The sequence below is a fragment of the Camellia sinensis genome, chromosome 5, assembly GCF_055761805.1.
Source record: "Camellia sinensis isolate YWXY chromosome 5, ASM5576180v1, whole genome shotgun sequence".
In the NCBI taxonomy this organism is placed as follows: domain Eukaryota; kingdom Viridiplantae; phylum Streptophyta; class Magnoliopsida; order Ericales; family Theaceae; genus Camellia; species Camellia sinensis.
This window is the reverse complement of record NC_138965.1, coordinates 142,888,447-142,960,535: the sequence shown is the minus strand read 5'-3', so window position 1 is coordinate 142,960,535 and position 72,089 is coordinate 142,888,447. Positions and strand designations below refer to the sequence as shown.

General features: G+C 34.1%; 2 protein-coding genes and 3 pseudogenes across 3 annotated transcripts; 2 read left to right on the top strand and 3 right to left on the bottom strand.

Annotated features, from left to right (window-relative positions):
• Positions 1–35,579: 35,579 nt before the first annotated feature.
• LOC114279775 (protein WALLS ARE THIN 1 pseudogene) lies at positions 35,580–36,302 on the bottom strand (annotated as a pseudogene).
• Positions 36,303–39,401: 3,099 nt separating this feature from the next.
• LOC114279787 (putative calcium-transporting ATPase 13, plasma membrane-type pseudogene) lies at positions 39,402–42,107 on the bottom strand (annotated as a pseudogene).
• A 4,455-nt stretch (positions 42,108–46,562) lies between these two features.
• Positions 46,563–49,928, bottom strand: LOC114279788 (calcium-transporting ATPase 12, plasma membrane-type pseudogene; annotated as a pseudogene). Its single transcript, XR_014330242.1, has one exon. The product of XR_014330242.1 is annotated as a calcium-transporting ATPase 12, plasma membrane-type pseudogene (transcript).
• Positions 49,929–59,755: 9,827 nt separating this feature from the next.
• Positions 59,756–60,773, top strand: LOC145791743 (uncharacterized). The gene is made up of 2 exons (XM_082872170.1): positions 59,756–60,082; positions 60,225–60,773. Exons 1-2 carry the CDS (start codon positions 59,756–59,758, stop codon positions 60,771–60,773), a joined length of 876 nt encoding a protein of 291 aa, XP_082728296.1.
• A 1,102-nt stretch (positions 60,774–61,875) lies between these two features.
• LOC145791742 (uncharacterized) lies at positions 61,876–62,562 on the top strand. The gene is made up of 2 exons (XM_082872169.1): positions 61,876–61,984; positions 62,080–62,562. The coding sequence occupies exons 1-2, from the start codon at positions 61,876–61,878 to the stop codon at positions 62,547–62,549; spliced, it is 579 nt and encodes a 192-aa protein (XP_082728295.1). The 3' UTR covers positions 62,550–62,562.
• The last annotated feature ends 9,527 nt before the right edge of the window (positions 62,563–72,089 follow it).

Genomic DNA, 72,089 nt, shown 5'->3' with positions numbered 1-72,089 from the left:
TCCAAAGATGATCCAATCAATTTTCGCCAAGCCATGGAAAGTTCCAACTCTCATAAATGGATAGAAGCCATGAATGAAGAATATAAGTGTATGCAAGACAATAAAGTTTGGGAACTTGTCCCATTACCAGTTGGTGCGAAGCCTGTAGGTTGTAAATGGATATTTAAAACCAAAAGGGATTCAAATGGCAATGTGGAGAGGTATAAGGCACGTCTTGTAGCCAAAGGCTTTACTCAAAAGGAAGGAATTGACTTTAAAGAAACTTTTTCTCCGGTTTCTACAAAAGATTCTTTTAGGACAATTATAGCGCTTGTTGCATATTTTGATCTTGAGTTGCATCAGATGGATGTCACAACAACATTTCTTAATGGTGACATTAAAGAAACAATTTATATGGTGCAGCCAGAAAACTTTGTGTCGGGAGACCCAAAGAATATGGTTTGCAAATTGACTAAATCCATCTATGGACTCAAACAAGCTTCTCGTCAATGGTACTTCAAATTTCATCAAGTTCTCACTTCGTATGGCTTTGAAACTAATGTTGTTGATGAATGTGTGTATCACAAGTTCAGTGGGAGTAAACACATATTTTTGGTTTTATATGTTGATGATATATTGTTTGCCACAAACGATATAAACTTATTACATCACACCAAGAGATTTCTATCTAAGAATTTTGAAATGAAAGATCTTGGTGACGCTTTCTTTGTATTAGGAATCGAAATACACCGAGATCATTCTCAGGGTATTCTGGGATTATCACAAAGGAGTTATATCGAAAAAATACTCAATAGATTTGGCATGCAAAATTGTAAATCAGGTGAAACCCGGTTGCTAAGGGAGACAAGTTTAGTCTCAGCCAATGCCCGAAGAACAGTCTTGAAATTCAAGAAATGCAGAAGATTCCTTATGCCTTGGCTGTAGGGAGTCTAATGTATGCCCAAGTATGTACACGTCCGGATATTGCGTTTATAGTTGGCGTGTTCGGCAGATATTTAAGTAGTCCTGGCATGGATCATTGGAAAGCAACCAAGAGAGTTATGGGGTATTTACAGAGAACAAATGAATATATGCTCACATATAGGAGGTCGGATAAGTTAGAGATCATTGGGTATTCCGACTCTGATTTTGCTGGATGCCAAGACAGTAAGAAATCCACATCAGGCTATATTTATCTGTTAGCTGGCGGAGCAATTTCTTGGAGGTCTGCAAAGCAAACGCTCATAGCTTCATCCACCATGGCCGCAGAGTTTGTATCATGTTATGAGGCATCAAATCAAGGAATATGGCTGCGGAATTTTGTCACTGGGTTGCGTATTTTGGAAGGCATTGAAAGACCACTTAAGTTATATTGTGACAATAAGTTTACAGTTTTATATTCCAATAACAACAGGAGCTCGACAAAATCAAAGCATATTGATATCAAGTTCCTAGTTGTAAAAGAAAGAGTGCAGAGTGGACAGATTTTCATAGAGCACATTGGGACAAACTCCATGATAGCGGATCCACTTACGAAGGGACTACCACCCAAGGTCTTTCATGAGCACACTGCTCATAGGGGTGTTGTTCTATTTGAGAACATTTTGGTTTAGTGGGAGTTTGTATTTATATTAGTGGGAGTTTGTATTAATATTACTGCTCTATGTCAACCTTGAGTTTTATCTATGTAATTAGATTAATTTCTGCAGAAATGAAGTATTTAGTTTATTACACCCTGTTACGTATTGTGAAGTATTGATCTCAATAAAGTTAAGTAGGACCAGTTGGAAATAGGCATGTATAGATCACATTACATGTAATTTCCATGCTACGCATCCATGATTGATCTATGTCATTTAGCTGTATTGGTATACGTGACCATTGATGGGTCAAGTTACGATTAATGTAACAAAGACCGCTTTGATCCTATATTAATATAGTTAATGGACGAGATTGTTTGTATACCCTCAGGTCATGATAACAAAGTTCTGAGCTCACTAAAGTTAAACACATTTGTTAGGTTACATATGTGGTCCAGTGGGAGATTGTTGGATTAATTTCTAATTGGGACCACATATTTAAATGTGTGTGTTATCATTTATCAAAAGCCTCAAAATTTAAGTGATCTAATTTAGTTAGCAGGTTTAAAGGATATATTTGTCATGGACCTAGTGTGTAGATGCTATTTGTACAATTTCTATTTTTATGAGGGGTAGAAATAGAAATTGTTTAAGTTGGTTATTGAATGGAAGTTCAACTGCCACGGTTGGTTTTTTGTTTGAACTGCCACCAATACAAATGGTTATGGTCCCAATCCTGCCATGCATAAAAAAAAGAAGAAGAGGAGAACAACAGAACTTCTTCAAAAATCCTCTCTTGAAAAGAAAGCATTAAGGGCATAAAAAAGGATTAGAAATCATTACCACAGGCAATCTCATCTATCAATCACGCTTCCGTTTAACCATAACGATGGAATCGGGTACGCAATTTTGTCTTAATTTCTTGATAATACGCATGATACATGATCCAAAGTTTAAGTCTTTATGTTCTGAACTTATAACAAACATTAGTCATAAAATTGGCATGCACAATATACATGCCATTTTTTCATCATGCTTTCATAATAAAATGTTGAAATTGTAACAAATCAAAAGATTAAAAGAGAAAATGTAACAATTTTTAATTGAGGGGTAAAGTATAATTTGCCCTGTGAACAAAGAGATGCAGTGAATTCATATTGCTCCATAACAAAGTTGTGCCACACACTTTCTTTTCTATACATTCAACTAAATACTTGAAATTTTGCTCAAATGAAAATAAGAAACAAAAAACACAAACTTATATCTCTCTCTCATATGAAATGCATGTTGTGTTAGTTGAATTGAAATTTCCAAAACATATACTACATGACTTGGGTTGAGAGAAGTTCTTCATTTCATTTATGATAAACACATGGGAGGACACCCCGCCCACCAACCATCCCCCCCAACACACACACACGCACGACTGATGACTCCCCCACCCACCTCCTCAGTCTTCAAGTTATAATATGGAATTTTATGCCTTTTTTCTCCTTAAAGTCTTTTTCTATATATATGTATATATATTTATCAGATCAAGAGGTTTGACAGCACATAGTTTGATGACATAGAAATTGAAGTTGTAATTGATGATGCATTTCACTTTGTGTCGTGTCTTCAATCTTGATTAGATCATTGTTAGCCATTTGCTTACCTAACATATAGTAGTTTCAAGGTTTTTTGTTTAATAATTTTTATAGTATTTTGTTTTATTTTTGTATATAGAAAACAATAAATATGGTTATGCTGATTTTTCTAAAAATAAAAGAAAATAAATATATTTGGTACACAATTTTTAAAATAAACAAAACGCATGCAAAAAATTTGCTTAACGAGTTGCTAGAAGGAATGGTTGGAGGATAGGAGTTGGCTCCATGGGGAGGGAGGGTTGCTAGAGATAGTGGTTGACGGATGGGGGTTGGGAGGGGGAGAAGGGCATGGGTGGCCGGAGGATGGGGTGGGCTCAGTGGGTCGTCGGGATTTTGATTTAGGGAAGTAACATTGAGTTGAAATCTTAGCAAGAATCACAATTTAATTGAATTCGAATTTCATTTGATGTCACGACAAAATCAATATATGTGATATATGCTTGAGTCAGTCAATCATTTTTATTTTTTTTGTTATTAATTTTATTTTTCGTGTAATAACCATCATAGTTTAAAAGTAATCATATACTTTCGTCAAAGATAAGAACCAAACTACATTCACATACACACGAAGAGAGACATAGAGAGGATAAAGAAAGAATGAGAGAGATTATAAAATTTATAAGAAAATATTTTCATGATTGAACATTTTAAGCGAAAAATTACAACAAAAAAAATAATTATTAAAAGAAAAAGTAGATAGATTTTTTTTGAGAAAATTCTTGAAACTTTAAAAAAATAAATTTTTTTAAGGCTAATTACAAAAAAAAAAAAAAAAAAAAAGCTTAGGCGCCGTTTGGTAACACTTACGGTTTCAGTTTTCTGTTTATATTTACAAAAATTTAAAAAACTCAAATAAAAACTTGTTTGATAAATTTTTGATTTATAAATCAGTGGTCTCAGTTTATAAATTTGGCCAAAAAATGTAAACTCAAAAAATATGTTTCCGTTTTGAGTTTTGAGTTTTTTTTTTTTTTTTTTTACCACCCAACACTAGCCACCACCCCCCACCAATTTCCACCACCGTCTTCCGCTACCACTACCCACCACCCACCTCCCCCACCACCTGCCACTACCACACCCACTTGCCACCACTAGCCACCTGCCACCCACTCGCCACCACCACCCACCCCTCGCCACCACCACCACCCACCTGCCATCCACCCGCCACCACCCGCCACCTACCACTCACCACCTACCTGCCACCACCACTCACCACCTACCTGCCACCACTATCCACCACCAGCCACCCACCCACTCGCCACCACCACCCACCACCCACTACCCACCTGCCACCCACCTGCCACTACCCACCACCACCACCCACTCTCTACCACCCACCACCCGCCACCGTCACTCACCTATCCATCCACCACCACCACCACCCGCCACCTACCTGCCACAACCCATCTGCCACCACCCACCACCACCCGCTATCCGCCACCCACCTGCCACCACCACCCGTCACCACCACCACCACAACCCACTCGCTACCACCTACCACCAGCCACCGTCACCCACCTACCCACCCACCTGCCACCGCCACCACCACCACCCATTCGCTACCACCCGCCACCGTCACCCACTCACCCACCCATCACCCGCCACCACCACCCACCCGCCACCACTCGCCATCCGCCATCCACCTGCCACCACCATCCACTCGTTACCACCTACCACCAGCCACCGTCACCCACTTGCTACCACCCACCACCGTCACCCACCACCACCCGCCACCCACCTGCCATCACCACCCACCACCCGCCGCCACCACCACCACCCACTCGCTACTACCCACCACCCGCCACCGTCACTCACCCACCGACCACCACCACCCACCTGCCACCACCCACCACCACCCGCTACCCACCACCCACCGTCACCACTTTCCACCACCGTCTTCCGCCGCCACTTACCACCACTTGCCATTTCTCACTCTTTTTTATATTTTTAATTTTTTTTAAACATTTTGTCAATTACCAAACGCGTTTGTAGTTTATGTTTTTCTAAAAATAAACAAAAATCAGTTTATAAAACGTTACCAAACAGAAATATTTGACTCTTTTTTTTATCAGCAAAAAAAAAAAAAGCTTAATATTTGACTCTTGTAACAAAACAAACTCTAATTTTTAATTTTGTCAATTTAAACTCTACACTTGTAATTTGTTTTCAATCTAAATTATATGTTTATTTTCGCTAAGTAAAACCAACAAACAAAAGGATATTTTAGTCATTACATTTAGTAAAAAAGATATTTTTGACATTTTATATATACTTATATTGAGTTTAATGGTTGAAATTTTTTTTTAAAAAAAATTGATTTTACTTAACAAAAATAGATAAATAATTTAACTTGAAAACAAATCAAAAGATTAGAGCTTAAATTTATAAAATTAAAAGTTCAAAATTTATTTTGTTACAAAAGTTAAACTGTGAATTTTTTTTTTTTTTTTTTTTTTTTTTTGTAATTATCCATTTTTTTATATTAGAAGCAATCCAGTAATTTTTTGAAAACATGTGTCCCCCTCCGTCTAGTGGCTTTGCCCTTCGTTCGAGGTGGTGATTGGCGGGTGAAGGTGGTGAGCTAAAAAAGAGAGAATAAAAGCATATTTCTAAAATATGTGAAAATATATATAAATGTATATTATTTTTAAAATTTTTATAAATTTTTAAAACAAAAAAATTGTCAAACTTGTTTTGGTTTATTTTTCACTTATATGATAAACATGGAAGACCCAAACTCGTCGTGTAAGTTATAAATATTGGAATTCTATGGGTGAAGTCTTTTTCTATAAATTTTCTTCTCTCTTTTTATTTATTTATTTATTGGGTGCAGTCTTTTTATATAAATTTCCTTCTCTCTCTCTCCTTTTTAATTTGTTATTTATTTTATGGGTGTAGTCTTTTTCTGTAATTTTTTTGGTAAATTACACTAAAATGTGTCTGGAAAAAATACAACAAATTTCACGAATTTAACGTAATTACATGAGGCCTTAATAATGTTTTAATTCAGATAATACTAAGTTTCATTTTTATCAATACTCTATTAGTTATATGAATAAAAACCAATGTCATCTCTTACATGAAAATGTATATTTTATATTGTTTATTTTTATATTTTCACACTATTTGTATTAGTTTTGATCCATTTAACCATGCTAAAAGAGAAATCAGTATAATTTTGTCAAAATTGTCAGACCTATTATATTTTCTCTAAACCTTATGGAAGGTAATTATAATTTATTTATTTATTTATTATTATTTTTGGTTGGTGTAGTGAAGCATACATGTGAACATGTCATAGATCATTCTAAGAGTTATCTTATACGAAATTTCTTTATAAGTAAGGCTAAGTTTGATTAGAATAAAAATGGCTGAAGAAGGAGAATTATTTTTATTTCTATTTTTTTTTATATAGTTTATTTAGTATGAAAATGGTGAAAGTTACCAAAAAAAAAAAAAAAAGAAAGAAAAAGAAGAAGCTAATTTCCATGTATAACTCATATTACAATGGTAACTAAATGATGTAGGATAAGATTTTAAGAATTTTTATATTTTTAGTTTTAATATTTTTGACATATTATTTATTAATTTTATTATTTTAGAATTAAATTTTGACTAGGATTTTAAATAGTTTAGAACTTTAGTTTTCTAGTCTCTTAGGTTTCTTTATTTGTATTTATTTAAGTTTCCTAATTTATTTTAGAATTACTTTTCCTACAAGTATTAGGTTTAGTTTATTATAAATAGCTATGTAAGCCTCATAGCAAATACAACTTTTAGTCATTCAATCAATAATATTAAAATATTTTCTTTTCTTATGGATTCAAGGTTTTATTTTTCTTGTAAATTCAAAAGTCACTTTCGTCTACTAGACCGATATCTAATCCTCGTGTATTCCGATGCGTCAAGTGGTATCAGAGCATGGGTTCGCCTAGCTCAATGACACAAGACAATGGAGCATAAACAATCCTTATTGACATTGATTGTAGGGTGAAAGTCATATGGGATACGATTGAGGAACATCGGCTAGAGGTGCATGAACTTCGCAATGAGATTTGAAATCTACTTGTCGATTTGAGTCTAGTCGTCAACCAGAAGCAACCAATACTTGACAGCAATTGCGCCGGAGGATTTACTCGAGGCCAACCTGTTAGCTTACATTATTTGCACAAATTTCATATGTTAACAGTTCAAGTAAGTTTCAAAAAGAAGATTTTCTTGATTGGTTACTTGATCTTGAAAATTTCTTTGAATTCATGAAGATTCCTCATGAAAAGAAGGTTATATTTGCATCCTACAAACTTGATAAAATTGCATTGAAGTAGTGGAATGGATTACAAGATTATCAAATTTGCAAAGGTAAAGACAAAATTCATTCATGGTTAATAATGAAAAAGTTTTTAGCAACAAAATTTTACTTTCATGATCATGAAGATATATTGTCACATACAAATCAAGATACTTCCATGGAGTTGGTAAAAATTTGCAATGAAATTGTAGTTGCGAAAAAAAAAAAGAGAAATTGCATCCAAATATTATTTGTGGTGAGATTGTTTGTAAAACCAATGAAGAAAATATAAAGTCTTGTTCGAGTGTTGATAATGCATCAACACATGGTAATTTGAATATTGGGAAGAAAGTTTTACAAACAAATCATAAAACTATTGAGAAAGAAGGAGATCTGATTGAGCCCAATAACAAAGTGAAAATAGAAGAAGAGATAATACAACCGTTGCATGCAACAAAAAAATTGGTTGATGCTACACTTGATATTCCAAGGTTGATAATTGAAGGATCAATTGAATCTGGGATGGTGCAACATCAAGAGAGCATGCAAGTTTTACATAAAGTAAATTTGGTTGATTTTCTTGGTGTGGAGCAATTTAATTTGATTTTCAATGCTTGTCTAATTAATCTTGTCAACCAATTGAAGCATATAGAGAAAAACTTTCAGAAAGAAAACTTTTTTATATACTACTTTTGGAAGAGGGGCAAGAAACTGAAATATTCAAAATATCTCTTTATTTGGCATGGAAGATGACAGATCTCTAATATGACTCGATGATGAGTTCTTTCAAAGAAGAGGAGTTCGATGTAGCACAAGATTTTAAGAATTTTTATATTTATAGTTTTAATATTTTTGATATATTATTTATTAATTTTATTATTTTAGAATTAGATTTTGACTAGGATTTTAAATAATTTAGAATTTTAGTTTCCTATTCTCTTAAGTTTCCTTATTTGTATCAATTTAAGTTTCCTAATTTATTTTAGAATTACTTTTCCTACAAGTATTAGGTTTAGTTTATTATAAATAGCTATGTAAGTCTCATGGCAAATAAAACTTTTAGTCATTCAATCAATAATATTAAGATATTTTCTCTTCTTTATGGATTCAATGTTTTATTTTTCTTGTAGATTCAAAAGTCACTTTCATCTGTTAGAACGATATCTAATCCCCGTATATTCTGATGCGTCAAGTGGTATCAGAGCATGGGTTCGCCTAGCTCAATGACACAAGACAATGGAGCACACATGTCACGCCCCAAATTTTAATTACTCGAAATCATTACCAAAACCCTTAATTTAGGTCCATTTTTTTTCCAACTTAATACATATACAAATATCTATTACACTTGAGTAACAGAAAAACAATGATACATATACTCTTTCTCTCAATGAATATTACAATGACAACAATATATGCCAATCTCCTACTGTGCTATAAATAAATAAATACAAATACAAAAATCCATTTCCTTTACATCTACCATGAAGTTATACACATGGACCCAAAAACTCCATAAATCTTCAATCATATAACCCAAACTTTCTTCCTGTAAAAAAAATAAAACAACGACGGGGTGAGCACTAATGCCCAGTAGGAACCTCATAGTTCTCAATCAATAACTAACACACAGATAGAAATGATCATGCATGCAGGGTGATACCATATAGTAGGGTGACATTTTATAATATCAAAATATCATAAGTGCCTTTTTCTCAAAAACTATTTAAAGATTTTTAAGAAAAACCTTCATCCATTAAAGTCATCCCTTAACTTTAGAAAATCATAAATCCTTGTGAAACAAACATGTTTAAGAAACAACATCATTTAAAAATTATTAACAAATTCCCAAAATATTCCCCATTTCATTTCCACTTTTCCCTCATACTATTTCCAATCACTATAACTCCATAATGTCATGATCCGAATTCCTTTATGTTCAAAAAGACAATCCTCATACACTCAACTCCAACTTGCCCAACAATTACCTGACATTAACGTTTGCATCACCAAATAGAATACAAGCATAACACAAGAATAACAATCCATTTTTAATTCAATTTCTCTATTATTTACAAAACAAAACTCATAATCGTTCATTATAATCACAAGCAATCCATTGAGTGTATCAATACCAATCCTTAATCCAATTACCGTTTCATTTTCCATTCTTTCAATTAATTTCATATCAAATACCAGATCCAATCATAAGTTATCTCCATGAGTCACACGCTTTACCGGTCACAAGCCGGAAGGAACGCAAAACCTCACACTTTACCAGTCACAAGCCGAAAGGAATGCAGAACCTCATGCTTTACCGGTCACAAGCCGGAAGGAACGCGGAACCTCAACATACCACACACTTTACCGGGCGCTACTCCGGAAGGAAGGCAGAACCTATCTCAAGTGCCACACTTTGCCGGCTCAAATACGACGGGAAACGAACCCCAAGATAACATCACAATCCATCATTACAATTAGTGGACAATGGCAACACATCTTCCATTATTTCCGTAACACATTAATTCAATATACCTCCACCATATATTAAAATTTCATTCACATAACAAGTACAAATATGTTCCACGACCTTCTTCATTATCTATTAAATCATTCATTGTTTTGTCACATAAAAATATAACACCACATCCATAGAGGCAAAGACTCATCTTTAAAGTATTCACAATTCTTGGGTTCAAACTATTTCTTTCCTTTTCCATATTGTCATCAAGTCTTCAAATTCAATTTTTTTTTTAAACACATTGATTATCAATTACTACCCACGGTTATAAATTAAATCTCCAACATGTAATTTTCTTTGATACAACTCCTTCATATAACATCGTCATATTTCACAATCTCCCATTTATCATTATTTACACTCATTTTAACCCAACACAGACTTAATTTCATAAATTTAATGTTGATTGAAGTATCTTCATTTTCCAAAATAAAACTTCATAACTAGAGTTAAATATAAAGTTGGGCTTTTAGTTTTGAGGTATAAAATCACTTTCTAATTACACAATAAAATTCTTAAATCTTCACCTCATCATCTTATCACAAATTCCATTTCATCTTTCAATTTCTCCCCCCCCCCCGGCGGGTATCAACACAATACTACCCAACACAACTCATCTCAAACTCAACATGACCCAACACAACACAACTCAAACTCAACACACCCAACATAACTCAACTCAACACAATTTAACATGATTCAAACACAATTCATCATAGTCCAACACAATTCGGTTCAACATCATTCAACACTATTCAATATAAGCCAACACAACTTAATTCAACAACACTATTTACAATTCAACATATTTCAAGATAAATTCTTAAATCCCCTTTCAACATTCCATAACTAAGTTTATGTCATCTATATCATTAATAAGTCATTTCTCCAATCTTCCTTTCACATTATAGCATGATTTACAATGTTCATAATAAGAGTTTAATCACTAATTTTTAACATAATTTTGAAACACCTCCAAAATCCAATTAAACTTGTACATATATAATTCAACCTACCAATTTCATGAATCTACTTTCAATTTGGGCAAAATCATTAATTATCATAATGAATCAACTTAGGGTTTTCAAGGAAAATTAAGATTTTCAACGAAAATTCAAACTTCTTAAACCACTACTTTTAATTCCAATTTCCCTCTTGATTATACACCTAAGGTTCATAATCCACCATATTAACCCAACTATTGAACCCCCTACACTTCAAACCCTAAACCCTCCAATCTCATAATGTACACTATATGCTCAAAAATGTAGGTTTTGTATGTATATAATCAAAATACCACAAATCTATCTATTTATGAAAGTATTGAAGAAGAACTAGGACCCCTACCTCAAGAATCAAGCAAGAGAGCAAAGCTTTGTTAAGATTCCTTCACAAATCCGAATTCCAATCGGTAGAACATGTTGATCTTCATGTGTTCTTCACTTTTTGGTAGAAGATCTTGGCCAAAACTTGGGGAGATGGAAGTTATTTGAGGTAAAAAAACCTAGGGTTTTCTGACCTAGGGTGAGAGGAATGAAGAAGGAAAAGGAAAATGCAAAGAATGAGCTAAAAATCACATTTTTAAGCTACTGAATTCGCGCAGTTCGCTTGAGTGTAGCTTTCCACGCTCGAGCATACCTGCTTCCAACACAGATATGAAAACTTCAAACGGGTATGACTCTCTCATCGGGACTCCATTCTAGGTCGTTCTTGTCTCCAAATTGAAGCCCTGGAAACAAGATTTCCAATGGTTCTGGCCTCACATTCAAATTCAAAGTATGGAAGGAGAAAAGGGAAAAAAAGTGAAGGTTGGTCAAAAACTCAAACTCAAACTTGGGGCTTTTTGTCTAATCTTTCCTATATACCTTGTTAAGGCTTCAATCAAGGTTCCAAACATCACCCAAGGTTCCTCAATTATAATATTTAAAGTTCACTTGCCAACTCATCAATATCAAGAGTCCGCCAACCATACAAGCTTTAAGGTGACGGGCACCACTATACATCAATCCAATGTGAATTAAAATCCGAGTCATTACAATACACAATCCCTATTGACATTGATTGTAGGGTGAAATTCATATGGGATACGATTGAGGAACATCAGCTAAAGGTGCATGAACTTCGCAATGAGATTTGTAATCTACTTGCCGATTTGAGTCTAGTCATCAACCAGAGGCAACCAATAGTTGACAGTAATTGCACCGGAGGATTTACTCGAGGCCAACCTATTAGCTTACATTATTTGCACAAATTTCATATGTTAACAGTTCAAGTAAGTTTCAAAAAGAAGATTTTCTTGATTGGTTACTTGATCTTGAAAATTTCTTTGAATTCATGAAGATTCCTCATGAAAAGAAGGTTATATTTGCATCCTACAAACTTGATAAAATTGCATTGAAGTGGTGGAATGGATTACAAGAGTATCAAATTTGCAAAGGTAAAGACAAAATTCATTCATGGTTAATAATGAAAAAGTTTTTAGCAACAAAATTTTACTTTCATGATCATGAAGATATATTGTCACATACAAATCAAGATACTTCCATGGAGTTGGTAAAAATTTGCAATGAAATTGTAGTTGCGAAAAAAAAAAAGAAATCGCATCCAAATATTATTTGTGGTGAGATTGTTTGTAAAACTAATGAAAAGGATATAAAGTCTTATTCAAGTATTGATAATGCATCAACACATGGTAATTTGAATATTGGGGAGAAAGTTTTACAAACAAATCATAAAACTATTGAGAAAGAAGGAGATCTGATGGAGCCCAATAACAAAGAGAAAATAGAAGAAGAGATAATACAACCGTTGCATGCAACAAAAAAATTGGTTGATGCTACACTTGATATTCCAAGGTTGATAATTGAAGGATCAATTGAATCTGGGATGGTGCAACATCAAGAGAGCATGCAAGTTTTACATAAAGTAAATTTGGTTGATTTTCTTGGTGTGGAGCAATTTAATTTGATTTTCAATGCTTGTCTAATTAATCTTGTCAACCAGTTGAAGCATATAGAGAAAAACTTTCAGAAAGAAAACTTTTTTATATACTACTTTTGGAAGAGGGGCAAGAAACTGAAATATTCAAAATATCTCTTTATTTGGCATGGAAGATGACAGATCTCTAATATGACTCGATGATGAGTTCTTTCAAAGAAGAGGAGTTCGATGTAGCACAAGATTTTAAGAATTTTTATATTTATAGTTTTAATATTTTTGATATATTATTTATTAATTTTATTATTTTAGAATTAGATATTGACTAGGATTTTAAATAATTTAGAATTTTAGTTTCCTATTCTCTTAGGTTTCCTTATTTGTATCGATTTAAGTTTCTTAATTTATTTTAGAATTACTTTTTCTACAAGTATTAGGTTTAGTTTATTATAAATAACTATGTACGCCTCATGGCAAATAAAACTTTTAGTCATTTAATCAATAATATTAAGATATTTTCTTTTACTTGTGAATTCAACGTTCTATTTTTTCTTGTCGGTTCACCGGATCGCGTAGTTGTGTGCCCCCATTTTATGATAAGAGAGCACATAATCATTTTATTTAAAATATGAAAGGAAAAAAAAGAAAAGAAAATAGTAGTTATATGGCCCTATACAATTATAAGGACACTAACTAAAATAGGGTGGACTTATTAGGTAATTTCTGGTAAGGCATCATACTGAATTTATTTATACTAGTGGGATGTAATCTAATGCATTTGTAATTTTATATTTAAATTTTGGATGATTTGAAGATTGAGGGACAATTTGACGAATGAGAAAAACTCTTTTTTTTTTATAGTTTGATGAATGAAAAAAATCATTCAACAACTATTGAATGTGATAGTACTACATGTAAAGGGCATCTTTGAAAAAAAAAAAGAAAAAAAAAGTGTGACAATGTTCACAATAGATGTAGTGTATGCTTTATATAATCGGATAGAATAGAAATAATTTAAATATATTTTTTGAAATTAGTATCAAGTTGATTCTAATAATTTTTTTTTAATTTTTTATAATTAGTAGAATGAACATAGGGAAGAAAAAACTGCATTTCTATTTGAAAGTTCACACTTGCTATCTTTTTCTCTCTCATAAAATTATAATATACAGGGGAGTGAACTTAAACCTCCGACCTCTCCTAGGAGAGAGAGTTAGGTTGATGTTATCAACAGAGTTGGAAACAAGCCAAATTAAAAAAAAAATTGACTAAAATTTGTTTAGTTAATAAATAAGTTGACTTCAAATGAATTCTAAACCAGCTGAATTTAAGAAAAACCACATTAGTGGACTCTAATGTCACATGCTGAAAAATAGTGTTTAAATTTTGGTGAATTAATTGGAAACACATTGGAAATTAGAAATTCCTACTTCACGATGTACAGTTGCGAATTTTAGACATTCTTTCATTGAAGACGTGATGTAAAATAATGTTTTGCTATAAAATCCGGTGATATAAAACAAGAAAATTTAATTTAATTTAATTTAATTTAATTTTTTATTTATTTTATTTATTTTTTATGATAAGAAGTAATGTTATTATTATTATTAACAATAATAATAATAATGTGTGCTCGAGCGGTAGTTAGTCCGCTCGAGCGGTCTGTAAAATTTCAGAATTTTAAATTTCTCAAAAATAGCTTCTTAGTGCATTTTCAATCTTTAAACCCATACTAATCTTGATCAAAACTTTAAAAATACTTTAAAAAAACATAAACACTTATTTATTTATAAATTATTTGTTCAAAATCTTGAAACACAATATTTAAATCAAAACCCATGAACTCATGATTCTAAAATTCCTTTTCAAAATCAAATGCACAATAAAATTGCATATAATTTATGGAGCTTAATTTAATTACAACTTTCAAAATCAAATCCAAAATAATTAATTTCTAATTAAACTTCATAAACTTGATCTTAGCTTCAATTCTTCATTTTCTTGTCAATTTTCCTAGCAAACATTGCATATATATATAATTCAAATAAAACTAAACTAATGTAATATATACCAAAACATGTTTAAATTAAGTAAAACTCTTAAATTACATTACATGCATGGATTAGAGATTAAAATCGAACCAATTTTTAGGTTTCAAAACAAAATCAAAACCTCATTTAACACCATGAGTAAGACAAACTTAACAGTGGTAATGATCGATTAGCCCGTGAGGGTGTTTATCACACAGAGAAAAATACAATCCAGATATATGAACATCGGGGAGTAAGAAAATGAAGTGAAGTAACCATTGTAGTGAGGCCATCTATTTATAGTTTACATGGTGGCCATTGATCAATAGTTGCATACATTCAAACTCAAATGTTAAACCAACAGTCACCATATTTCCTACCATTGTGACTGTTTGTTTTGAATTCAAATCAGAGTTGTATTTCATCCTGCGGGAAGGTTTTATATTACCACTAATTGGGTTATGATATAGTATGACACCAACCTAACCCCTCCAACACCAACCTAAGCTTCTTGGAGCCCTTTTTCAGAGGTTGAGGAGCTACATTTTTGGTTCAGAAGTTGCTGGAGTCGCTGAGCTACAAGGGTAACACCCTATTTCCTCTTTTAGGCTTTATTTTGCTTTATCTTTTAGCCATATTTGCAAGCATTTTTGGGCTTTGGTGTAAACTGAAAAAAGTCTTATTTTGAGGTCCTTAACATGTTTGTTTCAGATCATTTTTCTGTTAGGGGTCATCTACCCCCTTGCATGCTTCATTTTGCCTTATTTTGAGCCATGCATTAGGGCCTTAGCATTGACCTTTGTTTGGCCTTCTAGCCACTGAAATCCAGTAGATTTTCAGTGGCTAGAATGCTGTTTTGCGTGCCAAAATGAGAGAGGGTCCCTCTCTTTCCTCATTTTGTTTCCTAGCATATTTGGCCTAACAAATGAGCCCTTATTTGCATGCTTCCAAGCCATGTTCCAGGCCATTTTTGGTGAGTTTTAGGACCTATATAGGCTCTGTCCAAAGTTTGTTTTGCCATATTGGGTGTCCATCTTGCATGTGTAGAACAACCATCTTCATAGCCTATCAAAGGAGCATGTCATTCTTGCATGCATTGACCATGTTTTAATGAGTTTTTAGGCTTTATTTGGCATGTCATACCTCTAAATTTTGCTGGTTTAGTGACCTCTTAAATACTTCATATACTTGTAGTGTAAACCCTCTTCACTAGCTTGTATTGCATGCTATTTTGGTCTTTGATTCTAGCACTTTTTGGCCATTCCTTAAACTGATTTTCTGCATGTTTTGGACTGCCTTAGTGTAGTGTAATGCCCATGCCTAGCTTTGAGTTTTGAAGCTTATTGCATGCTTTTACTGAGGTGTTTTCATGTTTTGGGGTCATTAAGCATGTCATTTCAGAGCCTATACTTGTGCCATATTCCCATGTTTTCCACTCTTTAAATGTATTTGAGAGTCGTGCTTAAATACCTCATTTATGAGCCATCACATGAGTTTCATTTCTATGCATTTTGAGCCATCATTTTGGACCATTTTCCCACTGCCTTGGACCTGCATAGGGACTGTTTGGGGCTGGTTGGGTCATTTGAGCATTGCTTTATGTACCTCTAGTGTAATGCACTTCACTAGTTTCGATATCCGGACCATCTAGCATGCATTGTGTGAGGTGTTTACATGGTTCGGGACCATCTTGCATGTCATTTCAGAGCTGGAAAATGTATGATTGTATGCCATATTTCATCCCTTGCCATGCTTTGATAGAGTGGCATTTGATGCCTTAAGTTCGGTCCCTTGCATTGGGCATGTTTGCATGAGTGTTCCTGCCTTTAATTTCATCATGTTTGGCCACTGATTTGAGTGTGGCTGAGGCCCATTCATTTTAGTTTAAGTCCATCTTGCATTGTGTATGCCATTTAGTCTATGTTATTGCATTATTGACCATTGCATTGTGTATGCCTTGATCATTTCATTGTTAGTCTCTATGTGTGCATTGCGTATGCCATATAGTTTTCATGTGCATTGAGTATGTGTAGACACCCCATTTTTGACCAACCTTAAGACTCAGACGTCACCAGTTGAGCGCTCAGTGATGTTGCATATTGTGCTCGTTCTGAGGTTGCGGAGTCTCGGCTGCGAGCCTTGCCTCCAAACTTCGGAGCTCTTTTGTGCTTTGTCTCGGTTTGCGAAGCGGGTCCTGTTTTCTCTTCCCGAAGGGAGGGAGAGGTCTCGTAGACCATCTCTCAGTGGCCGTGGGCTACGTTTCGTGGTCGTAGGCCATTTTTCCCGTTTGGAGCCCGGTTTCTGGTTTTCGGAGCCGTCGGCCGTGTGCCTCGGTTCGGGACAGCTTAACTACCTCCGTTTGCTCCGATTTTTGGTATACACCTTATTTCCTCCCTTTAGAGGGACACTGTGGCTCGGGAGACCACCTTCGTGGTCATACGCCACTTCCGGTGCCTAACAGCCTGTTTTCGGGGCCCCGAACCGCGCGTTTTGGCCCCCGAACCTTCGTTTTGCATCCGTTTTTGGTAGAGACCCTATTTTCACTATTAGAAAGGAAGTAGGATGGTGGCCGGCCACCTTTTCCCCTGAAAAGCCAATTTTCTCTTTTTCTCTCTCCAAAATCCGATTTTTCTGACAGAAAGCTGGTTTTTCTCACTTTTGAGCCACATTTTCTGGTTTTTCATACCACCATTGTGCTGTGCTCATCTAGGAGGCCACCAATATGGATAGGTCGGCCAAAAATTCATCTTGACCCTTTTGAACCTTGCTTAAAAGCTAGCTTTTCTCTCTCTTGGGTCACTTTTTCTAATTTTTCTCTACACAGCTGTATTCTACTCACCTTTCTGGGTAGGCCGACCAGCAATTTTGCTTGAACCTTTTGACCCCTGGTCAGCCGACCAGGGGGAGTGGCCGGCCGGCCACTTGAACTAGCCAGCCTACTTCTTGCTTTTGCTTTTTCTGAGTGTAATCCAGCTGTGCCAGCTGGAGGCCATTTGGTGCTTCCTCCATACACGTGTATAGAGGATACTTGGGGTCTCTTGGAGATATTTTCAAGCTTCTCCTCTATAAAGGAGAGGCTTGGCTTCTTGTTGAGGGGTTAGACATTTTTGCTTAAGGCTCATAACCTCCCTCCTCCATTGTCACTACTCAAAGCTCCAAAACCCTCACTTTCTTGATCCATTTGCACTACAACCCTTAGCACCACACCTCCATCATCCATTTCAGCACCTTGGAAGTCATTTGTAGAGGTTGAAAGCTCACCAACTTGGTCCAAAAGTTGCTGGAGGTCGGCTCTTCAAGGGTAAGTGTCCATTTCCCTTAAATTTGTATTTTTTTGCATGATTGGTTAGCCTTACTTACAAGCATTTCTGGGCTTCGACCCAAACTAGAAAGTGTCTTATTTTGATCCCCTCTTCAACTTTGTTTAAGGGCACTTTGCTGTTTGAGGTCATTTACTTCCCCTTATCCTCTATCTCTCTTTTAGGGCTATTTTTGCATCCTTTTTTAGCCTTACTTGTGAGCATTTTCGAGATTTTCTATAAACTGGAAAAAGTCTTATTTTGACATCCTCTTCAGTTTTTTTTGAGGTCCCATTTCTGTTTGGGGTCATCTTCCCCCTATGCATGCTTCATCTTTTCATGATTAAGGCTATGCATTAGAGCACTTGCATTGGCCATGGTTTGGCCTCTTAGCCACTGAAATCTAGTGGATTTTTAGTGGCTTTGATGCATTTTTGAGGGCCAAAATTAGAGGGGGGTGACCCCCTCTCTCCTTGTCTTGTTTGGGGGTCTTTTGGGCCTTCCAAAGGGACCCCATTTTTCATGCATCGAAGTCTGATTTCAGGCCTCATTCTGTGAGTTTTAGGGTCTTCCTTAGGTCTGTCCAAGGCCCTTTTGATCATATTTTATGTCTACAATGCATGTGTAGAACAATTCCATTCAAGGCCTTTTGAGGGGGCTTTTCTTTGCATGTTTCCTAGATTGATTTCAGGGCTTATTTTGTGAGTTTTAGGGCTTTCATAACTCATTTCCAGAGTTGGTTTGGTCATGCTAAGTGTCTATCTTATATGTGTTTAACAACCCCTTGAATGGCCTTCCAAAGAAGCCCTTCATTTTTGCATGCATTGGCTGCATTTCAGTGATTATTTGGGCATATTTTGGCATGTTTTATTCACTGTTTTTGGCTGGTTTGATGAATTCTCATTTGCTTCATATACATGCCATGTAAACCATGCTTGCTAGCCAATGTTGCATGCTATTTTAGTCCATCATGTTAGCACTTTTTGGCCATGCTTTAAACTAGAAATGTGCATGTTTTGGGATTGCCTTGGCTTTGCCTTTGTACTTCATGGCCAAATAATGCTTGCTTTGCATAGTTATAATTCAATACATGTGCCTAGCTTTGAGTTTCGGAGCTTATTTCAAGCATCGGGTGCCATATTTCCATGTTTTGGGACCATTTAACATCATGTTTCAGTGCTGGAAATTACATGTTTGTATGCCATCTTTCATTCCTTACCATGCCTTGGTAGAGTGGCATTTTATGCCTTAGGTTCGGCCCTTGGTATTCGTGCATGTGTGCATGTATTTCAGTTGTCTCATTTTCATCTAATGGCCACTGATGTGAGTGTGGCTGAGGTCCACTCATGATTGGTGTAAGTCCATTATGCATTGTGTATGCCTTTTCAATTCATAGCATTGCGTATGCTAGGTTGCGTGTTAGAGCTTTGTGTATGCCGTGTTACATCGAGCATTGTGTATGCCATTTCATAGCATTGCGTATGCTAGGTTGTATGTTAGTCGCATTGTGTATGCCACCTCATTTGCATTATGTTTGTGCCAATTTACCTGCTTTCCCGATTATCTAAAGCCTTGTACAGCATTCTGGCATTAAGTGCAAACAGAGGCAAATCGGGACATCGCAATGGATTTCCGCGCCAGGCAACTCAAGCATGCATCTCCCATCATTCGGAACAGAGCTGAGGCGGTCCATGGATTTGTGTGCCAATTTACCTGCTTTCCTAAATTAATTTGTTAATTAATTAGGATTTTGTATTTATTCGGACTGTATTATTCTTTCGGACCCTCCGAGCGAGGGCACAATTGTAATAAGTGTGCGTGAGTGTGATGTATGTTTTCCAACCCCACGTCTTTCTCTCTTTTATTTACCAGCTTATGATGGTTAGATTAGGGCATGTTTCAATTAGCATACAGTATGATAGCATGTTTGCATCATTCATCTGTATTGCATGCACCGGGCTCGGCGCATCATACTAACTGCATTTGTATTTCAAATTCCAAATTGAATATGTGCTAGCTGTAGCATCATCATATGCCATGTTTAGAATAACCGAGCCTATATTAGTTGCATTTTGCATGTGTTGCATTAGGTATTTCAGCATAGTTAGGATCATGCATAGATTTCTAACATAGCTCCTGTTTTGGCTTGGAGTACTCGGTAAGTATTTATGCTTTAGCTTCCTTGCATGTGTGTGAATGACTGCCATGATGGCATGCTTACCATGAGGCTAATTGCTTATGTGATATAACTGTCTGAATGCCTGTGGGTGAAGGTTGGGTTATTTAGATTGGAACAATTCATTAAATGCGAGTTTTAAGCCCACTTGAGAGTGGTAAAATCATTTTTTCTAAGCCCACCCGAGGGTGGCAAATCCACGTCTTAGCCTACTTATGAGTAGCACTATCAAACCATTTTCAAATAAACAAACATGAGATGTTTCGTTCCAATTCAGGCGATCCAGTCTATACTTGTATGCTGTGCGCATCACATAGTAAATCTAGGTTAATAACCGGAATAAGAATGCATAATGTTTTCAAAACTAGATATCATGGTTAGTAGAGGCTGATCTTTGATCGGGTGGGCGGGGGTTCTCACGAAGTGACCTTCCCCAATCGTACCCAAGTTCCCAAGTCGAAGCAACTTTGGTGATGACGGACACGTGGCCTTAGGCAACGAGTCAAGGTTTCCTAAATTTTTCCAAAATAAATATTTAGGTGGCGACTCTGTATCTGGCAAAGCAGTCCATGTTTGGCACTTCTTTCAAAAAAATCTGTTTTCAAAAACGATTTGCCGGATTTGGACTCTTTGATGATTTCATCGGTCTTGCATTGCACGCTGCGAGATTAGATACAGGACCGTGACACAAATTGAGTCCGAACTGTAGTGAGCCCTGAGGGCGCGTCTACAGTATGCCATTGATTATTTCATAGCATTGTGTATGCTAGTAGTATGTTTGCATATCATCATTTGCATGTTTGCATCATTTAGTGGCATTATGTTTAGGTTGCATGTTAGAGTTGCATTCATGCATGCCATGTGTATTGCATTGTGTTTGGAGTAGGGTTTAGTCCAAACACGGGAAATGAGGGACATTTCATACTCCAAGTGACGAAACGTGCCTCGATCCTCGGTCGCCGACACTCTGGATTACCCATGATGGAGTTTAGGCCTTGTTGTGTTTATATGTGCATTCATTTTACATCGAGTCGTGTAATCCGACTCCTCGGCCATCATGCATCGAGATGCGTGATTGGTGGCACGAGGATCGAGGACTAGACTTCCTAGAGCTTATGCAGTGACGGGGAGAGTGGTCGTGCACACATATGTTGAAAATACTTTGCCATACCCCTTTCTTGCTCTCTGTTGCAGCAAACTGGAAGCCAGTAGCAAAAACTGGTCGGTAGTATCCCTACAGCATGGTGGAGTTTCAGCCTTCTGGAGTTTTGTACAGTGTTCTGGGACCAGTTGCAAACAGAGGCAAATCGAGGCATCGCGATGGATTTTCAGGCAAGGCGACTTGAGCATGCATACATTCCTTGTCATTCAAGACCGAGCTGAGGCAGTCCATTTCATATGTTTTGCATGCTAGCTTATTTATTTTAGTTAATTTGTTAATTAATTAGGGTTGTGTAATAATTAACTGTAATTCATTATTCATTCGGTTGTGTATTATTTATTCAGACCCTCCGAGGAGGGCAATGTTGTAATAAGTGTGCGTGTGTGTGATGCATATCTTCCAACCCCACGTCTTTCTCCTTTTTATTTACCAACTTATGATGGTTAGTTTTAGGGCATGTTTCAATTAGCATCCTTATGCTTCGCATGTTTGCATCCATTCATCTGTTTTGCATGCACCGGGCTCGGCGCATCATGCTAACTGCATTGTATTTCAATTCCAAGTTGAATACATGTATCGATTGTTGCATCTCATATGCCATCTTAGAATAGCCGAGCCTATTGTAGTTGCATTTCTGCATGTGTTGCATTAGGCATCTCAGTATAGTTAGGATTCATGCATGTTTTATAATTAGCTTTTTTCTTTGGCTCGGAGTACTCGGTAAGTGTTTATGCTTTAGCATTCTTGCATGTGTGTGAGTGACTGCCATGATAGCATGCTTACCATGAGGCTATGTGTTTATGTGATATACCTACCTGAATGCCTGTGGGTGAAGGTTGGGTTGCTTGAGTTGGAATAATTCGTCGAAATCTGTATTTTAGCCTACTTGCGAGTAGCAAACTTTAATCCATTTTTAAAACAAACGGATATGCGATGCTTTGTTCCAACTTAGGCAATCCAGTCTATACTTGTATGTTGTGTGCATCACATAGTAATTCTAGGCTAATAAACCGGAATAAGAGCACATGTGTTTTCAAAAACAAGATATCATGCTTAGTAGTGGCCGATCTTTGATCGGGCGAGCGGGGGTGCTCATTGCATGACCTTCCCCAACCGTACCCAAGTTCCCGATCCGAGACAACTTTGGTGATGACGGACACATGGCCTTAGGCACGAGTCAGGGTTACTTAAATTCCCCCATAATAAAATATTTAGGTGGCGACTCTGTATCTAGCAAAGCAGTCCATGTTTGGCACTTCTTTTTAAAAATCAATTTTTCCAAACGATTTGCCGGATTTGGACTCTTTGGTGATTTATCGATCTTACATTACACTTTGTGAGATTAGATTCAGAACCGTGACATTGAGTCCGAACTGTAGTAAGCCCAAATGAACAAAACGAGATTTCCTCCCGGGACGTTCAGGGACGTCTACAACAATCCTTCTTTACGCCTGCACTTCATTCTTTCTTCTTCCAAAACTAAGAGTACAGGCAATGTTACCATTGAAATCTCTCGTCCGCTATGAGTGAGAGATGTGATAACATGATTCCAAGACAATGGAAGACTATTAAGTATGGTTGTTACTTGCATCTTGTCCGACAAAGAATGACCAGCGTTGGATAATTCTTTAGCAATTAATTCCATTTGATTAACATGATCACCAACACTATCATTATCACTCATACGAGCGTTATTATATTTGTCCAAGAGCAATTGAATTTGAGTATCCGATCGAACTCCATACTTACTTTCTAGTGCTTCCATTAGTTGTCTTGCAGTTTCATGTTCTTCAAAGAGCGAAATAATGTTATCTTTCATATTATGCAACATAGTTGCCATGGCCATTGCATCATCTTCTATCCATTTATTTTGAAACCAATTAGAATCATCATCTGGTTTAGAAGTGGATAAAGTATGCAATGTTTTCTCATGTGTAACAAGATAAGAAATGTGGCGTTTCCATGCTCGGAAATTATTCCCATTAAGCATCTCGATTCTCGAAGAATCCATTGTATTTTTAATTGCCATATTAAAAATAAAATGTGATACTATGAAAATTCAAATGTGAATATGAAACTTTCAAATGTGAATATTACAATATTAAATGAAAATTAAAAATAAGCAAGATTAAAGACAACAACAGGTCTTAATAAGGATAAGCCTTGTAGTTATTGAATCGGCCCCGATGATGAAAATGATGTGAAGGAATGGAATGGTACTGTTGCCTTGTAGTTGTGGACCCAATACTTTGCTTATGAGTATTGTAATAATAGTTACGAGCCCAAGGAACACAATGATGCCTTTTAAATAATAGTTTTTTAGATGTTTTCCTTGGTAACACCCTTGGATAGCCTCCTTCTTGAATTTTGTTTTCAAAAAATTTAGTACAACGATCCACGAAAAAATTCTTAGAAGAATTCTGGAAATTTTGGCTTTTGAATGACTGAAAACGGCCTTGAAATGAGCGAGAACGAGCCAAAAAACCCCTTGAACCAATCTGCTGGTTCAATGTTGTGGCTGAACCGGCTTGAACCGCTGGTCAACGCGCGGAGTAGGGCGCGGGTCAGCACGCGGGTCAAGCGAGGCAGACGGACGCTGGTCCGGGCGCGGGGCGCGGAGCGCTTGGGCGACGCGCGGGGCTGAGTGCACGCTGGACTGCAGCGTTGGGCTGTTGGGCTGCGTGGCTAGGCTGGGTGACCTTTGAGGCTGTGGGCTGCGAGGCTCCTTCTGACTAACTTGGGCTGATGGCTGAAGTGGCTCAAAAAATTTCTTTTTAATTTTTAGGCCCAAGGGAACACTCTTCCTTGCTGTTAGTCTAATTTTTGGCCCCCTTTTAATTGGTTTTCTTTTTGGCCCACAGTTTTGAATTTCCAAAACAGAATCTGCAACGGTATTAATGCACAGGTTGTCTTCTCCGGTAACGGGAGTCGGCGACCACAGACTGAAACTCAAATTTTGTGGATCAAATTTTTTTCATTTTTCACAACGAATTTCACCGTTGTGATTAAAATTCTGTGAATAACAAGATAGAGCCAATTTGGAGACCCAATTTGAACCGAAAAATATTTTATAAAATTGTTTCCAACGGTGTAATTCGGCTTCGCTTTCGGCAAGGTTCGGAACAATAGCGCCGCCAACTGTTATCTTCTTCGGATAGTATTCTGGAAATACGACATGTTGGTGATGATTAAATAAACAAACGGAATTCACCAATGCCGAAGATTGTTGATCAATAATTTTCTGAATTTTCGGCAAAAAAAGTTCGGAAACTTTTTTCTCTTCCGGACTGTATTTTGACATTTGTGATGATGTGTAAACCTAGCTCTAATACCACTGTAAGACAAACTTAATAATGGTAATGATCGATTAGCCCATGAGGGTGTTTATCACACAGAGAAAAATACAATCCAGATATATGAACATCGGAGAGTAAGAAAATGAAGTGAAGTAACCATTGTAGTGAGGCCATCTATTTATAGTTTACATGGTGGCCATTGATCAATAGTTGCATACATTCAAACTCAAATGTTAAACCAACAATCACCATATTTCCTACCATTGTGACTGTTTGTTTTGAATTCAAATCAGAGTTGTATTTCTTCCTACGGGAAGGTTTTATATTACCACCAATTGGGTTATGATATAGTATGAGGCAACCCACCATATTATGGCGTGAGCACTCTCATACCTTCAAATTAAACCCTTTTCATGAACTCAATGTTTTCAAAACTTTTTCTTCAAAATCAAATACATAATAAACTTGCATGGTTCAATTCTTAAAAACTTCATTGTGCATGTAAATTTACATCTCATATATATCAAGGTTTCCAAACCAAAGCTCAATTGAAGAATTACAATTATTTTCATATTGATTAACCTTAACCATGTTCATGAATTAATACTTTAATTTCTCCAAATTGCAAGCTTGTAAAAATAAGACTCAAATTCATATAAGATATGCAAAATCAAATCCAAAATAATTAATTTTTAAGTTAATTTCTATAATCATGAACCTAACTCATTTTCTTGCTAATTTATTTTTCATTGCATGCAATTGAATCTAATTACCTCTTGATTTCCGCTTCTAGATGATTTATCAACAAGATTTGAGCTTTAATTTCTTACCCAAAACTTTCAATTTGATGAGTTTCTACACAATTTCTTGAGTCTCTTTTCAATTCTTCACTTTTTCCAAGCTTTTCCTTAGCCTTTCTTCACCATTTCCAGCACATGAGTTCTAAGATTTAAACTCTCTCTCTCACGGGTTTGCCCAAAACAAATATGAAGCTACACTCCTTTTTTGTTCTCAATCTCCTTCTATCACAATAATGCTTAGTAATAAAATAGAGTTGCCTACTCTATCTCTCCTCATATACACACGCTCCTCTCTTCACAATCCACACGTGCACACTTATTGAAGCCTATTTCACAACACTCACATGTGCTCGTGTACACATACAGAATTTCTCTGCACACCCAGATTTCTCAGCACATACACCCATATATATCCTCAAACTCTAACTCATTCTACAATTTAATTTACGGTTAAGATTAATTTAATTAAATAACACTTATTCTTAATAAATCTTGATTAACACATAATTAAATTAATCATAACTAATTATAAATCTCACATAATTTAGTTAGTCTAATTGACTTCCATTAGAGCCCAATTAATTATATTCAAATCTGTCAATCTAAATTAGATTTTTAATCAAACTTCCAAAAGGCTACAAATATCAAATCAAATTTATTTTCATCATCAATTTTGGCTTTTCACATTATTAAGGCCTTTAATTTTAGATTAACGCAAGATTTTCGTCAATAAATTACATATTTAATTCGTAATAATCTTTAATTCTCAATCCTCATAACTTAATTAACTCTAGTTCAGATCCAATTATCCAAATCTTAATTTTATAAATCTGAATTAAATATTTAATTAAACTCCCATATGGTCCGATATTCAAAATTAAAATAATTCAATTTACCATTTGTACTCTCTTGAGCCATTTAGGTTTTCAATTTCTAATTCCAAAATAAATCCTCAATAAAGTCATATACGAATCAGTCTCCATAATTTTCATAAATCCCAGAGTAAATTAGAATAATTGACAATTAAAATTCAAATGGCTTTAATTAATTCAGTGCTAATCATTATACGTGGTGGGGTTGTCACAATCTCTCTAGAGTAATTCAAAATAAATTTAACAATCTCTTGGCTTGGAATAGATTTTTGCTCAAAAACCATTAAATTCCTATTCTTCCAAATTTTTCATAAAATAATAGTAAAAACAGATTGCCAAAAGATGTTGTCATTAAAAAGTTTTTTGTTTTTGACATTACTTTTAAGCCAATCTAATCAAGGCATCCTCATTATATCCTAGTGCCAATTTTGATTAAAAATCTTTCCCCATCTTTCTCTAAACGTTTTGATCACCACCTACTGTTCGTTACCGTCATAAGTTATCACATTCTACAACCCCAAGGTTTGACCAACGTTAACAACAACCCCCTCTAACGGCCAACAACTACCTTTGATTACAACCAACCATCTCCTACTTACAACATTTTGGCTCACCATTTCTTCTACTTATTTTCAAAATAAAAATTCTTAGGATAAAATATAAATAAATTTATTGAGATTTACTTAAAATATGAATTACTACATGAGATTTTAAAAATTATAAATACCTTCTTATCAAAAAATTTATTTAACAAAATTAATAAAAAAAATAAAATTTCTAAGTACTCTCCTATACAACAATAAAATTACTTGAATTATTAATTAAAATATATTTATAGTATCATTAAAATTATTAATTGATTTGATAATATATTAATAAAAATGATCATTTATTATGTGATTGGAAACTTGAAGAGGTAGAATGTAATTTTTAAAAGGGTAAATTATATTTTGCCCCCTTTATGCTTGACCACTTTCTCACTTTAATTTTTAAAGTTTATTTTTTCCTACTTTGGCCCTTTCATGTTTTAAGTTTTTCTCAATTTACTCCTAAAACTAATTTTTGTTCAAAATTAGACAAAAAATGCTACGATAACTGCCACATAGTATAAAAAATATAATTTGTATTGGAGTTTGAGTTTGTGTCAGAAGTGTGAGTTACATATAATAAATTTTTTTATGTTATGTGATTGTCAACTTGTCATTTTCTGTTTAATTTTTAACTGAAGTTAGCTTTAGGTGTAAACTAAGAAAAACTTGAAACATGAAGGGCCAAAGTAGAAAAAAAATAAACCTTAAGGGCAAAAGTGGAAAAGTGGCCAAACATAAAAGGGACAAAGTAGGGAAATTCTACTTCTACCACCAATTTAATTTCTTACACCCTTAAAATTTAATTGTTTTATTTCATAAGCTTTATAATTCTTTTATTACCATCATCCCTAACCTTTTTCCTTCTCCTTACACCCAAAACCTAAAACACTTTAACCTTAATTTTCCCTCACCATCACCTCCAACCATCATCTTTACCGTTGTAGCCACCACTCACCGCTGCAGTTGCCTCATCGTCGTAGCTGCCACCCCCCTTTTTCTTCGGCTACCATTATTGCCACTGTCGCCAGCAACCCCTCTGCTTCTTTCGGCACCTCCGACGCCAAACCTCATTGTCGCCTCCCTCATCTCTCCTATCCTATCAAGTTTTATTGTCGCCCCATCACAACCCAACCATGCTTCGCATTCTCTTATCTCATTGAAAAAACCCCATTCAAACCAGCACTACGAACGCGAGCAAGAGAGAGAAAAAAACCCTAGGGTGTAGTTGCGGCAGTTAGGGACTGGTAAATTGGTCGTGATAGTGGTGATGGTCATGGTATAATAAGATGACAGAGAGATGGTGGTTGAGGCAAAAAAGGGGTGTACGATGGTGATCGAAAAAAGAAGAAGAAAAAGAGGGCTGATGTGGTGAGAGGAAAAAGACAAGGAGGAGAAAGTGGGGGAAAGAAAAGGGCTGCAATGGCTAAAAATGGTTGAAAGACTGGTTGGCTGTTAGAGCAGCAGTAGTGGAGCTAACAAGATAGTTTGAAGGATGTGGTCGTTATGGTGGTGATGGTGAGAACACAAGGATGGTGGCTGTTGTGGCGGTAAGATGGTGATTGGTGTTAGGTGTTTTTTAGGTTTTGGGTGTAAGGAGAAGGAGAAATGGTAGAGATGATGGTAATAAAGGAATTGTAGAAGGAGAAATGATAGAGATTTTGGTAATAAATAAACAAATAAATAAATAAATAAATAAAGGAATTGTAGAAATTATAAAATACAAAAATAAAAAAAAATTGAGTTTTGAGGGTATAAGGAATTAAATTGGTGGTGTAAGTAGGATTTCCTGACAAAGTATAAATTATCCTTTTTAGAATTCCTAAGATCAATTTAAATTTTAAGTAAATCTCAGAAGGTGTATTTATAATTTATCCAAAATTTTAAACACATACATATATCAAACATATTTTTTATTTTTATCAACAAAATATATATATATATATATATATAAACATGTTTAATATATAATTTTTATAAATAAGAAATAATAAACTGTAATGTTTACCAAACAACACGTGGATCAACCAATATGAATAAAAATTAAAAATTGGTCGAAGCCCAAATTAACGGCCCAAGCCCAAATCATTTATATAGCCAGCTGTTATGAAGCGTGCAATTATGAAGAGACGGTAAAGCCACTATTGCTACTGGTAGTTGTACAAAGTCACAGACAGAAAGCTATCGTTTGCGAACCCTAGACATGGCGAATTTTTAGGGATTTGGATTTGGGTCCCCCTCAACCCTACCCTTCCCACAAGGACAACTTCAAGCTTACTACCCTAACCACAAGGACAATTTCAAGCTTTTGGCATGGACTCATTTTAAATTGGCAGGTTGAGACATCAAGGTCTCTCCTCTCTCTCTCTCTCTCTCTCTATTATATATATATATATATATATGAAATCAATTTTTTTCAGGTGGTCCAGCTGTTAACTTACTTGAAATTTATAAAATAACAAGTTAATTTGATTTATATACATGTATTTTTGAACACTAATTTTAAAATTGTATTTAATTTAATTTAATTTATTTGATATTTGCATCTAAATAAGTTTATACCATTATATTAGTTTCCTAATCTTTAGGGTTATCCTACAATATCTCCTAAATATCTAAATTATGATTATTTAATTGTGTATATAATAAGGCTTCAACGTTGTTTTCTAAACCGACAAAAGTGGAAGTCTTTTTCTCCTTTTTTTTTGCTCTGTTATTTTCTTTGTGAGTTTACTGTATTGAGTTTACAAGTGAGGGTCGGGCAATTTAAATGTATTGAGTTTACAAGTGAGGGTTTAAATGTATTGAGTTTACAAGTGAGGGTTGGGAAATTTAAAGTTCCTGAATTTACTTTGCTGCACACAGTTATTTCGAAGGTCGTATCTTGGAAGAGAAACACCATTTAACTCATTGCAGAAGAGGGTGTATCATTCTTAAAGAGAGTGCAATTTGCGTGTCTCGACCACCATTCTGGCTTCTCTAAACTTTCTCTCTAATAATAATATTTATTTGTTGTCTTTGGTTTATTGTTAGTTTGGTATTTTTATTCTAATAATAAATCCTATTTAATTTTTTTAACATTTTTAGGAACGATAATTAGGATTTTTTGTTAGAATTTGGTGCATTGATTATAATTTTATTTGAAAAAAAATATGAGATTTGATGAAACCAATTCCTGCAAGCCTGAGAAGTTTAATGGTCAAAATTTTAAATGTTGGCAACAATAGATGAAATTTTGGTTAACCACTTTGGGTCTTTATTCAGTGATTCTTAAAGCTACTGTTTCAAAAGGAAAAGAAAAGGTTTTTGAAAAAGAAAAGGATTCTGAAAAAAGTGAAACTTTTAAGGTTGTAGAAATTGTTGAGATGGGTAAGGATTCAACTTCGTCCAAAAAATCTGATGATGATAATTTTGATGAAAAAGATTATCTTTGTCATGGTAGGATTTTAAGTGTTTTATTTCCTTCTATCTATAATATTTTTTGCAGTACAAAAACTTCTATTGAATTATGGGAAGCACTTGATTTTAAATATGGGTCTGAAAATGCTAGTTTGAAACGTTACTATGCTGAAATTTTTTTAGACTTTCATATGATTGATGGTAAATCGGTTATGAAACAAGTGTATGAATTTCAAAATATTTTGTATGATCCGAAAAGAAAATGAATGGATTTATCTGATATTTTTTTGGTTGCTTCATTGATTAAAAAATTATCACCATCTTGGTTAGAATTTTGTTGAATGTTAAAACAAAAACATGATGATTATACCTTTGATGAATTACTAGTATCTCTAAATATTGAGGAAAAGCATTGTGAAAAACAAGCTGAATTTTTAAATTTTGATTTTCTAGCCAAGGCACATTTTATAGAAAATCTAAAACCCAAACCTTTTAATTTCAAGAAAAATGGTGCACACAAAAATGGGAATAACAATCTTAATAATAAATCAAAAGGCAAAAATATTATTCAGAGAGAAATAGTGCCTTGTTAGGTATGTGGGAAGACTAATCACATTGCTAGAGATTGTTATCATTGGAAAGGTCAACCCCATAAAGCTCGTGGTCCTCCAGTAACCCCTAAACCACAAGTTAATGTTGTGATTGTGGGGGCTAGCTCCTTTAACCTTGCTAGTAGGTATTTTGTTAGTGATCCCGAGTTAAATATTGTTTTTGACTCAAATGATTGGTTTATAGACTCAGGTGCTAATGTTCATGTGTGCGCTGATAAAAATATTTTTTCACCTTATTATCAGGAATCAATCACAAGAACTGTAAGCATGGGAAATGGGAGCTTGGCCAGGGTATTAGGTGAAAGGACAAGTAAGGTTGAAATTGACATCTAGCAATATAATCACCTTAGATGGAGTTTTACATGTTCTTGATATTAGGAAAAATTTAATTAGTGCATCTTTGTTAGTTCAACATGGTTTTAAAGTTGTTTTTAAATCAAATAAAGTTGTAAAAACTAAGAATGGTAACTTTATTGGTAAATGTTATCTTCGTGATGGTTTGTTTAGCCTTCATGTTATGGATTCTAATTTAAATAAAATTGCATGTTATTCTTTCTCTACTTCTTCTATTGCTAATCTAGAAATGTTCTAATACTTGGCATGGTAGACTTGAGAATGTAAATTTGAGCACTGTTAAAAGAATGAAGAGTTTAAAATTAATTCCAAAATCTGTAATTAATTTAAAGGAAAGATGTCAAGTATGTGTACAAGCTAAACAAACTAAAAAAACCTTTTAAGTCTGTTGAAAAAGATACAACTTTGTTACAACTTATACATAGTGATACATGTGACCTTAACAATGTGTTAAATGACTTTCCTAGATTCAATTTTCTTATTAAATTATTTGTTGACAGAAGACTGTTCATACGGTATTCTGTTCCACTCATTTTTTTTACAAGTAATTGCAATGATTGGTTGAAGATGGCATAAAAAGAATGCCAGCTGTATACAAAAGGAATAAAGAGAAGAAAAAAAATCCTGTACACCTCCATGTGTATAAAAAAAGTTCTACAAAATTCAAAGATTGTCATGAGAAGGGTTTATAACACCTAACTCTCAATCACGATTTTAAATACCGGTATCGAATACATATCAATATCGGCATATATTGGTATTCAAAATCCAAAATCCTAGTACGTATTAGCCAATACTTAAAACCCAGCTCCCAACTATACAAACAAACAAACCAAAAAAATAAAAAAATTCAAATATACGTTTCAATCTATGCAATGGAATTTCTATGCCATTGAAGGACCTACGATTCCTCTCTCCCCAAATAATCCACATTATGCACATGTTTGGGATCCTGTTTCTCTTGCAACTACTTTGCAAGCTTGGGAATTTGATCATATTATCTTAGGCTTATAAACTATATGCTTAGGTAGATATTAGTATTACGTGTATTTATAGGCCAGGCTAGCTCACCCATCCAGCCCACAGCCATAGTGATGAATAGCCAAACCAAAGACATGGGCCTAACTAGATAGATGTATGTAAATTTCAGGCATAAAATCAAACATTTTTTCGGCATCATGCCCTGGGACCCAAAGAGCATGTTCAACCAGCCTTAAAACCCGTTCTTTTTTTCAGCAGTACTTGTGTATTTAACTTGATGCAGTAATATACACTGACAGAGAAAATTATTTATCTAGAATTGAAGGCACTTGATATTTATGGTTTGCTACTCAATATTTGACTAAAATGAACGATTACGATCTCAATAATTCAGAATAGCCCAGGTTGTTGCCTTTTTTTCTACTGGCTCTCATTGATCGCTATAAGTTCTGTGAACTGTCATTAGTTAGATTCTTTGATAAGCAAAGCATATTTGCCACATACTATCTCTACCTACAGATGTAGCTTCCTCTAAACCATAGGGTTACAAATTTTGAGAAAAGAGCCTTGTAGAGCTCTGAGATACACAATCCTAGGATTAGAAGTATGGTCTACTACTTGATTATATAGTTGTTTGGTCATTTTTATTTTTGCTACTGTGTGTGCATTGTCTAGTTTATGTCTATTTCTTCTATCCACGTTATGTAATAGTGTAGTTTCTGTTTAGTTAGAAATTCCACCTATAAATTAATACCAAATAGTTCTCCATATGAGATGTTCATAATTATATTTATAACCATGGTACAGTAATGTCTATGACTGGGCACCTTCCCTAAAAAATAACCCTAGTGAAGCATAAAATTTGGGCATTTGCAAGGAGCCTTAGGCTCCACTTGTTTAGAAAGAAACAAATGATAGAAAGCGAAGTGAAAAAAAGGAAAGATAAATGAAAATTTGCTTCCTTGCATGCATTTGAATATGATGAAAATTTTGCAATAAAATGATAGAAGAAGTTAAATCACTGCATAATAGGAGTTGTGGAGGGAAGCATGAGTAAAAAGGAAAATAGATTAAGTATTGTCTAGTTTTGTGAAAAAAATAAAATTTCCTATATATTTTGCTTGAAATCAGACGCCTTTTCATTACTTTATAGGACTATCTAAACCAACACATAAAAAAATATTTTTTTTCTTTTTCTTTCACTTTCTTGTATTGTCTATCTAACCAAACTTGGCCTTAAGGACTACTACTGTTATACTTATCTACATATTTCCCCCTTCTTTTCCTCTTGAAGGTTACTACTAGGTTAGAATCTATTCTTGTGAGTTAATTTATGTTGCCTTTAGTTGACATTATACGTAGTATTACTGACTAAGTAGGCAATAACATTGACATATGAAACAACATGAGCATGCCGACGAGGCTATTTTAAAAGAAAATGTAGAATAGCATACGCTAGAGGCACGTTAAAAAATTATTATATATCTAACATATTGATAGTTTATTCAAAAGTAATAAAAAAAACAGTAACATTGCACTAATTAGAATTCAAAAGTCATATATATTCTATTGCTTAAGCATTATATCATTCATGTAACAATTGCATTTTAAAGAATGCAAAAACAATTGTAGAAAATTGAAATACATATGTTGTATTCATTTTATAAATGTTTCAAAACATATTTAGAGTGCACAAGTTTCCTTCCAAAAAATGCAGAACATTATTATTATGAAGAGATTAATCACATAGGTTGTGTTAAGAGGATTCAAGAAGTGTCGCTGAAGTGTCCAATATTATGAAAGAGTATTGGACACGCTTTTAGGAGTATCAGTAGAGTGTCGGTGGCTGACACGAGTGTCCAACATGACACATCTTCGTAGAAGTGTTTGTTCTTACCAACTAATCCAAAGTAACAAAATAACTGATGACAAGGACTTGAAAATTGTACTAGTTTTGATCAACATGAGTTTTTTCACTTCCTGATTTGTTCATGGAAGATAAGTGAAGACATAAATTTAAATTTAAATTTAAATGTACATATTAATAACCTAGTTTCTATTTTAATGATTTTATGATTGACTTCTATGATTTAACCCAATAGGATGCTTCTTCTGGCATTGTCTTAATAATGATTCTTGCTATGGATTTGCTAATGTAACTGCCTTGTGTATTGTGTGCAAAGTATAATATATGTTTAGAGAGAGAGTTGAAACCCAAGACTGAAAATTAATATTATATATATATATATATATAGAGAGAGAGAGAGAGAGCCTGAGTGCCTTATTTGTTGAGACCACAAAACTTTTCTGTATTTCTCATATTTCTAAAGCTTACATGGCATGGAGTTATAGGAAAAATTCAGAGAATGAAAAGGTGGTCTTGAAAAGTGTAACGAATTCATATTTGTCGATTATTATTGTTGTTTTTTTAAAATTATTTATTATTTTTTATTATTATTAAAAAATGAGGTGGGCCCATTGAAAGCTGCTTGTCCAGCATGTTTTGGTGACAAATTTCGTGACCACTTTTTCACGGTCTGTAGAAGAAACTCTGGGTTTACGTAGTGAAAGCAACCTTATAAACAACCAATATAGCTATGCTGTGTGGCTTTCTTCATTTGATGTTTTCCTATCAACTTAGATACTTCTTTATTAAGAATACATGCATGGTTCTTCTTCAACAAACGATCTGACACGACCATACAGTGTCTCCTATCCTATTTTATTTTTTAGTTTATTTTCCTGTTTTGTTACTCTCTCCAAACTCAAGTTGGTTAGTACCTATCCTCCTTGAGTTTGAGGGGGCTATTAATATATTTTATGTTAGTGCTTTAGGCTTTAGATTAGTGCATTTACTTTCGGTTAGTGGATCCACTTTTGGCATGATGATGTTTGTAATGTTCTCTCCTATATAACGGAGAGTGTACCTCTTTATTCTTAATAACACATTCAATACATAAATCAATTGAATACATACAATTTACTCTCTCTATCAATTTATCTTACATGGTATCAGAGCTAGGTTAAGAACCTAGTAATTTTCGTTCCACCGGCGGGCGGCAATCTCGCCTTGGCCGCCCGCCGGACAAACCCAAATTTTCCTAATTTCTTCTTCAATGGCAGATTCTTCAACAACACTTCACCACCGCAGCACCAGATCCGATCACAACCGTTGGATCCCACTTTTCCTCTCATCAATCCAAACCCTTCTCTGGACCCTTGGATTACCTTTTCTTTGTTCGTTTTTACCCCACAGGACGAAGTACAGCCCTGCTATGATCAACATAGCGCCAATGATCCCTCCCAAGTAGAACTCTTCGCCAAGAGCAAGGGAGGCCATGATAGCGACGACCAAAGTCTGAACAGGTTGATACACCGCCACGAACACCGGGCCACCTCTGTCAATACACCATATCTATACAGCGAATGCTATCCCTGATGCCACTATTCCCGCATAGGCGACGCTGAACAACTCTCCAGCAGAGTGAACAAGCCAAGCTTGTGGGTCTCTCTCTATGAACGCAGCTATAACCAGAAACTGTATCACCCCAAAGAAACACTGGTAAGACGTGACCGAAAGTCGAGCTGGGTACTTCTTCACAACCGGAGCCTGCAACACGAGCCAGCCGGACCACGACAAGCAATGGCCGATCAAGAAGAGGCAACCTAGTGTCCAATTCTTTCCCCTAGCGTCTCCAACCACGCTGACATCGCCGGCTACCTCCCAACGGAGCTTGGTCTCCTTCCCGGCCTCCACTCTCTTCGGGGTCTTCACCTTCTTTCAGATCACACCCTCCACCCTCGCCATCATCCGAGGTCAATCCTTCACCGCCTCCTCCCCTGCCAATGCACTCCTTCCCACCTCCACCTACTGAAAGAGTTTCACCAAAGACTAATATTCCTCCCCCACCGCCTCATTACACACTCTTTCACACCTTTCAGCAAACCCAGCTGTAGCACAATCTTTCACACCATTATACTATATTATCATACGCCATACCACCCCACCTGGTGCAGTGTGAATTGTTTGAGTATTCAACTACTCAGTGGCTTTCTCTCTCTCACTTTACACCCACTCTTTTCCTTTCTTTTTATTTTAATATTGCCCACCGACTCTTCTTTTATTTACACACAAAACCACTCTTATTTTTTTTTTATTCCATTCTCCCCACACACACAGCTCCCAACACACCCAGCCTCCTCTGATTTTTACTTTATTTTATTTTTTTTATATATATATATGTTTATATATTATCCTACCCCACCAGGCTTCAGAAACCACCTCTGATTTTTCTTATCTTTATTTTATTTCCTTCTCCACAAAAACCAAACCAACCACACACACAAAAAAAAAAAAAAAAAAAAAAAAAAAAAAAAAAAAAGAAGAAGAAGAAGAAGAAGCACAAAACACAACACAGATTCAACAACACCTCACTGATTTTTCTGCTCCACCAACCTTGTACCATTCTTGCCATCCAGCTTGCACAACACCCTTGTTTTATTCCTATCAGGGATCCACTCCGCTCACCGTTCTACATCACAAAAAAAAAAAACCTTTCTACCATTTTTATTATTATTATTTTTTTTTTATAACATCTCCACTCTGTGTTGAGCTGCTCTGCTCCACTTTTTCAATCCCTTTGTTTCAACCTCAAATAGGTTTTTATCTTCACACCTATTTGAGTTTGAGGGGGGGTTATACCTATATCATGGTGAGCATGGTTACACACCATGCGAACCACCCAAGCTGGTGAGCATGGTTATACACCATGGGAACCACTCAAGCCACCTCATGGCGCACTCCCTAAGTCGCCCCCTTGGTGCACCACCACAATCTTTTACAACGGTCCGGCATGACCCCGTAAACTGTCCCGACATTGATTCCGGCCAGCTTCTACATCGGTTCGGCATGACCCCGTAAACTGTCCCGACATTGATCCCGGTCAGCTTCTACAACGGTCCGGCATGACCCCGTAAACTGTCCCGACATTGATTCCGGTCAGCTTCTACATCGGTCCGACATGACCTCGTAAACTGTCCCGACATTGATTCCGGTCAGCTTCTACTACGGTCCGGCATGACCCCGTAAACTGTCCCGACATTGATTCCGGTCAGCTTTTACATCGGTCCGGCATGACTCCGTAAACTGTCACAACATTGTCTTTTATAACGGTCCGACATGACCCCGTAAACTGTCTCGACATTGATTCCGATTAGCTTCTACATCGGTCCGGCATGACCTCGTAAACTGTCCAGACCTTATCTTCTCCAACGGTCTAACACGACCACACAGTGTCTTCAACAAACGATCTGACACGACCATACAGTGTCTCCTATCCTATTTTATTTTTTAGTTTATTTTCCTGTTTTGTTACTCTCTCCAAACTCAAGTTGGTTAGTACCTATCCTCCTTGAGTTTGAGGGGGGCTGTTAATATATTTTATGTTAGTGCTTTAGGCTTTAGATTAGTGCATTTACTTTCGGTTAGTGGATCTACTTTTGGCATGATGATGTTTGTAATGTTCTCTCCTATATAACGGAGAGTGTACCTCTTTATTCTTAATAACACATTCAATACATAAATCAATTGAATACATACAATTTACTCTCTCTATCAATTTATCTTACAGTTCTGATCTGATACTGCACTGATCCACCGTGTTGTGTATGCTGCACCATACAGCCACAATTCAGTGCGGCTTACAACAGCCTCTACAGCTCTCACTGTTTCTTCATTTCGGTTACCCACTTGGGAAGTAACATATTAAATATTACAAATTAATATTTTAACAAGGTGACTTTTTCTGTTGGATACTTCAACTTGGTGTATGTTTTGAAGCCACTTTTAGAATTGTTCTTAATACTCACTGTAATGTTCATTTGGGGAACATGTCTTTTAGGATTAATTTCCTTCTTTGTTCTTCATTTTTGTATTCAAATTCAAGTTACCCATATAACAGGCCATGTCACATTAAGTTTAAACTGTTTAATCATTTTTTGATGAATGTATTGGGAAGGTACTTTGTTCAAAATAAAGAAATAATATTCAAATAAATTAGTTTATAATTTGAGGAGATTACTGTTACTGTAAGCTGATGTCTAAGCACATTGTATTGTAAATTTGTTGCATAATCTCCAACCAAATTGCAAAGTAAAGTTTGACGGTTGAAACCATTTATTCTTAAACAGAGCTAGGATTATATTTAAATTTCTAACACGACAAAGAAACTCAAGATATACACTAGTAATCTGCTTTTATATTTAAAAAAAGTGAATTGCTTTTACGTAAACTCTATACTAATATGGAATCTGATACTAAAGATTACTTTGGTGACTTCTTTCTGTTAAATACTTGGCGTATGTGTTTGAAGCCACTTTTAGAATTGTTCTATTGTTCACTGTAACATTTATTTGGGGAACATATCTTCTAGAATTGATTGTTTTCTTTGTTCTTTTTTGTATTCATATTATTGTTTAATCATTTTATGATGAAGGTATTGGGAAGATACTTTGTTTCAAAATAAAGAGAAATATTCAAATATACAGTGATCTAATGTGATGTTCAAGCACGTTGTATTGTAAATTTGTCCCATATTCTCCAACTAAATTGCAAAGTAAAATTTGATGATTGAAACTGTTACTTCTAAACAGAGGTAATGTTATATTCAAATTTCTAACATGACAAAGAAACTCAACATATATAGCAGTAATCTGCTTTTATATTTAAAAGAACTGTCTAAATTGCTTTAACATAAACTCTATACTAATATGGAATCTGATACTAAAGATTACTTTGTAAGTTCAACCGATTGATGTAAAGGAGATCTGAAGTTGATGCTTCTTTTTTTCAGGATGTTGGAACTGCAATGCACTTGACAAACTAACCGATTGGCCATGACATTGCTGCAATTATGATGCATGCCATCCACTGTACCCAATTCAATCTCTCTGTATTAGTTAACTTCTTGAGGAACTCAAGTATCACCACCTGAAGAACTATTGTAATCCCAACAATCCCAAGACACAGTTTATTCTTCAGTATCCCTGTGAACACGTTCTTTGCTTCCAGCTTCCTTGCATTGAACTTGTTGAAGACTTGGCAGAGCACAAAGCTATTGAAAATGAGGGTGTCTTTAACCTTTTTATTCACACCAAAGATAGACCCTCCCTTGAATTGAAGTTTCAACAAGATTGTCATCTAGTACAAGGCCTGAGCAAGGAGGTTCCTCCACATCACATTGGTTATGAGCGGTTCAAATCGACCCACGGGTTTTTTCTTCATCAAATCATTGATGGGTTGGTCAGTGGCCAATGCTAAAGCCCCCAACTTATCCATTATGAGGTTCACCCACAATAACTGGACCGTAGTTAATGGAACTTCACCGGAAGAAGCTGCAGCCTCAAAGTTGATGACGAGTGCGGTGACATTGACTGTGAGTTGGAATTGGATGAATTTTTGAATGTTGTTATATACACACCTTCCCCACCTCAAGACCGTTACGATAGAGTTGAAATTGTCGTCCAATATGACTATATCCGAGCTCTCTTTAGCCACTTCTGTTCCTTGGATCCCATTGAAAGCCCGATATCTGCTTCTTTTAATGCTGGTGCATCATTAGTTCCATCACTTGTGACTGCTACTACGTGGCCTTTTTGCTTCAAGCATTGTACCATCAGAAGCTTGTCAAATGGGGATGACCTCGCCATCCCACTGATGGTCTCTACCTTTTCCATTCGCTCTTGATCGGAGAAGTTTCTGAAGTCTTTTCTCTCCACTACTGCTCCACTGTTCAAATCCTCTGTAGTATCAAGAATCCCACATTCAGTTGCTATAGCCTTTGCAGTGAACACATCATCTCCAGTGATCATCTTGACATTTACTCCGGCTTCTCTACAAGATTCTTCTGCTGTTTTGACTCCTGGTCGACAGGGGTCCTTCAAACCAACTAACCCTAATAAGGTCAGTCTGTTTTCTTCAACTCTTTGGTGATTCTCGACATTATCTTCTGTGACTATGTTGTGGGCAAGGCGATGCATCGCAAGCTTTTAGCTGCCATATCTTTAATAATTTTCTTGAACTGTATTCTATCTTAGTCATGCATGGTTTCACTCGTCCCGCTTCTCTCATGATAATTCAAACACATTGCTAGGATCATCTCGGCTGTCCCTTCCAATGTGCTTGAACTGTATTGTTACTTCTGCTCCTTATGATGGTCCCACTTCGTTTCTTCTCCGAATTGAAAGCTTCGACATGGACAATCTGAAACTCTGCCTTCAGTTGATCAATATCCATACCTAAATCAAACAGAGCCAAAGAGAGTAGTGCTTTCTCAGTTGGGTTACCGGAGATTTCAGGGAGGGATGCAGATGACGGTACATAAATGCCACCTGTAGTATTTAAAGCGACACCTGGTTTTAGCAATTCAAGAACACGGGTGCCATATCTGATGATCTTGTGTCATTCATTGCTTCTTTTCCAAGCCAAAATTCAGTGACTTTCAATTGGTTTAATGTAAGTGTGCCGGTTTTGTCTGTGTAGATAGTTGTGACCGAACCCATAGTCTCAGACGTAGAGAGTTTCCGAACCATGGCATGGTCCGCCATCATTTGCTTCATAGAGTACACTAGAGTAAGTGCTGCAGCAATGATTTGGACAACTTCATTCATCCCATCATCGATCTTGGTCTTGCCTTTCTTGAATTCCTTGGTCCCCAATTCATCTTGTGTGTTTCCTATGAAGTACCGAATCATCATAATCGCAAGGACGAGGAAAGCAACTGTCAAACCAACCTTGCTGATATGAGAAGTCAGCTTGTTGAGTTGAGCTTGTAATGGGGTTTGTTCATTCAAGTCACGGCTTATTGAGCTCATCATTTCGCCCCATACAGTGTTCATGCCAACTAAAGTGACATTCATGAAGCCATAGCCGTTGGTGACCTTTGTACCAGAGAGAAGAAAGGGATTATTGGTGCCATTGATCTCAACATGGTCACTTTTGCCTGTCATGCTTGATTCATCCCCTTTCAACGAGTGACCGTTCATTAATAACCCGTCAGCGGGTATTTGATCACCGATCTTCAAACACACAATGTCACTGACTACAACGTCAAAGATTGATATTTGTTGTTGTCGTGCATCTCTCACTACTTCAACTTCTATATCACTACTCTCTTTGGAGAGCTTCGCGAACTGTCTACTCTGATTAAAGTTACTTACTGCTGAAACGGCTATGACTAGAAATATAGTGAAAACAATACTCCCTCCATCATTCTGAAACCAAGAGAGAGAACAACACAGATCAAGAGGATAATTATGGTGGTATCCTATGGCGTCAATAACAAAACTTAGAAAACATTTCGATGGCAGTTTTGGGCACCTGTTGGAACCGAAAACCGCCTATCGGTGAATGAGATGAGCGTCATTACCGTTCATACTGTCTTTTTCATCGGTTTCAAGAATAACAGCCATGCCTTTCACTCCTCCAAATTGATGGAAGTTGGTTGGAGTTTTTCTCCTTGATCATGTTGGCTAGTGTCTGATCGATATTGAGCGCGGGTAATTGATCTTCAAGCTCACCAACCACCATCGTTGGTAGGGCATCATGGGTAATTTTTGATGAAAGATAGGGACTGAATTACAAATTAAGGTCTCATTTAGGAACATATTATTTTAGTAACTTTTTGGCTTTTTACGAAAAGATGTACAGAAAAGTAGGGAATTGGGGATGCTGTGCAGCAGCAACTGTTGTGCAGCAAAAATGAGCCCATTTCAGGGCCCATTTCGATAATTCGAACCGTTTATATTTTAGAATACATTAAATAGAACATGCCTGTAAAAAATCAAGTTAATAGGATATCGTTTACCCATTCGTCCACTCACATTTATATTCTTTTTAATACTTTAAATCATAATTATTTTTTATTTTTGTAGATATAAATGTGAATGGATGAATGGGTAAATGATATCTGATTAACTTGATTTTTTACAGGCATATTCTACTTGATGTATTTTAAAATATGAACGGTTCAGATTATTGAAATGGGTTGCACAGTAGTTGCTGCTGCGCAGCCCGCACAACAGCATCTCCAATTCCAAAAAGTAAATAGAGTGATGTGACAACTTATAGTAACTTTTTGACTTTTTAGCTAAAACTGAAGGTTGCCAAACGATGCCTAAGTATTTTGAAAGAGACAGGACTATGAAGAAGGAGAAAAAGGTCCAGAGAGGTCTCAAGAAGAGTCAAAAGAACAGTTTTTTTATGTATAAAAATATTCAAAACTGTGTTGGTATAGTCTTGGGAACAAATTGACTTTTTGATGCTATTAGGTATTAGAGGCTTTAGGGTTTTATATGCACACAGATGTGCAACGCCATTGTCATTCTTCTCTATTTTTTTTTTTAAGGCAACTTCACAGAAGCTTCGTAATTAATATCTATGCATAAAAGTTTTGATTCTCTCTTGTCAACACGTGGGTGTGGACTCGAAAATCACTCCGAAGATTTAAATCATTCATTTCATTTTCATAGAATTTTCTTAATTTAGTGCAGTTCATTAGAATGATTAATATTATTTATTTATTTATTTTTGGAGTTTATGTCAAAATGTTTGATACAATTTTGGATAAATTATACTTTGCCATTTTCATATTTGGTGATTTTTTTTATTATTTATTATTATCCTTAAAATTTATTTATTTTTTCTCTTTTGACCCTTCATATTTTAAGTTTTTCCTATTTTATTCCTAAAATTTATTTATGTTCAAAATTAGACTGAAAATATCATGTTAACTACCATAGAACATAAAAAAAAAATATATGATTATATTGGAATTTGAGTTTATATTAGAGGTGTAAGTTATATACAATAAAATATTTCTATACAAGGTGATTGTCAATGTGTCATTTTTTTATCTAATTTTAGACATCAGCTAGAGATGAGAAGGTAGCCATGTGTGAAGGGAAATGGTGAGTTGGATATTTTCAATGATCAGCTAGAGATGAGGAGGTAGCCATGTGTGAAGGGAAAGGCTAGTGTGCAAGCACACACACACATAAAGTGATGGCAGATAGGGCAGCCACTCGAGTTTGGAACAAACTGGATCTAAACTATCTTTTTTTTACAAAGTAGATGTGTTAGCTATTATTTATAGTTGTACTCCTTATTTTTGGAGGCCAAGCAAGCAATATAGAGATGCCACCAAAGACGTAGCCAAGGCTAGGCTTGGGGTGGCCAGGCCCCCTTATTTTCCATATAACCATAGTATATATGTCAACCACTTTTAGATTTGTAGTATTGGTTGAGTGGTAGAATAGTATGTATAAACCAAAACGCAAAAAGTCCCCAAAAAAATTCTATCTATATGTGAGCCAATAAATCAATGGCCCCATCATTAGATTACTTGTAGAAAAAAATAAAACATCATTACATTATAATTGAAAGAACAAAAAGGTACTATCAAACTCTCTTTCTTTATGTATAATATTAAAAATTTTTGATGTGACATCTCTTAAAAAGTAAAGACTAGTCTCTTCTCTCACACAAATTGCGGCTTGCGTAGTCTTATTGCTCAATGCCTCTTGGGAGCAACAACAAAAATAAATGAATTTTGTGATAAGAAAGAACGTCAGGTACCATTTTGATAGACCACTGAGTGGCTATGTATTTAAAAAATTATTTCTTTTGTTTTATCCTCTAGCATATTTGTTTATACAGAATATTTTGTCCACTATATTTTAATGCATTACAAATTAGGGTATAAAAAATGTAAATTTAGTTTATATTATTTGTCTAAATTTCTGTACATAATGTTTGGCCCACTTGGAATAAAATCTTGGTTTTGTCCCTAGATGTCACATGTCCAATGGATCACATGATGAAATTCCCTTCTATGAATTCTGAACTGCCAGGTGAAAATGGACACACCACTGTACCTCGATAGGTTGAGATAGAGACGTGGTCTTCAACTTGACAATCCTTACTGTTGGCCATCAAACCACATGATCCCCACATTCTACTTAAAACCATAAAGAAGTTTAGAGACCGCTATATCACACACAGAGCTTCGAAGTGCTTCACTAGTCAGGCCAACTGACCCAGATAGATGCTAGTTTGAGTATGAGAGGGAGCTCTTTATTAGTGTCACTCCTCCCTCTTGAGCTCAAGATGATCACCTCCGCTTTGGCCTTGATATACATACCCTTTTTATATAATATGTGGAGGCCTTTGGCCTTTAGGAGCATTGTCTTTGAGGATGTCACCCTCGAGGGACTATGGCCCTTCATCTTGTGTGGCCTACAAGCTTCAATTTGAAGGCTATGTAATTTATGCTAACACGGCCAATCTTGCTAAAATGTAGATTTTAGCAAATTTAACACCTTCGAAGTCTTTCTTGGTAGTATAACTCCTTAAACCAATGTATAACTCTGAGAATCAAAAACATGTGGTGATGAGCAGGAGGTGCTTATATTTCGACTTATGCTCTTTTTGAAGTGATAATGTTGTCGTTGAATCTTCTCATAGTTCTTTTTACCTGTTTTTGTTCAAAATATTTGATGTTTATTGCAAAGCAGGTTCAACTAAGATTTGAGTTTTATTTTTTCTTTGAGCCTTGCACTTTTAGATGAATTTCCATTTATACTGAGTAAAAAATAAAAATAAAAATGATGCACTGTTTCTGTGCAGTAGTTGCATCATGTTTAAGGTTAGGAAGAAGCATTCTGTTATTTCAATTTGAAGTCTGAAGAGAGAGAAATGGTTTTTGACATTAGTAAAATGGTTTCTGGTGGTTTTTTAAGTGGGCATTACCTTCTTCTAAACGGGATATATTTTTTTGAAAAGTTTCTCAAGGGTGGAAATAAAAAATTTGAAAATATGTTTTTAAACAAATATTGTATGTACCAGAATAATATGTTGCTGTTTGGGTCTGGTGATGTTGTTGTATTGAAGTACAAAGGATTATGTAGGACAATCCTATGCAAGAATGTCATTGGCTAAGGACCATCAAGATGAAAAAGAAATTTATAAATTTGTAGGAATAGATGGTTCTCCATTTAAAAAAAAATTTCCTGAAAACAACCCATTTTGAGGAAATAATTTAAAGGTATTTTTTGAGTTTTCAAAACTTTGTAATTTGTATTCGTAATTTCTAAAAATTGAAAAAATACAAGTCCCTAATTGTCTAAAAGAAGATGCCACTTGTGTCAATTGTCTAAGAAGCATGGACGCGGATACACGATACAAAATAGACATGTGATACGACATAGACATGCCGACATATCAATTTTGAAAACATGCAGGACACGACACATGAGGGATACACACAATATATGATTTTATACATTTATTTTGTGTCATATATATGAATATTTCATTAAAAGATAATACAAAATGTAACATAATGCTAATTCCTAAAGTTTAGAGGAGGAGGGAATGATAGGTATTCTATGTTGTTTTTCTTTGATCATTGTATCTTAAAAGTTATTTTGTTTAAACTTATAATGTGTTTTATGTCTATCTAAGTGATTGACGTGTGTCAAAAGCATGTTTTAGGACACATTTGGATTTGGACGGGTGTCAGATGCATGTTGAGTGTTGATATCAGACATGTACATGGAGACGCACCTTTTTAGTAGTGTTGATGCTTCTTAGTTGGTGGTACATGAAGAGAAGGTTTTTTGTTTTGGCTCTTGAATCCTTCAATTATGAAGAGCTGTCTCCTCCCTCTAGAACTTCTGTTATATTTGTTAGGAAAATACTATGCTTACAGGATTTTTATACAAAACAAAATTCAAAATTCATGATTTGTCAGGGACATTTTTTTAGAATATAAGTCATCTTGATTGATTTTTTGCTTTGAAATGAAAATCAAAACTTGCCATATCATTCTGTATTACTTTTATGTATAATTTATGTGTTTGTATAACATTGATCTATTCGTTTAGGCACCCATATATATATGTGTGTGTGTGTATAGCATCGAATGAGTTTAGTCGCCGCACCACTCACTTACATGCTTGGGCAATCACCTTGGAGTGTTATGTAGTGGAAGTTGTGTTATGAATTGATTAATTGCATGCTCTGAAAAGCGAATTACAAATACAAGGCAAGAAAATGAAAAACCTTAAACTTTTATTTAAGACCTAAAGCTGTGGTCCCTTGTAGTTTATCAATATTTACAAGAACTGAAGGTTCGCAAACCTCTAATATGAAATACTGAAGTACTGTGAATCACCTAGTAAATCCTACTGGAATTGAAAACAAAATATGATTTTTGATCTGATACCTGACTCTGATCATTTGTTTTATGTCACAGAGGATCTATGTGTGGGAAGGCTGAGAAACTGTTTACTTGAAACTGGAATGAACTTGACAAGCCAACCTATTGGCCAAGACATTGCAGCAATCACAATGCACGCGACCCATTGGCCCCAATTCAGCCTCTCAGTATCGGCAAATTTCTTTAGAAACTCCACCATGACCACTTGAAGGACTACTGTCATCCCGATAATGCCTACAAAGAGTTTGTTCTTAACTATCCCCTTAAATATATTCTTCTCCTCCATCTTCCTTGCATTGAACTCGTTAAAAACTTGGCACAGGACGAAACTATTGAACACCAGTGTGTCCTTGACGTTCTTGTTCACGCCAAAGATTGTGCTTCCCTTAAACTCGAGGATCAGCAAAACAGTTATTTGATACAAGGCCTGAACAATGAGGTTCCTCCACATGATCTTTGTTATAAGCGGTTCAGTTCGACCCACGGGTTGCTTTGTCATTAGATCATTACTCGGTTGCTCAGTGGCTAGTGCTAAGGCCCCCAAAGTATCCATTATGAGGTTCACCCACAGTAGCTGGACTGCTGTTAGCGGAACATCACCAGACGATATTGCTGAGACAAAGTTGACCACAAGGGCAGCCACGTTGACAGTGAGTTGAAATTGGATGAACTTTTGAATATTGTTGTATACGCACCGACCCCACTTCAAAACTGTCACCACCGAGGTAAAATTGTCATCTAATATGACTATATCCGAGCTCTCTTTCGCCACTTCTGTGCCTTGAATTCCCATTGAAAGTCCGATGTCTGCTTCTTTCAGTGCAGGTGCATCGTTTGTTCCATCCCCTGTGACCGCTACCACATGTCCTTTCCGCTTCAGGCACTTTACCATCAGAAGCTTGTCAAACGGGGACGATCTAGCCATTACGCGGATTGTGTTTATCTTTTCCATTCTCTCTTCATCTGAGTAATTTCTGAATGTCACTCCTTCGACCACTGCATTGTTCGAATCCTCATTGGGTTTGACAATCCCAGATTCGATAGCTATAGCTTTTGCAGTGAAGATGTTGTCTCCCGTAATCATTTTAACATCAACTCCGGCATCTCTGCAAGCTTGTACTGCTGCCCTGACACCTGGTCGACTAGGGTCCTTTAAACCGACAAGCCCTAACAAGGTAAGTCCAGTTTCTTCAATCTTTCTGCTGACCTCTACACTTTCGTCTGTAACTTCTTTGTAACCAAAGGCGATGCATCGCAAGCTTTTAGCCGCCATATCTTTAATAATCATTTCAAACTGCGTTCTTTCTTCATCATTCATGGGTATCATATTCCCATTTTTGGTGTTATAATATGAGCACATTGACAGAATCATCTCCGCAGCCCCTTTCCAATGTGCGTGAATTTTTTTTCCGTTCATCCTCGTCAAAACCCCACTTCGTTTCTTCTCTGAGTTGAAAGCTTCTACTTGAAGAATTTCATGACCTTGCTTCAGCTCATCAATATCCATAGCCAAATCAAACACGACCCAGGAGAGGATTGCTGACTCAGTAGGGCTTCCAGAAATTTCAGGTATTGATGTGGATAACTGTCTATAGACCTCGCCGGTTGTATTTAAACCGACACCTTCATGTAGCATTTCAAGAACATTAGGGGCTATTTTCAATGATGCTTTGTCTGTCATTACCTCTTTTCCAAGCCAAAATTCTGTTACCTTCATCTGGTTTAATGTAAGTGTGCCGGTTTTGTCTGTGCAGATAGTCGTGGCCGAACCCATTGTCTCGCAAGCAGAGAGTTTCCGAACCATGGAATTCTCAACCATCATCCTCTTCATTGAATAAGCCAAAGTTAGAGTCACAGCCAAAGGCAAACCTTCTGGAATCGCCACCACAACAATCGTAACTGCCGCAGCAACAATACGCACAACAGCATTCATGACATCATTTGCTTTAGTCTTGCTGCGGTTGAATTCTTGGTTCCCGTGCTCATCTTCAGTGTTTCCTGTGAAGTACCGGATGAGCAAAACTACGAGAACAAGGAAAGCAACCAGTAAACCGACCTTCCCGATATAAGATGTCAGTTTGTTAAGCCGAGCTTGTAATGGTGTTTGCTTGTCTGAGTCACGGCTTATCGAGCTCATCATTACACCCCATGCTGTATTCATGCCTACCGAAGTAACAAGCATGTGACCGTACCCATCCGTCACCTTGGTACCGGAGAGCAAAAATGGATTATCGGTTTCATTTACTTCAACGTAATCACTTTCCCCTGTCATGCTGGATTCATCCACTTTCAACGAGTGTCCGTCCAAGAACAACCCATCTGCCGGAACTTGATCACCGATCTTTAGACACACAATGTCACCCACTACGACTTCAAAAATCGATATGGGTTGTCTGCGGCCATTTCTCACCACTTCCACTTTCATCAGGTCACTGCTCTCATCAGAAAGCTTGTCAAACTGTCTGCTCTGCCTGAAGTTACTGATGGCAGAAACCACAACAACTAGAATGACAGCAACGATAATGCTTCCCCCGTCGTACCACCCTTCTGTGGGACCGTGCTGTTTGATTCCGAACCCGAGAGAGAACACTGCGCATACCAGAAGTATAATGATGGTGGTGTCTTTGAATGCTTCGAAGACAAAACTGAGAAAGCTCTTTGTGGGTGGTTTCTCGTATGTGTTCGAACCAAACACATTGATTCTCTGCTTAATATCACTCTCCTTGGCAGTGATACCAACTTTCATGTTGGTTTCGAGAATCGCTGCAACCTCTTTTACCCCGCCATATTGACAGAGACTGTTAAAGTTCTTCTCTCTCACTATCTCGGAGAGTGTTTTCTGATCAATATCGAATAAGGGTTTGTGATCGTGATTGTCATCATCGTCATCAATGGCTTGAATATCAATTGCAACGTAAGATGGGCCGGGCAAGAACCTGGGAAGGAATTGGGTGTTGTTGCCATTGGCAATGACTTTCTTGGCCAAAGAAACAACAAAATAGATGACTCTGAAGGCCTTTCGCAATCGCTTGTTGGGTTTTTGAACTGAGAGAGCTTTTTCGAGAAACATGATGGTATCGCCTGATTTACGAGATTGCAGAGGCATGGTTTGATGATGAAAGAAGAAGAAGAAGCTCATGAAACTATAATCTAAACAATGATTTTATAGTAACAGAAACCTGGAATGCAGAGCGTTTGTTTTTTAGAGAACGTTCACTGTAATTTCATTGCCTTGACATAATCAAAGGTTGTTGACAGTGAAATTGCGTGGAATGAGGTGGCAATGTCAGTTGTATAAATAACAAAAATGTTAGGAATTTTAAATTTTTTATCAAATGCCTCGTATAAATGTGTGAAATTTACATGGAATCCACGTGGTGTGGGTTCCACATTCCTATGAGATATTTAGTAGAAATTATGATAGAACTTTTAAGATTTCTAGTATTACTCAACAAATAAAGTTATCTTTATGTATAGATATTTTGTTTTACATTAAAAGGACCACACATCATTCTGAATGAAATTTTTTTATAAATTTTCTATTTGTATATCATTTATCTACTGGAGAAGTTAATTTGTGGTTGTGAAGCAAGTCGTGATGCTTCCACTTCGATAGCTATTGACTTAGACAATAGGGTTAATTTTTTAAGTTGTGTTTGGTTGGAGGATTTGTAAAAAAATTTGAAAAGAAAAAGGAAAAGGAAAAAGGTAAAAGTTGTGGAATTAGATAATATGTAGGTATATTTTATTCATATTTTATCTTCTTTTTTTTAAAAAAAATCTCTTTTTAAATTTTCTAACCAAACACAATATTAATGTTGGTATTTTGGCAAGATGTGTCAATTGATATTGGCGTGGAATATTGTTCTAAACAAAACTTATTAGTAGTTATCTGTATTTCGTTGAGTGTTGTTTGAAAAGGGTGGTAAACTTATTCGTAATGCAATTAATTAAATCAAATTAAGCAGTCTCAATGGTTGGTTACATAAATTATTTTTTATCATTCCATTCGGTCAAGGATTATATTATCAGTTAAATTAAATAATTTTGTTATCTCTTTTTATGCTGCATTCTAATTTAGTTTAGGTTTTTCCTTGTACCTAACATTTTAATCTGTGGTGATCATATCACTTTTTATAAGCAATGCATCTACAGATTTTTGTTATACATGATCAAACCATGGTAATTTGTCTGTTTGTTTTTTTTTCCTCCTTTTCAATTTAGCTTTAACTGGTGCTATTACTGCCATTTCAATTACACATTTATTTGTTCCTAACTTAATTGATTTGCAAAAATGCTAGAAATAGTATATAAGGATATTTACACTTTATTCTGTATTGTGAAAAGTCTAAAGTTTAGAATAATAAAGTGGAACGCAAATTGAGAAAGAAAATGAAGAGTGAATTCTTTCCTTATTCCTCTCAATTTTTTCTTCAATATAAATCTATTTAATGGAATATAACACTTAATACATATTTTATTTAACTTTTTAACTTATCTTATCCAAAAAGAAAAGAAAAATTGTATTTGTGTTAAAAATGTGAAATGACATCCCCGTACATTCCATTTTTATTTAACACTCCACTTTTATATCTAGAGTGTGTATAATTTATTTTTAAAATGTCTAGAATATGAATTGTGAAGTTGTACAATTTATTTGACCCCTTTTGGGCATGGACTATTATCACTATCCTCCATCAATTACAAATTGTTGTATGTTGTTTCATTATTCTTTTAATTCGTTTCAATCTCAACATAGTATTAATATCATATTATGGAAAGCGGGCATAAAAGTAATATGTAAATAACACATGCCAATTTTATGATTAAAATGTTCATTCAAAAGCTAATTTATTTATATATATGTGAGATATGCATATATCTTCTCTTTCCCGTAAAAAAATATGTTAGAAAATATATGCACATGTCACTTTTATTATTAGAGAACAAAATATATATATACACATATATGTACATATAAGCTAGTTTTTAAATTAACATTAGTCATAAAATTGGCATGCACAATATACATGCCATTTTTTCATCATGCTTTCATTATAGAATGTTGAAATTGAAACAAATCAAAAGATTAAAAGAGAAAATGTAACAATTTTTCATTGAGGAGGTAAAATATAATTTGCCCTGTGGACAAGAGATGCAGTGAATTTTCAAATTTTCATATTGCTCCATAATAGAGCTGTGCCACACACTTTCTTTTCTATACATTCAACTAAATACTGGAAATTTTGCTCAAATGAAAATAAGAAACAAAAAACAAAAACTTCTCTCTCTCTCTCTCTCTCTCTCTCTCTCTCTCTCATATGAAATGCATGTTGTGTTAGTTGAACTGAAATTTCCAAAACATATACTATGACTTGGGTTGAGAGAAGTTCTTCATTTCATTTATGATAAACACATGCATGACTGATGACTCTCCCACCCACCACCTCAGTCTTCAAGTTATAATATGAAATTCTATGCCTTTTTTCTCCTTAAAGTCTTTTTCTATATATATATATATTTATCAGATCAAGAGGTTTGGCAGCACAAAGTTTGATGACAAAGAAATTGAAGTTGTAATTGATGATGTATTTCACTTTGTGTCATGTCTTCCATCTTGATTAGATCATTGTTAGCCATTTGCTTAGCTAACATATTAGTAGTTTCAAGGTTTTTTGTTTAATAATTTTTATAGTATTTTGTTTTTATTTTTGTATATAGAAAACAGTAAATATGGTTATGCTGATTTTTCTAAAAATAAAAGAAAAAAATATATTTGGTACACATTTTTAAAAATAAACAAAACACATGCAAGAAATTTGCTTGAGTTGCTAGAAGGGATGGTTGAAGGATAGGAGTTGGCTCCGTGGGGAGGGAGGGTTGCTAGAGATAGTGGTTGACGGGTGGGGATTGGGAGAGGGAGGAGGGCATGGGTGACCGGGGGATGGGGTGGGCTCAGTGGGTGGGGAGAGGCAATAGTAGAGTCGGGGATTTTGACTTAAGGAAGCAACATTAAGTTGAAATCTTAGCAAAAATCACAATCTAATTGAATTTGATTTTCATTTGATGTCACGATAAAATCAATATATGTAATATATGCTTGAGTCAATCAATCACTTTTTTTTTGTTATTAATTTTATTTTTTGTATAATAATCATCATAGTTTAAAAGTAATCATATGCTTCCATCAAAAATAAGAACCAAATTTCATTCACATACACACGAAAAGAGATATATAAAGAGGATAGAGAAAGAATTAGAGAGATTATAAAATTTATAAGAAGATATTTTTAGCATGATTGAACATCTTAAGTGAAAAATTACAACCAAAAAAAAAAAAAAAGAGAAAAAAAAAGTAGAGAAATTTTTTTAAAGAAAATTCTTGAAACTTTAAAAAAATAAATTAATTTTTTTAGACTAATTACCACAAAAAAAAAAAAAAACCCTTAATATTTGACTCTTATAAAAAAATAAATCCTGAATTTTTAATTTTGTCAATTTAAACTCTAGTCTTTTAATTTGTTTTCAATCTAAATCAGGTGTTTATTTTCATTGAATAAAACAACCAAAAAAAAGAGAGGATATTTTAGTTGTTACACTTAATAAAAAAGATATTTTAGATATTTTATGTATACTTATATTGAGTTTAATGGCTGAAATACTATTTTTTTTTATTGATTTTACTTGACAAAAATAGGTAAATGATTTAAATTGAAAACAAATCAAATGATTAATTAGAGCTTAAATTTACAAAATTAAAAATTCAAGATTTATTTTGTTATAAGAGTCAAACTGTGATTTATTTTTTTGTAATTATCCATTTTTTTATATTAGAAGCAATAGAGTAATTTTTTAAAACAACACCGCTACGGAGCCCGATAAATCAAAGGCTCGAATGGCTCGAAATCCCAAAACGACGTCGTTTTAAGATTTTTTTTTATTCTCTTACCGGTAAGATAATATTTTTCGTACCATTTGAGCCATTCGAGCCTCAGTTTTTTGGGCTACGGAGCATTTTTGTTTTTAAAAACATGTGTCCCCCTCAGTCTTGGGTGGCTTTGCCCTTCGTTCGAGGTGGTTGGAGGTGGTGACTGGCAGGTGAAGGTGGCGAGCTAAAAAACGAGAGAATAAAAACTTATTTTTAAAATATGTGAAAATATATATGCATATATATTATTTTTTAAACCTTTATAAATTTTTAAAACAAAAAAATTGTCAAACGTGTTTTGGTTATTTTTCACCTATACGATAAACATGGGAGACCCATGGATGGAGTCTTTTTGTATGAATCTTCTTCTCTCTCTTTTTATTTATTTATTTATTGGGTACAGTCTTTTTATATAAATTTTCTTCTCTGTCTCTTTTTTAATTTCTATAAATTACACTGACATGTGTTTGGAAAAAATACAATAAATTTCACAAATTTAACCTAATTACATTAGGCCTTAATAATGTTTTAATTCACATAACACTAGTTTTATTTTTATCAATACTCTATTAGTTATATGAATAAAAAATGATATCATCCCTTACATGAAAATGTATATTTCATATTGTTTATTTTTATATTTTCACACTATATGTATTAGTTTTGATCAATTTAATCATACTAAAAGAGAGATCGGTATAATTTTATCAAAATTGTGAGACTTATGATATTTTCTCTAAACCTTATGGAAAGTAAGTATAATTTATTTATTTATTATTATTATTATTGGGCGGTGTAGTGAAGCATACATGTGAACATGTCATAGATCATTCAAAGAGATATACGAAATTTCTTTATAAATAAGGCTAAGTTTGATTAGGATAAAATTGGAGGAAGGTGGAGAATATATATATATATATATGAAAGTGGTGAAAGTTACAATAAAAAGAAAAAAAAAAAAAAAGAAGAAGCTAATTTTCATGTATAACTCATATTATAATGATAACTAAACTTTTAGCTTCTCGCAATAATTTAAAAAAAAAAAAAGGTTAAATTTATTCATAAGTGGTCACTTATAAATAGAATTTCAAATTTATCTATTTTTTTTCATAAAATTCTCATCCCAAGCAAATGCATGTGAGCAAATATATATATTTTTTTATTTCATTTATTACCATTTTTACTTTTCACCATTTATTTCTTTCTATTCAAATAAACCCCCCCCCCCCCCCCAATGAGCTTCCGAACAAACAAGTTGGTTTCATAAGTGTTGGCTATAATCTAATTTTTTAAAATCCAAATCTGTCTTTGAGCTATCAATCTTTCAAATGTAATCTATTATCTATATGTATCTATCTATCTATCTATACTATATATATAACCAAATGTAGTTATTTTGTCAAAAGCTTCCAAATATTTATTCTTAAATTCTCATAATTTTAAAACAATCTCTTTCTTACATGGCAACCTTCTTTGATTGCCTTTCATGTTTTCTATTTTTCTTCATTTTTTATTTGTTTGATTAATTAAAATTAAAATTAAAATTAATTTCATTATTAATGGATAAAGATTTGAATTTCAAAATTCGTCCATATAGATAAACATATAAAAACTAAAAATTAATTTTATAATCTACGGATAAACATAAAAAATAAACAATTAATTAAAAAATAATAATTTCATAACTTATAGATAATTTAAAATTTCTTCCCATAAATAAACAAATAAAATTTGATAAATAACTTATAAAAATTAATTTCATGGCTTACAAATAAAGATAAAGATTAAATAATTGATTTTTTTTAAAAAAAACAAAATTACTTTCTTTTCCCCCCCCTCATTTCATACTTTAATTAATTTCATTATAGATAAACATATAAAAATTCATAAATAATTTATGAAAATTTATTTCATGACCTATAGATAAAGATAAAAATTTTAAAAATTGTTTAAAAAAAATAATTTCATGAATTATAAATAAATAAACATATAAAAATTGATAAATAATTTATAAAGATTAATTTCATGACCTACGGATAAAGATAAAGATTAAATAATTTATTTTCAAAAAATTAAAATAATAAAATTTAGATAAAGATATGATTTGTTAATCTATATATCTATCAAAAACATATATATCTAAATTTTTATTTTGATTTACTCATTTTTTTTTCTCCTATCACATATTATCTTTTTTTATTTTAAATTTTTTATCTTATGAAATGCTCTTATCTAAACCTTCTTATCTTCTATTAAATTCTTAACATTCTCTTGATAATTTTTATTATTCGTTATTATCTACCAAATGATAAAGATTATAAAAAAAAAAAAAATTATCGCTCTGAATGAGAATAGTATTAATAATGAAATAATAAAGGCTACATGGGAGAAAGTAGCACAAAAATCTCACAAAATTAATTTTCTTCACTATATTTATAAAAGGTAATAATTTGAGATTCTTTCTATTAGTTATTAAAAATAATTTGCATTAGATCATTATTATGTTTTTTTTTTTTTTAAATTTTATAAGGCTGTCATTCGTTATAGTATTTCTTCAATCCCATCTCCAAATTCTCTCTTTGAAATTTTTGCTTTTTCAATAATTAAGTTTAGAATCAATTTCTTATCAAATTTGTTTTCTTGATCCTTATTTTATTGAAGGATCGAGACGAATAAAACTTTCATATAATATATGAAATTAATGAATATAATACAAAGATAATAGGGAAGTACTACATATTTGTCAATATCTCTATGTTATTATTAGTTGATTTGCTTGATTATACTATCAATTTAGAGCCCATATGATTTAATTCATTGTTCATAACTCTATTTGTATTTGACCATTTTTTCGTTGAGTAACCGATATAATTTTTTTTTTTGGGTTCATAATAACATTTTAATGTATTAAGAGCAAGCATAAAAAAAATTTCTTAAAAAGTCCAACACATATGATTATTATCAAAATATTAAACTTTAATATAATATAATAAAAAAAAGACATTTAATTCATTGAAAAGTCCAACACATATGATTATTATCAAAATATTAAACTTTAATATAATATAAAAAAAGGAAAAAAAGAAGACATTTAAAATAATAATAATAAAAAAAATATTTAAAAATCACAATCTATCTATACAATATATTAAGCAAAATGAGGTTTTTAACCTCCAGGCCTGTGGGAGCTCCAATATCCCAATCTGAATTTTCTAAATTTTTAATTTTTTTTAAAAAAAATCTCAGCATTTATTGATTTGGTCAAACTCTCCTGATCAGTATTTATTAACTTTTTTCAATCCACATATCTTTCCACATGCCTGCATTTATTGATTTGGTCAAAATTCCCAGATCAGCATTTAAAATCCCCTCAAACAAATAATTATAGATATAATCCGTACATAGTTACTGCAATACCCTTTTCAACTTCTCTCATACACTATGGTTAGTGATAAGATTGTTAAATTATTTTTATAAAAAATTTTAGAAAACATAATTCACATTTTAAAAAAAATCTAAAACAAATATAAATATTTATAATTATTCCGTGCATAGGACGGGTGATAGATAATTCACATATATAGATAATTGTAAACACAATCCGTGCATAGAAGCTCCAATCTCCCAATCTGAATTTTTTAAATTTTTTATTCAAAAAAAAAACTAAGGCTCTGTTTGGTTGTGAACTGAAATCAATTTTCAACACGTGGGCTCGCGTATGGCGTTTGGATACGATGTTCAAAAATTGATTCCGCGTGTTAATTCAAATTACATTTTGAAAATCTGTTTGGTAGCAAATATCTCCCTTTCAACGTTTCTGCCTTGTTCATCATCTCCCAACTTTCACGTGAACCTCATCTACACCGGTCCTTCAGATTTATCACGGGCGGCTTCTCAGTGTTCAGATTCATCACGGATGAGTTTCAGAGAGTTTCAGAAGTCAGACTCATTTTATAAATAATGAATCTACCCAACCCGCTTCGTACTCGTATCATATTTCACAAATCAACTGAGTTACGATTTGTGCGTTGCGGACGATTCTTATTACGGGCAACCAAACAACGACGACTGCGAGGTGAAATTACTCACAAAATTATTTACATATTTTGTTATAGGGAAATTATTTGAGAAATTCATTCTAATTTTTTTTTCAGGTCAAATTTATCAAATTTATTGTCGAATTCAACGAGCAAACAGTGGCACGTTCAATCAGTATACACATTCCATCACCGGCGATAATTATTCAACTCTCACTAATCTGGTAAATAAATCCCACTATCTGAAAATGATTTCAAACGAGTCGATCAACTGTTTCAACTTTTTGTTCTTCAAGAATAGTGTAAATCATTCATCTGTTATGTATAAATGATTTTGGAGAAGTTGAAATCAGTTCGTAAATGGTTTATCAGAATTTGGTATGTCGTATTTTCCATTTCAGATCGGTTGTCATCTGTTATCTGAAAATGATTTCAAATGAGTAGATCAACTGCTTCAACATTTTGTTCTTCAAGAATAGTGTAAATCATTCATCTGTTATGTATAAATGATTTTGGAGAAGTTGAAATCAGTTCGTAAATGGTTTATCAGAATTTGGTATGTCGTATTTTCCATTTCAGATCGGTTGTTATTTGAAATTATGAACGGTTTGAACCTTTCTTCTATCAAAGGTATAGTGGCAGTGCCTGGAACACCCGGCCGGTCGTCCCCCGGGTCATCCGGCCGGTCGACCGGCCGGTCGACCACCCGGTCTTCCCACCTCTCTTCCGGTTTTGTCTTCCACTTTCCATTCCTGAATGGTTTGAGCCACCGGTCCTCCCTGAACTGTTTGAACCCACCGGCTTTTTTACTATTTTTTTTCCTTAATTTCAATTAACAACCAATACTGATTTGTTTTGAATTCAAATCAATATAACACAATGTTAAACACATTGTTAAACATTGAATGTTAACTGAATTTTTTTTGTAAAACATTGTTAACTGAATGTTAACATTGTGTTTTTTTTAATTCAGATTTTTTTTTTTTTTTACATTGTTAACAACCAATATTAATTTTTTTTTTAATCTGATTGTTAATTAAAAAAAATTATTGATTTCTTTCCTACTATTTAAACGCAATGTTAACTGAATTTTGAGGCTTTGAGAGCAAAGACACCCCTAGCGCTGGCACATACGATTAAAACCAGGGATAGCTACTGTTACATTACCATTTAGACATATATATGTCTATATTTATTTATTTATATGGTAAACAAGATTTATACAAAATATAGTAAAGTTTTTAATTTTTATAGCATTTCATTTTTTATTAATAATTTATCATTCATATGAATATGAATTAAAAAAAAATAATAATGTTATCTTTTTTACATTAAAATATTTTTATTTTGATCTTATTAAAAGATAAGTCAATATACTTATGTTAAAATTAATTATATTTTTTCATAATTTTTCAACAGATTAGAATATTTATGTATGTATTTTAATTTTTTATTATTTTGAGTCATATTTTAATTTATAGAAATAAATAAATAAAATGTTCATACCATACTTTTGTTTTGATCGAGTTCATACTATACTTTACCCTCCTTTTCTTTCTATTGGCTGAAATTACATTTTGTAGAATTAAAAAAAAAAAGGTTTAGCGAAATTTTTTTTATGCAAAATTTTTTTTGATAAAACAAAAAAATGTTTTTTCCATGACTACTTGCAAGGGGTCGTTTGGGACACAGGAAAAAAAGTTGGTTTTGGGTTTATAAAAGTCGATTTTTTTTTTTTATTTGTGGTTATATTTCTGCTATCTGAATGTTTTTTTTTTTTTGTGATTATATTTCTGTTATTTAAATTCAATTAATCTGCTACGTACTTTTTTCCTTGAAATAAAATAATCTGTTATTTTTCCTTTATCTATGTTCTCCTTCAAATCATTTTGCACTGTTATTGTTGTATATCCATCGCAGTGTTCTTTAAAATACTCTGTTCTGCTTGTATATTCATCCCAAACTAGTTGAAATATAATTTGTATATTTATAGATGGATGGAAATAATTCCGATGACAATGAGAACACCAAAATGTGGACGCCCAGAATTGAAACGAAATTAATAAATATGTTGAGAGATGAGGTTAGAAACAATCAAACAACGGGCCGTACTACTTCGTGGACAATTAGGCATTGGAATCATTATGCAAATCAGTTGCACAACATATATGGATTTCGGTATACAGGTGTTAAGGTGCGCCAAAAATATCAGCACTTGAAAGCTGATTACCAGACATTCAAGCGACTCCAGGCACAGACTGGTCTGGGATGGGATCCTATTATAGGCACTGTTGTTGCACCCGATGAATTTTGGGATAAGGTTTTCCATTAATCTGTACTATTTTCTAATTTTATTTTAAACGTTTCATGATATACACAATGCTTAATTCTTGTTTTGTACTTGTTGTAGGCTAGCAGAAATGTGAAGAAGTTTAGGACAAAAGGGTTTGAATATTTTTCAGGAAATGGCAGAAATTGTTGAAAATTGTTGTGCTACAGGGGCCCTGTCTCGTGCATCCACACAAGGACCCCTTGACTCAAAAGAAGAAGACGACATGTTAAATAAATTTTGGAACGCTGATGCTGGTGGGAGTAACGCTGGTGGGAGTAATGCTGCTAAGGCCATTCCTGTTGACTTATTCGGGGATGAGTATATAGATCCAGCAAAGGGCAAAAGTCACAAGAGAGGCCCTGCAACCAGCCAGACTGACAGTGGTCATTCCAAAAAGTCATGGTCAAGTGGGTTTGATGATGTGTGTGCTGCTTTCACATCCTATGTACAAGCCAAAACAGGACATTCACGTGCACGAGAAAATGAGACTGAGGCTGTAAGTGCAGGTGGTGATGATTATTCCCTTGATGCATGTCAAGATGCATTGCTTGAGCTTGGGGACATACCACCATTGCAGTACGTTAGGGCACTGACACTGTTCAAGGATAAGGAATGGCGAAGGTTTTTCATGTGCACTCCTACCCATTTGCGCCTAGCCATGATCCTCGCTTTGCAGTGAACTGAGATTATCCCTGTTTTGCTTGTGTTAGCAAATCTTCTTGGCTGAACTGTTTGATCATTTCATTATCCCTGATTTGGTTTTAATTCTTATTTTTTTCATTCCATCATATCCTCTTTCCTTTTCTATGTTCGTATGTTTTTTTTTTTTAACTTTTAAGTGTTTTCTGTTATATTAAAACTATGGAAGTTATTATAATATGACCATGTGTTAAATAAATTTTGTTATCCTCTGAATTTTACTGTTTCACCAATAACGCTAACTGTTACTGCATGAATAACATATTTTATAAGTATGCTTTTACTGTGATGTAGACAAAGGCATATGTCATTCGACAGAAAAAACAATACAATGGAGCTCTCATCAGAGGAGGATGAGGTTGTTGATGATTTTATGGATTTCTTGATGATTGCTGTAATGCATGACCATATCAACGCGTCAAGTAGTCGCCGACCGCAGCGAACGTGTCCATTCAGAGGTGATGATTACATCTTCGGCCTATTAAATGGCCATCCAGAAACAATGATGAACGTTATACGAATGGATGCACAAACATTCATTTTATTGAAAGACACTTTACTCCATAATGGCTTTATCGATACTGAACATATGCATATACGTGTGGAGGAATCGCTTGGAATTTTTTTATACACTTTCGCACAAAATGATCGCCATCGAATAATGACAGATAGATTTCAACACTCAACGGAAACAATTTGTCGGCACATAAAAATTGTTATGCGGGCATTGTGCAAGCTTTCATCATCGGTTATCAAACCACGTAACCTAGAGGACATCCCAGGAAAAATTTTAAATGACAGGCGGTTTTTTCCCTGGTTCAAGGTACGAACAGTGTGACTGTCCTGTAAATTTGTTCATATCTATAAGGGTTGATAAATATTATTATTTTTTAATTATGAAAGTAAAATCAATCAGTTTGTTTCACTTTTAATATCAAAGGATGATATCTGTCAATTAGGATTGTGTCGGTGCTATCGATGGCACATTGGTGGATGCATGGGTCCCTGCTTCAAGACAACATACATTCCGCGGTCGGAAAGCAACGGTATCGCAAAATGTACTCGCAGCTTGCAACTTCGATATGTTGTTCACATTTATTAATTCTAGATGGGAAGGTAGCGCTCACGACAACGCTATTCTGGTTGACTCTATTACACGAGCTGATCTACAGTTCCCACACCCACCCAATGGTGACTGTCCCTGAACAACATACTGTACACTTTTTTCCTTGGCTGTTTTTATACATATCAATTGACAGAACTGTGTATTCATTATTTACATGTAGGCAAGTACTATTTAGTTGATGCTGGTTTCACGAACATGCCTGGATTTCTTGCTCCATTTCGGTCTCAACGATATCACTTGCAAGAGTTTCGTGGCCATCGTTATGCAGGACCTAAGGAATTGTTTAACCATCGACATTCGTCATTACGCAACGTCATAGAAAGAACATTTGGTGTTTTGAAGAAGCGCTTCCCAATATTGCGGTCCATGCCAAATTACAAGTCTACACGACAAGGGCCTCTCATGATTGCATGTTGTGTAGTGCACAATTGGATCCGTTTGCATGCAGTTATGGATCCATTCTTTATGGAAGCTGATAATGAAATGGCCGCAGAAGCAGAAGCAGACGGGCTTCCTGGAGACCAACCTGACTACGTTGACATGTCACAACATGGGTTAACGTCCCAATCGAACGTTAGGGATGCAATTGCTACTGCTATGTGGCAAAATCATGTTCACCATGGGCACTGAAGATAATGGTTTTCTTAGTACATGTGTAGTTAAATATGCTGTTCATGCAATGTGTAATATGCAAATTTATGTATAGTTTACCAAAGACAATTAAATATGTTGTTATTAATATGCAATGTGTTTCTTAATAACTTTTAGAAATAAATATGTTGTCATTAAATTAAATGTGGTGGTGGGTGGTGGGTAGTGGGTGGTGGTGGCAGATGGGTGGTGGGTGGTGGTGGCAGGTGGGTGATGGGTGGTGGATGGTGGTGATGGGTGGCGGGTGGTGGGTGGTGGTGGCAGATGGGTGGTGGATGGTGGTGGGTGGTGGGTGATGGTGGCAGATGGGTGGTGGGTGGTGGGTGATGGTGGCAGATGGGTGGTGGGTGGTGATGGGTGGTGGTACCAGGTAGGTAGTGGGTGGTGGTAGCAGGTGGGTAGTGGGTGGTGATGAGTGGTGGATGGTGGTGATGGGTGGTGGGTGGTGGCAGATGGGTGGTGGGTGGTGGCAGGTGGGTGGTGGGTGGTAGTGGTAGGTTGGTGGTGGGTGGTGGTGGCAGGTGGGTGGTGGTGGCAAGTGGGTGGTGGGTGGTGATGGGTGGTGGTGGGTGGTGGTGGCAGATGGGTGGTGGATGGTGGGTGATGGTGGCAGATGAGTGGTGGTGGCAGGTGGGTGGTGGGTGGTGATGGGTGGTGGATGGTGGTGATGGGTGGTGGGTGGTGGTGGTGATAAGTTCACCATTTAAAAGTGTAACAAATAACGAATAATAATAAGAATAATAATAATAATAAATTAAATAACATAAAATAATTATTATATTTTACTTTTTTATATCCCCCGATATAAAAAACAGAATGTTTATTATTAAATATATTTTTTTTTGCTTATATGAATTTTTTTTTTCCTTTTTCATTAAAAAAAAGAATGTTTATTATTAAATATTTGTTTTTTTAGTACACATGTTTATTATTAAATTATAAGTTGTTGTATTTAATTTCAGAACATTAATTTCATTTTTTCTATTAATTGATGCACACAAATTATTTAATAATTGTGTAATTTTTATTTTTTTTATTGAAATGAAGGTTTTCATAGGCATGTATGACGTACTATTTATTAACATTATAACTGTGTAATTAAATGCTTCCAAAAAAAATCCCTCGTTCTTATTCATTACGTGAATAGAAAAGTTTATAACAAAATAACAAAAGTAAAACAATCACAACAAAACTCACCAAATAAATAAGCAAAACAAAAATAAGGGAAAAAAAATATAACAACCGTATGATTTTTAAACAAGTTAAGCATCGTTATCAGGTGGTGTTGGAGGTAGAGGGAAATGCTGATGGTACAGCTGAGTGACTCGATGGTCAATCAGATCAATGCAGTTCCTTGTCAGTTCAGCACGTCTCTCGGAGTCTACGCGGAACTCACCAAATTGATGAATTAGTGAGTTCTGAGCGGTGGCAATTTCATCGAATCGAGTACCAAATTCATCAAACCGAGTACCCAGTGTATTGAGCTGATTAGCCATTTGTTGTTCCCATTGTAGGCGCTGATTGTACCGTTCTTGTTCCAAGGCTAAATAATCTGTCCAGTAACGGGGTTGTTCATTTGGTGGCATGGCATTGTCATTGGGTTCTTCCTCATCAAGTATTGGTTCATTTTGAAGATTAAGAGAGCCCATCAACGTGTCAGAACCACCAGCTCAGGTCAGTGTATATTCAGAAATTGGTGAAGTGATTTTGATCGATACTTCATCTTCAAGGTTCACATCATGGGCTTTGAAAATTATGGTTAGTAAAGCTCCAAAAGGTACGGACCGGCCACTCAGAGTATCCAATTTTGCAACCATCATTTCTTTTAGTAATATAAAGCATAAATCTAATTTTTGTCCAATTTCAAAACAATATAACAAGTAAACTTGAAAACATGAAACAGTATTATAATGTCCTTTTTTGGGGGTGAAATTTTCAACTATCCATCGATGGAGAATACGAAGGTGAGGTTTTAAATGGCTGACTTTTAAATTAGTGTCGCTAAATCGATTGTCACAAATTGTGGTATAAATCTGAGTGACATCATCAACAATTTTTTCTAAGGCAGACTCATTTTGAAAATAACATTGTAAATCTCCTGTTTCGACTCCAATAATTTGTGCAAAACGACGCAGAGAGAGTGTGATTCTTTTCCCCTTAACATAAGAGGTAAGACTCCACGGTTCATTTTGTTGGTCACCCGCTGTCAAGTGAACATAAAATAATTGTACAAGACGGGGATATATCTTACTTGGTAAATTATTTAATGGTAACCATCCCATTGTATCTAATTTGCCAATTAAGAGTGAATCATATTGAGAAGGTAGTTTTACGTTTCTCCCCGTAACAATTGGTTGACGAATGAAATGTTCATAGGCTTGTTCATAATGATATCTTGCAAAATCATTTGTTGGATAGCCATCATCTTGTTGCTGTGGTGGTGGTACAGGGTTTGACGATTCACCAACTTCGGGTCTGGTTCGTTTTGTTCTTGACATGATTGTTCTTGGCATGATGACTGTAAAAGTGAAAGAAAAATGTATATTAAAATATAGGAGAGGTAAGAAAAATGAATGAAAAATATATCAAACATTAGTATCTTTTTATGCATACAAACTTATTTTTATGAAAAAAATAAATATAAAAAAATTTGGTGACAAAATTTAATTCGGCAGATTCCAAAGAAACAGATTTGTATAAAAAAAAATCATAGGGAATAATATTTGTCATTGGGGTTTGATTCATAGAGTTTATTAGAACTTTGAAACTGATAATTAGAAAAATAAATGATAGTGCGAAAAAATTATAACAGATATCAGAAAATATAACAAATGAAAATGGAACAGATTTATGAAAATGGAACAGAAATGAAAAGTGACTGGTCCGGGATGACCGGGCGGAAGTCCAACGGGATGACCGGCGGGATGACCGGCCGGTCGTCCTCCCCTTCCCCTTCAGTGAAGCTAATTTCTGAAGCTCATGTCTGAATTTCTGAAGCTCATGTTTGAACCAAATATGAAGATGAACTGGCATCAAAATCTCACCTGTAAATTATGGAAGTGGAGAAGGAGGACCTAACCAGATGGTGGATATCTTCTATTTGTCTAATTTAATTCTGTGATGTAACTGGAGAAGGTGCTTCCGAGAAGGTGAAGTTGGTGCGGTAAATAGAAGGAGATTCAGATTTAATAGGAAGGGTGAGGTCCAGAAGGGTGAGGTTCATATAATTGTAGGAATTTTTTTTTTTTTTACTTTTTATTTGTTAAATATAATATTATTACTTTTTTCAAATCAATATCACATGCGTCCTCAGCTTTTTCTTTCCCTCACTGTTAGAACACAACTATTATATAATAGGGAGTATATATTAAGTAAGTGAAATTACGATCTTACCCTTTGTATTTTGTTTTATATCATCACTTCTCATTTAAGTCCATGGGCATAATGGTCATTTCATATGTCAATTCCTACAATTATATGAGCTCTTCGTAGACAATAATAGAGTGCATTTCTGTTACACATCTATACTAAATTACAAAAAATGTAATAAATGAAAAATAAATTGATAATATTTTGTAAGATTTATATTATGATTTGTATTTTAAAATATAAAAGTTAGTATATTTATCCCTTCTTTATTAATATGTATTTTCAAAAGTTGTTGACTTTAACAAAATGTTAGAAAAAAATTAAAAATGTATTTTATAAATGAATTGATAGAAAAATTAATTGGCAGAAAAAATTGACATCGGTTTATTTTAAAATGAAAAAATTATTTCGAAATCACAATTATTCAAAAAAATTACTAAAAAAAAATAATTGACAAAAAAAATCAATGTTTAATTTCAGTATTTTAAAAATAGTTTGGTTATTATTGTTGATAAAAAATATAGATATCGATATCGATATATGAGTTGTGTGTTTGATGATAAATTATTGATTGAATTAAGTTTTGAAAATTACTTTCAAAACACATCATCAAACAAATTTTCACCTTTCACATGTCACATCAAACTTCCAAAACATAATTCAAAATACATCTTCAAAACACAATTCAAAACTCTATTTAAAAATCATAACCAAACAAATTTTCTACACTCAAATCATAATTCTACAACCCATAAACTCAAAATACAATTCATACTCTCAAATCACATTTACAAAACACAACCAAACGCAGGCTAAGTATTTATTGATTTGGTCAAAATCCCCTGATTAGCATTTATTAATTTTTTTCAATCCACATGTCTTTCCACATGGTTGCATTTATTGATTTGGTCAAAATTTACTGATCAGCATTTAAAATCCTCTCATACAAATAATTATAGATACAACTCGTGCATAATTACTGCAGTACCCTTTTCAACTTCTCCCATACACTATGGTTAGTGATAAGATTGCTAAATTATTTTTATAAAAAATCTTAAAAAATATAATTTATATATTAAAAAAAATCTAAAACAAATATAAATATATATAATTATCCCGTATATAGCACGGGTGATAGGCTAGTATATTATATAAGCAAAATGAGGTTTTTAATGAGAAGACCCTTATAAAGTTCAAAACCCTCAAACTATTTTTTTAGAATTCTTATTTTTTAAATAATTAAAAAAATTCTTTTGGTTAACTTTTATTGAATCATTTAAAAAAATAGTAATTAATCCATTTAAAAAAAAGTTAATTAATCTATTTAAAAATTTAAATAGTTTTTATGCCTTGATTTACATATTTCAAAACGAAAGTTAATTAATTCATTTAAAAATTTAAATTTGAAAGAAAAGTTAATTAATCTATTTAAAAATTTAAATAGCTTTTATGCCTTGATTTACACATTTTAAAAAGGAAAGTTAATTAATTCATTTACAAATTTAAATTTAAAAAGAAAGTTAGTTAATCTATTTAAAAATTTAAATAACTTTTATGCCTTGATTTACACATTTCAAAACAAAAGTTAATTAATTTATTTAAAAATTTAAATTTAGAAATTGAAAAGGAAAGTTAACTAAAATATAAATTTAAATTTGAATTTTTGTACTACTAAAATATAGGAATTAATCTACATCTTTCATAGATTATTTTTTTTCTTCTTAATGTTTAATAATTTCATGTGCATCGATATTCTAATCTATATATCTATATTATAGCAAATAGATATTCCATTAAAAAAAAATCGTGATACCTCTAAAGATTAGTGATGTAAATAAAATCAAACAAAATGTGTAGGTCTTAGAGTTTTAAAGTAAAAAATTTATGTTAGAATTTGTTTAAATGTAATTCTCTTAATATTTATAAATATTTTTTATTGATTGACAAAAAGCACCATAAACATTAAGATTATTATTATTTTTTATTATATTGCGTTATTAAAATAAGATGTCTTATAGGCTTAAACCAAGAATTGTTGGGAAAAAAAAAAAAATCGTCAACTAAATTTTCTTTACTCGTTTTTAATATTTAATATAATATTGGAACCCTCAAACTAACTCATCCCGGTTACAAACCGATAAAGATAATTTTAAATAATCAAAGACAATTTTTAATGATTAGATGAATGTCACATTTGCATAAAATATTCAATCAACTAGCTTTCAGGTCACTTCTAATGTTACACCACAAGTCAATTCTAATCCATTTTCACATAAGAGTTATGACAACAATTTTAAGTAAACAAATTTTTAGGTTTTACAAAATAAGAAAAAATTAGGATATTAAAAAATATAATTTATTACTATCATATGGTAAATTAAAATTATGAAACTTATAAAATGAAATGTATTTATATTTTATTGTAAATAAAATTTTTGTAATTTATTATTTATATTTTACCAATTAAATTATGACATGCAGATTTTTATTAAGAACTTAGAAAATACAATTAATGACATTAGAATAAAAATCTTCTCTTAGTGTAACTCTAATAAAAATTAATAAAATTTATTTGATTATAAATCACTTTTACAACATATTTTAAATAAATTTTATATTATTATTTTAATTTAAAAATTAATTTTTGATTATTTATTTATATTCATGTATAGCACGAATAATATGCTAGTAGTATGAATTTTAAAGTTGCTTTTTGTATTTTATTATGAGAAAAATGTGGTCACCACTTTCTATCACTATTTTCACTTGATTGGGAAGTGATCCGGTGGTTTCACTCGATCGTGTGGCTGCCCATTTTATGATAAGAAAACAGATAATCATTTTATTTAAAATATAAAAGAATAAAAAGGAAATAGTAGTTATATGGTCCTATACAATTATAATGACACACTAGGTAAAATATAGGATGGACTTGCTAAGTAATTTCTTGTAAAGCATCATATTGAATTTATTTATACTAGTGGGATGTAATCTAATGCATTTGTAATTTTATATTTAAATTTTTGAATGATTTGAAGATTGAGGGACAATTTGCCGAATGAGAAAAACTTTTTTTATAGTTTGATGAATGAGAAAAAGGGCATCTTTGAAAAAAAAAGAAAAAGAAAAAAGTGTGACAATGTTCACGATGAAGTGCATGCTTTATATAATAGGATAGAATAGAAATAATTTAAATTTATTTTTTGAAATTATTATCATGCTGATTCTAATATATTTATTTATTTTTATTTTTTTTTTTATAATTAGTAGAAAGAACATAGAGAAGAAAAAACTACATTTCTATTTGAAAGTTCACCATTGCTATCTTTTTCTCTCTCATAAAATAATAATAATAATAATAAAAGACAGTTTATTATAAAAGCATCATAATATTATAATATAGAGGGGAGTGGACTTAAACCTCCAACCTCTCCTGGGGGAGAGAGTTGATTGATGTTATCAGCAGAGCTGGAAACAAGCCAAATTAAAAAAATTTGACTAAATTTTGTTTAGTTAATAAATAAGTTGACTTCAAATGAATTCTAAACAAGCTGAATGTGGGACTCTAACGTCACAGGTCCAAAAATAGTGTGTAAACTTTGGTGAATTAATTGGAAACACATTGAAAATTAGAAATTCTTACTTCAAGATGTACCCTAGTGAATTTTAGACATTCTTGATGTAAAATAATATTTTATTTTATGATAAGTAGTAATGTTTATTATTATTATTATTATTATTATTATTATGCTTTAGTTTTTATTTTTTATTTTTTATTTTTTACATTTTTAAATGGTGAACTTATCATGCAGCCAACATCATTCTAACAAATTCCTTATAATCAATTAGACCATCACCATCCAAGTTAGCATCCATCTGCTCCACCTCTTCATCTGTGTTTGGGAATATATTATTTGGAAATATATTATTTTAATAATTTTTTGACTTTTTATAAAAAGATATGTAAAAAAATAAAATAAAATGATGTTACAATTTATAATAATTTTTCAACTTTCTGACTAAAATGTTTAGTCTCCAAACAAGACCATTAACCATAACATTTCTCAATTGCCAACAAAATGAAAAATAATAATAATAATAATAATAATAATAATAATAATTAATAAAAAAATACAGAGTAGATAAAATTTGAAATAACTTTGCAAGTGGAAAGAGTTCAACTAATTCGAAAAACACAAAGGCACAAGTGATTTTATACTCTGGTGCAAGTGAAAAAAGAGCGCAAACTCCACTACTATAAAATCAAATTGGTTATGGAAAAAAAAAAGAAAAGAAAAATTATTATTTTGCTTAAGAAAAAAAAACAATGAATACAACACAGAAACTCATATACTTGTGGGTCTTATATTATATAAGCCATAAAAATGTGAGTGACAGTGTAATTGTATTCAGTTACGTGATTTATTTTAACATGCTTTGTTTGAAGAAATGTTGGAAGATTATGAAGGAGGATATAGTTCAATTTTTTACAGAGTTCCATGAACATGGGAAGGTGTTCAAGGGTCTTAACGCATCGTTTATTGTGTTGATTCCAAAAAATGGCAACCCAGTATCATTGAAGGATTTCAGACCCATAAATCTGGTTGGAAGCATTTACAAGATACTTTCAAAAGTGTTGGAAGCTAGGATAAAGGTGGGAATGCACTCTACAATTAGTAAGGTCCAAACAGCTTTCATTGGGGGAAGAAACATCCAAGATGGGGTTCTTATAGCCAACGAAATCATTAATTATTGGAAGGTTAAAAAGATGAAGGGGCTGGTACTTAAATTAGATTTCGAAAAGACCTATGATAGTGTAAATTGGAACTTCCTTCTTACCTCTATGGAAGGATTTGGTTTCCAACCTAAGTGGATTCAATGGATTAAGGAATGCATATCTTCAGTTTCACTGTCAGTGCTTGTAAATGGTTCTCTGACCGAAGATTTCAGATCACAAGAAGGTTTAAGGCAAGGAGACCTGCTATCTCCTTTCCTTTTCATCATGAGGGCAGAAATTCTGAATATCATGTGGGCAGAAATTCTGAATATCATGTTTAAGAGAGCAAAACAACTGTGTTTAACAAGGGGAGTTCAATTGGAAACCACTTGCTTGACACACTTACAATTCGCAGACGATACAATCATTTTTTGCCAAGCAGAATAACTGGGTTGAACTGGTTAATGTTAGAAGGATATTGAGGTGTTTTAAACTTACCTCAGGGCTGAAAATTAACTTTCACAAAAGCGTAGTAGTGGGGGTTGGGATTGAAGATGAGTTGATGAATGATTTTGCGTTTGAGCTTAAATGTAAAGTGTAGAAATTCCCAATGAAATTTTTGGGGCTACCCTTAGGCGTGAATTCAAGACTGAAGAGAACATGGCCACCGGTGGTGGACAAAGTTAAGTCAAAATTGGCTTCATGGAAGAAAAAACTGCTTCATTTGGGGGGGGGGGGGGGGGGGGGGGGGGTGTTAACTTTGATAAAATCAGTCTTAGCACTTCACCAATCTATTATATGTCTATTTTCAAAATCCCAATGGTGGTGGCAAAAGAGATATCAAAAATTCAATGTGGTTTTCTCCGGGGGGGGGGGGGGGGGGGGTAGTGATCATAGGGAAAAAATGCATCTTGTAAGCTGGAATGAAGTGACAAAAGGCAAGGTGTATAGAGGCTTGGGGATAAGGAAGATTAGTGACGCAAACATCGAGTTGCTTTTAAAATGGTGGTGGAGATTTGCGTTGGAAAAAGGTAGTTTGTGGAGAAATGTTATTTGCGATATTCATAAGATTGGTGCACAAAATTGGCTGCCAGTTCATTCCAGAAATGCTCAAGAATTTGGGTGGATATTTCAATGGCAAGAGATATATGGCCTGAAGCTTTTGGTATATTTTCGAACAACATCAAATTTATTTTGGGAAAGGGGAATAGATTAATATTTTGGAAGGCTGAGTGGATGGGGGAGGAAGTGGTTCTGCGGAATTAATCCAATATTGCTCCAACTTAGCACTAACAAGGAATGCAGAGTTGAAGAATTTGTGGACGTAAGGGGTGACAGGGGGGTGAAAGGTGGAGTTTAGAAGATCATTGTTGGCTTGGGAAGGGGAACAAGTTTCCTTTCTAAACAACCTGCTAACAGGTGCCCTAGTAATT

Coding starts and splice junctions, on each gene's coding strand:
- LOC145791742 (XM_082872169.1), top strand. CDS start 61,876: ATGTTGTTCACATTTATTAATTCTAGATGGGAAGGTAGCGCTCACGAC. Junction 61,985..62,079: donor GTTCCCACACCCACCCAATG/GTGACTGTCCCT, acceptor ATTTACATGTAG/GCAAGTACTATTTAGTTGAT.
- LOC145791743 (XM_082872170.1), top strand. CDS start 59,756: ATGGATGGAAATAATTCCGATGACAATGAGAACACCAAAATGTGGACG. Junction 60,083..60,224: donor CCGATGAATTTTGGGATAAG/GTTTTCCATTAA, acceptor AATATTTTTCAG/GAAATGGCAGAAATTGTTGA.